A 72089-nucleotide genomic window follows, 5' to 3' on the forward strand; every position below is an offset into this window, starting at 1 on the left:
TTTAGTATTTTGTGAACAAATCTCAGTAGTAAGTCAATAAAGGAACTATTTTGGATTGGACCACTATTCTAGAAAAGCAGCGACCTGTAGACTACGACAATGTAAAAGAACAAACACATACATTAAGTACTCATCAACGCGGTCGGACTTAACGCGAGTAAACTAGCGAAAGCCATTTAAGCTGCACACAAAGGGTAGGTATGGTTTTCTTTTATCAAGCACACAAATATACAGTTGCGTACAGGGCTTTTCCAAGTCTACTGGTGATGAAGTGTGATTGTGTAGCCAAACTGTATATAAATCAATGTGGGTTCAGTAGCACTAATTCATTTGAATTTATTCTGTATCACCAAGGTCATAATCATTATAACAATTTCAAGTGTATTGCGCAAAATTGTTAATAACTTTTATAGTCGTTCTTTCTGAACTTGTATTGGCAATCTGACAAGTCGAATGTAGGTTCTTAAGAATTATGTGTTTAATAAGTCTTATTGCTTTCGACTGAAAGTCTACTATTACTGGTACTGTAATTAATAGGTCAATGTTTTCTTTCACCTGTCTGCTAATGCCTTAGAAAGCATTTCCTTTCTCTTCTTATTCTGTTCTTCCATAAGCTTTTGCTTCAACTGTAGCTCCTCCAACTTCATTCTATGTGCTGCCAGTTCATCCTCTGTATAGTTATCTACACATCTAACTATGTCAGGGGCTATGTCTGAACTGCTTTTCCTGCTTATTGAAGTATTACTGCTTTTTCTATCCAGTTCTGTTTTCGGAGTTTCGATCTCTTCATCTTTTTGTTCAATAACAATGCCTTCTTCATTACCTCCATTTTCTGTAGTAGTTTGTTCATTGTTGTTTATAGTATCTTCAGTTGCAGATGGCGATGTGGGAGTTTTAATACTAAGTTTACACTTGTCGAAGAAGCTGTCAATTGATTCGTCAGAGTCTTGTTTTTGAAGCACTGGAAGTTTGTATTGATTCACAACCTTCTTGGTTTTAGCACCTAATTTTTCTATTCTTTTGAAGTTTGTTGTATTTATTCGAGGACCTGTTGACAAACACGTACTTCATGTTTATTTAACAATAAACACCCAATGAAGATAGTAATAATGTAAAGATAAGAAGATTGTATTAATGTGCCTAAAGTGACTTGTATAATTATAAAAAAAATCCATCAGGAAAAAAGAGCATCAGGGCTAAGCAAAATCTAGTGTGTGAATAATTTACAATAATCCAACACTCAACTCCTATTTTTTTTTTCTAAACATCGCTTACCACAGCACCATTGAAAATTAGATTAAAATCAAAACCATAACATGTAACTTTGTTTGTAACATACTGAACATAGAACCCAACTAGTTATCCACATTTGCTTCCTGTCAACATAAAATGAAATAAAATTATAATAAAAAATGGGAACTTAATATACAGTATTTGTTTAATTAACCTGCTGATTATTACATCTTTAGAATGACTATTTATATAAAATATTTGTTAGTGTGTGGTTGATATTATGTTATATTGACTTTTTATATTGATTTTGGACAGAACACATTCAGAATTATGTCACTTGTACAATATAAATAAATATGACTCTAATATATACATTGTATTGTGCACAATGCACAATGCAATGTATACATTAGTATTCATAAACTAGTTTTTATTTGTTGAGGTCATTTTGTTTTTATTTCATTAAGTTTTCCTAAACAAGTAATATAAAATAAATAATAATTAGAAGTTGGACCACTGTGGATGTATGTTGAACAAGATTTAGAATATATGATTCAAACACACACACGCACACATACAGGCACACAAAACACACCACACATGCACACTCTATTGTATACATACCTACATACACATAAACAGAGAGAGAGTATTGTATCATTGACTAACTTTTCCACTTTACATGAGTTTGGTAAATTATAAAAAATGTTTGACTACACTGAAACTGTCCACTTTGTATAAGCCAGTACAAATTGTTCTATTGGAGTGCACGCTTTCGTGCACTGGTGTGCCAGGTGTACTACGAATATGATTTGTATGTCATTATGGGGAGGCTACTGGCATACCTGGGTCATAATCGGCGAGTACCAAACATATGATATGCACATTCCAGTATGGGGGCTACTTGTGTTGTGATCAATGTGGCTAAGTTCTAAGCTGTGATAATACAATGTATGCCATAAATACGATACTAAGAACAGCCAGTAGCAAAACAATTTTAACTGTTCATCTAGACAAAAATATGAGCACATTCCATGTGGTCCATTTCCTCTGATCAGAGTGGTTCGTGGTGGTCATAAGCATTTAATAAAAATGAAGCATACATATTGCTTATTAGGTGCAACACAGATTACTTTTTGACAAAACTGAATTAAGTATATCAAAACATCTGCTTGCAGATGTTTTGATATACTTAATTCAGATTGTTCTTGAACAATCTGAATCTTGAAAAACTTAATTCAGATTGTTCTTGAACAATCTGCACGAATATAATAATACCCAAAAAAAAACATTTCAAATGCATCTACTGTATAATTGCAAGTGCAACTGCATCAGTGTAGCAACTGATGAGAGATGTGTCCATTAAAATGCATTTATGACATACAACTCAAATTATTATATAGTTGATTTGTGACAAAGGTATGATTTGTGACAATATTGTGCAAAGAGCTCAACTTGTTTTTGATATGTTTTTCTATTCAAACAAATTCACCTTCAGTTAATTACCTTAAAATGTCATACTGTACGCCTTTTTTATAGAACAATTTAAAAAATAAAGATTCACCAAGTCTTGGCTGTATGGTTTCAAACTTTTGCCTTTTCCTATATGGAAAGAATGAAAAAAAAAACAACAAACTTCATGCTCTTTTCCTATCGGGGTAGATAAAGGCAACAGCTTCCACTTGCAATGGTCCTGACACACATCTTTCAACTCATCAACATGCACCAGTGCTTTCATGCATGCTTGTTGGTTAAGGGTATAATTAAAATCTTAATTTATCACAAAGTAACAATTCTGAGAAATCAGATGCTAATTATATGAATTTAAAACTAACTATTCACATATTCTAGCATTACTTACATCTCCCAAATGCTAATAATCTCGCTAATGATAATTATTCCCAAATCAGTAACAACTTCTTGAAACTTAGCTCTATAAGGAGGCAATTTCTTTAAACCAGAACGACTGTTACAGTTATAAGAGACCGTACAATACTTGTTCCCACGACCTAAATAGGTACTACTTCTAAAAAACTTTTAAAAGTTTTTGTACTGAGTTGTAACAGGCACATAAGCACTACAACATAAGAAAACTGGCGTATTATACTATAAGTATGCTTTAGTAGAATATTCCAACACACGGTTTATGTTAAAATGAACTCGTATTTACCGCTGTTTGAACCAGTTTCGCCTAATTTGATTCGCTGCAAATCTTCTTCACTGAAACCGCTGAATGTTGAAGACATGTTGTCGCATAACAACTAGGGTCATTGATTTTATTCTATTATATCAAACGTAATCAAAATATACATGAAACCCACTTTTGGCGAACCAAGCGCTCTATTTGTTGACGTGTTGACGTATTCCGAGATTGTGAACTTTTGACGTTTTTTGACAAATTAGATATTTATGATAACGTGGGAAATTTGGTGTTGCCGTTTTTATTTTTTAGTTGTACATATATTAATTCTTGTTTCATTACCGGTTTTTTTTTTATGCAATATTTTACCGGTTCACCACCTGTTCACCAGTGTTGCCAGGTCTACTGTTTTTCCCACAGATTGGAATGGTTTACTAGTAGGTCTACTGTATTTGGACTACATTTACGTTCTACTGTTATTTATCGAAAATGTTTTCTAGGAATTTGTTCTAATGTTTTTTAGGAATTTTCAGATTTTTCACTTCTCACAACTATTCTTGTCGACCTTTTAGATTTTGTGACTCTCTAAACATATTGAACATTTGTCGGAGTTTTTACAAAACTTTACAACGTGGTCAAATCGTAAAACATCGTCCTTACATTTTTTTTTGTATTTCGGTATATTTGTCAATCACAGGTCTAGAAAATGCGGAGAAATAACATCTATGGTATTATTATCCAAAAATACTACTAAAAAAACGCCCCTTTGTCTTTCGAGTTTTTTGTATTTGTCAAAGAGAATTTTAACTTTTAAGCACTACGTTTAGTATTGGTATTGGAATGAGAGCTGTCAAACGCAATTTAGTTTATCCGTTGATTACTCAATGCTTTACAGCAGTAAATAAAATACTGAATAAAGAAATCGGTTACCGGAAAGTGTGCGAAAACGGATTCGGGGATGAATCCTTTAAATTTCTTTCCTTTCCCTAAATTTAGTTTGCCACCCTTATAGGCGGAATATTTTCTTCAAATTTGAATGGAACCACTACTGCTCCGGCAGATTTTGCGATTGGGTAAAGCGACTAAAAGCGTTTCAAACAACGTAAGTTCAGCATCTACTGTTTTTTCCTCAATCTACTGTTTTTTCAGTGCAATATCTTCCGATTTTTTCAAATGTGACCTGGCAACTTTGGGGGTTGATGGGGGTTGATGTTTCTCGCTTCCACAGGTTTTACCCTCGAGACTTTACAAGCGACCCCTGGGTGGAGCTAAAGAGCAATACGGCGCAGACGTACGTGGAGAAGGCGAAGGCAGTTCGCTGCTCGCCTGATCCCCTAGTGAGGCCAGCGGGCTCTGGACAGGGACTCCGGAGCCTGCATTGCACGGCGTCACTGGTCTGGGGGGCGGGTCGGAGGACAACTGACCTGCACCTCCATTGGCGCGGGAGCCCTGGCGCAAGCTAGGGAGGCCGGGAGGCGTCGTGGTGAATGTGCACCGACCCCATGGCGCCGACTGAACCGGCGGGAGGTAAACCCGGGGGGGTTTTAGTGGGGTAGGCCCTCCAGTATGGAGGGAGAGTCCCCACATAGCCCCTGAGTCTCTCTGGGCTCAGGGGTATCTATAAAGATTTCCCTCCGGTAAAAAAAAGGCTTCGGCCGTGTCTAGTCACCACCCTCCCGACACAGTCGAGTCGCCAAATGGTTTTTACCGTGTTCCGACTCGTGTTCGGGAGTTGCCATTAGGAGGTCGGGTCTGAACAGTTGCATTGCATCTGATGACGAATTGTAGCTGCTTGTACTGTCATACTGAGCACTCGGTTCTGGAGGTTAGCAGGATCCGAAGCACGGTGCACCGCTGGCCGACGCGGGAAAGCCACCCGTGAAGGGCTGCCCCGCCACCCAACGAAAAATCCCGGAATGCGGCCTGAAGGGAGGACCAGGTGGCCATCTCCTGTGGGGTTCGGGCGTCCCCGTGGTCTCCAAACCGATTGTACCCTCATGTGGCAGTGTGAGCTTGCGGCTTGAGTGAACACGACTCATTCAACTGCCTTCCTCCTTTTTTTTTTTTGACGGGGGGGAAATCTTTATGGATACCCCTGAGCCCAGGGAGACTCAGGGGTTATGTGGGGACTCTCCCTCCAGACTGGAGGGCCTACCCCACTAAAACCCCCCCGGGTTTCCCTCTCGCCGGTTGAGTCGGCGCCGTGGGATCAGTGAACATTCACCACGACGCCGCCCGGCCGCCCTAGCTTACGCCAGGGCTCCCGCGCCAACGGAGGAGCGAGTCGGTTGTTCTCCGACCCGCCCCCCAGACGAGTGAGGCCGTGCAATGCAGGCTCCGGAGTCCCGGTCCAGAGCCCGCTGATCTCACTAGGGGATCAGGCGAGCAGCGAACTGCCTTCGCCTTCTCCCCGTACGTCTGCGCCGGAGCGGGTGCGCGGCCTCCTTTTGCGACATAACCTCTGCGCAAAAGAGGCCATCGCCTCCCAGGACTCCTCACTATCGAGCAGGGCGGCAACCACGCTCGGCGAGAGGTCCTGCCCTACAGTCCCCGTCAGAGTGCGGCGCTGCTCATCCCACCGGCTACACACCTCTAGGGTGTGCTGCGCGGTGTCATCCGCAGCGCCGCACTCGTGGCAAGACGGGGACGGTTCCCTCCTCGCCACCTTGTGCAGGTAGTGACCGAAGCAGCCGTGCCTGGTCAGCACCTGCACAAGGTGGTACGACAGTGGCCCGTGGGACCGGTTTACCAACTCTACGAGGACAGGGCGGATCGCCTCTATGGTACGAGCGCCATAGAGGGGATCCGCCAAGCCCTTTTTCCACCGGTCCCGCATGCAACTGCCTTCCTCCTGCCTATTCACTTCCCTAAAACACAAATGAAAAACAGAAACGGTAACAAGTTTACACAGCGGTTGCACGTCCTCCCACTAAAAGTGCACCTCTCTAACATCCGAGGTCCGCACTCAAATCTCGATTCGGTCCACCATCATCTTGAAACCGATAAACCGCAGCTGCTGTTCTTCACCGAGACCAAACAGTGTTGCTTATATAGGGGAATGACCGAGACGTAGATGATGTCCGACTGACACGGCGTAGCGCACTTATAATTTATAAAAAAATAAAACTGCTGTTCACTCTTCACTCTGTGTTTAAGGGTTTTAGGTACTCTGGATTCGCTCTGGACCTTTTGGAGGGAAAAGTGTCGTTTTTATTTTGACTCAATTATTTTGTGAAATCTAGTTTAAAGTGGAATAGGATAGTGCTATTGTGCCTTAATCGAAGATTAAAACGCGAAATTATACGAATCTCGAACCAAAATACCCGTATCGGCCCGTTCTAAGGAATCCCGAGTCAATCCAAGCACGCCGCCTCAAATTGCCTATCCTCTTTGTGGCGGTCATATTTACAGAAACATAATTAAACTTCATGTTTAGGCTGATGGCTTTGCCAAAGCCTTAATAATATATTTAAAAAAAAATTTTAGGTACTCTATCTTTCTAATTTGTGGTTACAATAGTAGTTTGTGTTTTAGGTTGTCTTTCGATCATCACACATTTAGTGAATTTTCTTCATATATTTAGAAAAATAAACGGTAATATTTCATTTTTATTGTTATTTATATTTTCCGCATCATGCGTTTAATAAATATTGTGTAGTTTCAGATAAATACACGAAAATGGCGGCGGCTATGCCCATTAACCCTAAACCTTTCCTCAACAACCTTACTGGTAAAGCGGTGCTAGTGAAACTAAAGTGGGGGCATGAGTACAAGGGTTTACTGGTGTCTGCGGATGGATACATGAATCTGCAACTAGCAAATACTGAGGAACTTATTGACGGTGCTTGCACAGGTTTGTTTTCAAATGGTTTTGCAATGTTTTCAAGGCGAATATGTAAAGAATTGCTGGAAAAGATTTAAAAAGTATAAGTTTGTAGTTAGGAAAAACGCTATTAATTTTCTAATAGGTATTGAATAACATGATTTTAATATAAATAGTTAATTTTTGTATTTATTTTGATTATCGGTACCTATGTGTTCCACTACTATGATTGAATTGCGATAAAAATTAGTTGTTGTGCCCACACCCCGTAAATGTTTCTGAAGTATTAGAACCATTTTAAAATATTGAGTGGGTCATTAGTTTCAATGGATCTGTCTACAGGCGAAAAGGCAGCCAGATATCCTTCTCCACAATATGATTTTTCTTACAGTGGCAATGCAATGCATGCCTGGTATACAAATGTGTCTAGCAGAGAAAGCAGTTGTTGATGAGGTACTTGTCCACAACATAAGGATTTTTCATTCATAATTTTTTTTCTTCATTCCTAGCCATAACAGTTGCAGTGCCACTCAGAGCTTTAAATAGCAAAGATCTTAGGGGTACTACCACTGGGCCCATCACCCAAAAATATAAGTTGACAAGTCCCATATGTCAGTAATTTCACCAGCACCCTTACCCTTCCAAACTGGAATGCAGTAATGCTCACATTACTGCTTGGTGGCAGAAATAGGTAAAGTGGCAGGACTTCCCTGGACAAACTCTTAACAGCTGTAATTTGTAATAAGTGTTGTATATCTCCATTAATTTGATATATTTTTTAAATAGCCCCTCAAATCCAATAGTCATGAATTCCTTAGTGTCAATCAAGTTGTTGGTTTTTTAAATAGAAATATAAGTGCTCATTTGACCTCCATCTTACCTGATGGTATGATGTGACAATGATATTGACAACTGAGCATGCTCTCTGAACACTTAACTAATCCCTATTCACTCTTGCCTTTAAAATGCCCAAGTTTACTCTTAAGAAAACCTAGGCACATGTAAAAACAATTGCATGTCCTTGGCGGCCCACAATTCGCAAATGTGCAGCTACTGGTAACATTCTACTGTGCACTTGATATATTATATGCTATTCACGTCAACATACATTGTATTACATTATTAATTTGTAATTTACTTTTTCAGGTAATCTCGGAGAAGTATTAATCAGATGCAATAATGTACTCTATGTAAGAGGAGCGGAAGAAGAAGATGAGGAAGGAGAAATGAAAGAATAACTTGTTCGAGCCTAAGTTATGTTAAGGTAGAATAAGCTATTTTATAACTTACAATGAAGCTTGTATTATAGTCAACAACCAATCAACCATCGTTGGCTAATTTGTCATTGTAATTACAATCATAATTAGTAGTTCACCAGCCCAGCTCTGCCAAAAATGACTCCTGTATACCTATTACCATCAACTATAACAATGTTACATGGTGTTTTTTCTAACTCATGAATAACCACTTACTGTATGGTGGCAAGGTAACACATTTTAATAAGTGAAAAAGAACTGATTATACTATGTAACAAATTTTCAATAAGGTTCTTTTTGCTTTGACAGTATTGGTTTCTGTTTAATTGAGCAGCAAGTATGTAGAAAACAGTAGTTATATCCCTGAAACTTTGTTTTGTCACAGTGGTATTTACATAATCTCGAAAATCTACTTATTTTTAGGAACTTTATTATGAATTTATAAAATTTTAGTTGAAATATCCTAATGTTCGTTATTTGTATTTAAATAAATAGAAACTTTGTGTGTTTCCTTAATAGAGGTGGAGGTTAAACGAAAACACTTTAAAAAGTTTGCTGTTTAAAATAAGCATACAAACACTCTTTTCAATGTCAGCGTAAGTGTTAACAACTTCTTATGTTTCAAGTCCCGCCATCTATGTTTCCTAAACAAATTAATTGATCAATGAATGAATAATAATTTTATAAATAAAAATAAAACTCATGTTTTACAAATAAACTTCCTTATTTTAAAACCTTTAGTGGTCTACTCTTGCTTTTCGCTATCAACACAATGTTGCAAGCTTTTTTTAACAGTAACAAGTCTATGCGCTTAAACGTTTTTCTAAACAATTTTGTAAGTTTCAGACTAAAAAGCGTTTAAGTGAAATGCATTTAAAAAAGCACGCTTTTTAAAAAATCACAACACAAAAAAAAAGCAGTTTCCCATCTCTATTCCTTAATGGTACGCAATTGCAACTTCGTCGTCCTGACCACAAAAGCAAGATTTTTGCAGAGAAATAAAGTTTATTCATGTTGAAACCAATTAAAAAATGATATTGAAACAAAAATCGTGTTACATGGTGTTATCATATATGTATTAGTTCGTAATTGAATAAAAAACATTGTAACTACAAATTGCAATTTAATTTTGTTATACAATACATGTAGTCAATAGTGTTATAGTATCTAGACTACATGATGGGTGAAAATGAACGAATAAATGATTCTTACTTTTACTTACTTATAATGCTATCAGATAAAATAGTAGATACAATTCAAAGATTTTTGTGTTAAAAACTGTATTGCAAATAAAAACCAACTGTAATGTTGAAAAGAAATTTTTGTTTCTTCAAATTCAAACGAATTTGAAACCAAATAGGTAATGTCAAACATTCTATGTGATTCCAGTCCTAGAATATAAAGGGTATTTCTTACTGATGTGTTTTATTTCTCTAGGAGACTAGTAGAAGTTAGTCCGATTATCTACTAAAGCTCAACAAAGAACAGTTATCTTTCATCAAACAATAGTATTTGGGCCGTGTTCTGCATAAATGAGTTAACCCGCAAAATGACAGTTTCGAGATATTGAGTGTTAAAGATTTTTGGCAACTATTTGTCATTACTCATTTAATTAATGAAGTTTAAATTATATATCAAAAGATTTATAACGAAGTAAGCATTACGATCAGTTTTTTATTTTTTTAAGTTAACAAACTTATGATTAGTAATTAAACGATAATGGTTTATGCAAAATTCGATATATCAACAAAATTATTACTTTATATGTCAAGGGTGGTTAACACATTTTTACCAAGTACCATAAAGTGTCACTTAATCCTTGCAAAAGCTGAGAAATCACGTTTTCATAGTGATCACGTATTAAACCAAGTAACAGTAGTTTTATTTTTGTCAGTCAACGTGTTTTGTTTTCAATAATCAATAGACCTTCTTTGACCAGTAACAATCGGGGGTACTATTGAAAGCTCTTATACTAACAGCATTTACCTTAATTTCATGCTTCTTCTGTCACACAATACTCTCCACCGTACACCAGAGTTGGAACCCGCACTTTCTTGACACGTTCTGGCCACCCATAAAGGCATACAGAGCTCCATTTACCTGATTTCGATTATTACTTTCCGTTCAATATCATCACACTAACCAATTCTTATTAATATAGCCGCGGTCGTAGTGCTGGTGATCTTGCATCTCAGGCACCAATGAACAGCTGCCATCGAGAGCAAGGGGGAAGCAATGGCCGTGAGCTGACCCGAGTCTGCCACAAGGCACTACTATCGAACCTACCATCTTACGGGCTTCCAAAAGGCACTTGGATCGCCAGCTTCTTGTCTGAGCAGGGCTTAAAAGTTGCTGTGGACGGATTGTGCTCGGAGACAATGCTCACACAATATATAAAAGCAAGCGGAACAAAACAGATTGCAACTTTTGTCCAAAATCGAGACTTCTTTGGAGCAGGTCTCAGAAAGAGGTCGACAGAATCTTGTCAAAATTAACCCCGCAAAGACACGAGTGTGCGCGTTCACCGCTAAAAATGTCCATTTGTAATAGCGCCAAAGTTCCAGAACACCTTTATCCTTTTGTCCTTACCAGCTCTAAGAGTATTGGTATACTTGGACTCGACATCATGAACGAAGTCCAGTTCCGGGGTCATTTGGAGAGCAAAGCCAAAATGGCTTCTAAAAAGCTCGTAGCAGTACCTAGTTCTCACCAGGTCACTTACTTTTGTTTTATAAAACACAAGTACGATCTCATATGCAGTATTGCTCGCATCTCTTGACAGGAGCTCCCAAATACCAGCTTGACTCTCTTGACTCCATCCAACGTAGGGCGGTTCGTATTGTCGATGATCACAAACTCGCAGACGGTATGGAGCCCCTTAGCCTATAGACGTTGGCTCTCTGTGCGTGTTTTACTGTCTTTACAAGGGGGAGTGCTCCGAAGAACTTTTCGAACTGGTGCCACCGTCTCGTTTCCACCATCACATTTCCCGCCAACCTGCAACACGTGGAATAATCTTCCCCCTGAAGTATTTCCTTTGTGCTATGACATGGGATTCTTCAAAAGCGTGTTTACAGGGCTCTAAAAGGCTGGCAACGCATAGGCAGCTCATTTGATGTTGCAAATGTCCTTGGGCGACTTTGACCACCTCCCATCAAGTGGCTCGCCTGCTTGTTTGCCTCCTTCTTTACATAAAATATATTCTACACAAATTCTTTCACCTTTTGTACCCTCTCGCTACCAATCTTTCCCCATTTTTCCACTTTTATCCCTTTCAATTACCATCGCCATCGGCTTACTCACATTCGCCTTCATTCCTTTTCTTCTAGATTGAAATAAACCAATTAAGCTTCAGTTTTCGCAATAAATATCTCGAAAGAGCGCCATTAGCCAAATTCTTATTTTAACAGTAAAAGGATTATTCTCATCGGCCAACCCTCAGTTTCAGAATCTATATCTTTACTTAAACTAAATCGTTTCAAACCACGTTGAAAGATATGTGTTTTAATTCGCCTATGGTTTAACCACACAGAACACATTTTTGCGAAATTCGCCTATGAGACGAACCAGATTTTGTGAAAACAATTTTTTTATTTAACAATTACTACGATTTTTTTTAAATATATTACTGAAAAGAATATTAAACTTTATATTACAAGGTATAAGACTGCATTCATAACTCATTTTACGATTTTCTGTGGGTTAACACATTTGTGCAGAACAGGAAGCATTTAGTCTGGCACTATTGATTGCAGAAACAGCTTTTCTTCGTAAGTTGGCAAGCTGTTTATTTTGATAGCAAATTTTAAATAGGTGTTATTAAGAACGATATACTGCACGTCCTTTCCCTTCGGGTAGGCAGAGACCCCAGCGTCCCATTAGATACGATTCTGACACATCTTTCGTCTCATCAACAACTAACGGTTTAGCAAGCTACTGACTCGCCTCCTGAAGCCTCGGTTTAGCAAGCTGATGACTGTATAATAGGTATTTTTAGCTTTAAAATAAAACAAAAAATTGGTGATAATGCACTGTTTATATAATAACAGTTATTTACAGAAATCACAACATTTATTCACACAAGTTCTACGTAATTACAACAAATGCTATCCATAAAATTACAACCATAGCATACTTATCTGTGTGTCCACAAATAAGCTATTCCACTTGCATTCAACACTTTTACTACCAGCAAAAAAGTGCCACATACAATGGTACCTACATACATAAAAATTTTAGCAATAAAGACCCATTTATAGACGTGCTTGTTTCAACATGCTAAGGTTATTTTTCGTTATATTCCACACTTAAATACTGTGTGTAGTTTTGATCAACTGTCTTTGCGCTATGAAAATAACCACTTTGCTTGTAAATGAAGCTTAATAAAAAATGTTTACTTCATAATGCTGTTACTATTATTAATAATAATTTTAATTGACAAAACCGCATACTTAAAAAGTTTCTTGCGTATATTTACAATGGTCGAAATTTATCAGAAAAGCTACAACGTGGCGACATTACACCAAGAGTCTAGGCGAGTTGCCTTTTTAACACTATAACATGTGCTCGGAGCAACGCTATGGTGCCGGCTTAGCCTCCGCCCTCGGGACACGACGAGGCTTTCCGCCTTTTCTTCGGGGACTTACCACAGGGTAAAGGAGCCAGAAAGCCATGTACGTGCATTATTCTAATTTCAGTGTGCTAAGTGGCTATTCTCCATGTTCAAACATAAATTGCTAAATAATCATAGGTCTTTGCTGTGCGAGTATAATTATAGTAATTATTCTAAAGAGGGCGACATGCTCAATACAATCGTCACCAATTATGATTATTACTATAGTCCTTCTGTTTAGGTAGGTACTTAAATAAATGTAAACAATCTTGAGATGTCTATTTAATGAAATATACATTTATAAAATGATTTTCCCTTACCTTCAAATACAAAATACAAATACTTAGCTTCATATGAAATTGCATGTCTATTTTTGTACCTATTGATTCGTAAAGCATGTGTTTCAATAAAAAGATGTATCAAGATTGTTTACATTTAGTTAAGTACCTAAACAAATGGACTATATAAATGGGTATTTTTCATCATATTAAACGCTAAATTCTAATTTTCACTAACATTTTTAGACACAGATAAGTTGTTAAGGCGTTATATATCACAAATTACAAAGTGCAACAAGCAAAGAGACTGAAAATACAAAATAAAATGCAAATATTTTTCATAAAGACATGGATATTTGATTAGAAATGCCTAGGCCGCGCTGAACACGAGGCGAATGCAATATATTTGTGTTGAAAAAAAAATTAATGGTACATTTCCATTGCGCAAAAATCTGCATGGAGATTTAAGGAGTCAACACACTCGCTTTCAGTAAAAAAAAGCTTTACGTCCATGTAATAAAAGCGAAAAGATATGCGCATCGCGTCGGTGTGACCGGTTCAAGCCGCTTGTGCGTTCATAAGCGTGGTTAATGCCATATTCGTAACTTGTAACGTAGAGTTTAGCTACTTGCATAATGGAAATGCGTTGTAATACTGTCTTATTAGAGCTATAACGGTTCAGCGTCGCCAAGATATAAAGGTCTAAACAGTGTTTAGAGTGACATTAAACTTTAAAGACACATTGTTGACGAATATCAATATTATGTTTTACAGCTTTTGGAAAGCTACAGAACTATGTTGATAAATATTGAAGCCCCATTTAAATTATGCTAATTACAATGTGTGAAGACGTTTCCCTGCGTAATCTATTGTAAGCCACTAAAATAGGTGCATTTTTTATTAATCACTTTATTTTTGTGTGATTTATGAATTTAGTATGATAGAGGTCTATGATACTCAGCAGTAAAATTATAAAGTATAGAAAAACAACAAGTAGGACACAAATTTAACTGCAATACCTCGAGGCTTGCAGGTATTATGCTCATTTTAGGGAAACTTTCAAGTTAGTTTTCTCTATTTAATTACGGTGGCAATATTTATTATTTAAATATTCTGGAATATTGTTATGAAGTTTACGTACTTACCTACTGTACCTAATATTCGAGTGTAGTATCCTGAAATATTTTTTAATATTTCACGATAATATACTCGAATACTTCAATAACAAATATTGCCACCGAAATTAGGTAGAGAAAACTAACCTGGAAATTACCATTTAATTCCTTCATTATTGATTCATATATTAAAACATTTTTCTGTAAAGTAGTGAATTTGGGCTTACAATTTTTTACATAGAAAGGATTGGTTTACTCTCACTCTTAGTCACTGACTAAGGGAAGTTGATTAATTAACCAACTATGCTAAACTGTTGCGCAAAATGACCACACAAAGAATAGCCTAATATAAACGGCCCTTAAGTATCAAAAGGTTTTTGTAGGTATAGGTATCATAAACAGTCGGTTATTTACTTATATTATTTCAGTTTTGTTACGCATATAAACAGTTATAATTATTATATAGAAGGACATTTTATATATAAAATAACACTATAATGAAGATTAGTATATGAAGAAAAATATTATTGAAAGACTCTAATGCTTTGGCACGATTTATAAATAGATATTTTGTGTTTAAATTGCGTTTTACTAATACAACGTTTTACTTAAATATATACTTGAGCGATAATCTTAAATCAATACAAGCACTTATAGCGTCAAGAGCACGTCAAGCTTGGTAATTAAGACTTAAACTCAACTCTATTATTTCTATCTCTGCGATTAGTACTGCCCAAAATCAAAAGTGTCATGCTTGATGTGTTTTATTGACTACAAGATCAAGAGCACGTCAAACTTGGCATTTAAGACTTAAATTCAACTCCATAATCTCTGCGATTAGAACTGCTCAAAGTTCAAAGTGTCGAGCTTGATGTGTTTTTGACTCTACAAGGTCAAGAGTACGTCAAGCAAGCTTGGCATTCAACACTTAAATTCAGCTCTATTACCCCTACGATTAGTACTGTCCCAAGGTCAAAGTGTCAAGCTTAACGTGCTTGTGACTGTACAAAAAAAAGACTTCACAAGGGGTCATTGCCATTCAGTTTAATACCGCCTTGTAATGTTAAGAAAGTGCAATAGTTGTTAAATAAAAATTAATACTAATTTAGTTAAGTTTTGATGTAATAATTTGGCAATGGTCTTAGATATAAATTTGACTAATCATACGAGTTTCATGCCTGTTGATTACAGTATTGATTATTACAAAAGTCTATCAAACATTCTTATACAGATTAAAGTACAGAATTTAATTATCCAATACGTGGAAAAAACTACACAAGTAGACGGTAGCGTATTGCAGTATATAGTATAGTATTCACTCATAGGAGCGAATATTCAGTCATTCTTTGTTTTAGTAATCTAAAGCGAGGCTTTGTCCCAACTGCCCACCATTCCAACTGGAGGTCCAAAAAAACCATAGGCTCATTTATATTGTGGCGGAACGGAATGAAAGCGAATTTTTGTAACGATATTGTGCATAGCATAATCGCTCCCGCATTCCGCGGAAGATTTTGGCTAGTACCATAGTTCGTAGTTTGTACGTTACAAAATTGACTATAAAGTTCATTATGCTATGTACAATATCGTTACAAAAATTCGATTCCATTCCGTTCCGCCGCAATACAAATTGAGCCTTACGAAAAATCCCAAATGAATATGGAAAATTAAAAAGTGCTAACAGAAAGAAATAAATCGTGGTGACTCTATTTTTTTTTGTGTATGTTACACTATTAATCCTACATTTGTGAACAGATTCCGATGACTGTTTTTTTTTGTTGGAAAGGTGGTACTTCAGTAGTGGTCCCATTATGATTTGAAGAAAATATTCCATCTATAAGGGTGGCAAATTAGGGGATGGATCCGGTTTATTGGATTTCACCCTCGTTCCGTAAACCGACTACAATAAAACTTGGCAAGTAGATAGTAGATTCTACAAATATTCGAGTTCTTTTTTTTATAAAAAAAATTATACCTTTATTTATTATTATTAGGTTAAAAATTCTATTTACTGTTAATTACGTTTTGTAAATATAGTAGTACGAAATTTAACTGTAGATTCATGGCTACGCATGATAGTCGCGACACGCGCGATAAAATTGAAATAAGCGCGCGCTATTAGCTGTCTCAATTAGATCTAATTTAGATAGCCAGTAGCGCGCGCTTATTTCAATTTTGTCGAGCGCACCGCAACTATTAGCGAAGCCATGCTACGGGGGCAGGTGCAAGTACGTACATAAATAATATGTTTGTAGCAATAGGCAAATATTAAAGTTATATCTGTTATTTTTGCACGTTATTTTATTGCACATATTATAATGTGGTTACATAAATAGGGAAATTTAAAATAGCCGTTTACTTTTATCTTTCTGTCAGGTCTCTTCACCTGCTTAGTTTATTAGCATATAAATAAGGTATTTTTAGCGAGCCCAGTTGCCATCGTGGGAAGTTGGGATAAAGCTCAAAGAGGATAGCTGTATTTTTATGTATTATTGTACAAAAACGTACGTACAACAGAAATGGACAAGCGCCCAGGTTTTAATCCAGCGCTTTGTTAACGCCGGGTTTAAATAAGGTTAAAACTATGAACGCCCGAAATCGAGGGCAAAACCTATTAACAGCTAAATATTTGTTTTGTTCAAATGGAATGATATTATGACAAAATGTTTATTGCTTTCTGATCTAGACGGTTCGATTTGCATTTCTATTGAATGGAGTGATTGAAAATCGCATTGATATAAATCGAAACAAATGCCGTTAAATCGTAAGCACTTGAATCGATCTTTATAGAAATGAAATCGTAATGTGCATCTTTATTAGTGAGAATCCACAGGGTAGATATTATATATAAAAAGATTTTTTACATTGAAATTGGTAATAAGCATGGAATTACACCAAGTACCGTATTCGATGATGATTCGATCCTGCCCACGATTTTGGGCAGAAATCCAATTAAAACCCGGGCCGTTTGATGGAGTTTTTACCCATTTCTGAGGTAAAACGTAATTGTAACGTAAAAACGTCGTTTTATTTATGGGCATCACCATTATTATATCAGTATGAGCGTTAAATGGACCGTGCATAAAAACAAGAGTACACTCCTTGTGCAGATGGTAAGGGTATATGCAGATGGAGTGCGCTTAACGAAATCCGCCGCAATAGTACTGTTTATGTGCAGTCGATGCGACTGCTGCCCCGCATGCCACTTATCTTGCAGTTAGTGTGCAGTCGTTAATACAACCAGTCAGCAGTTGTACTGCAATTGTGCCTGCATCGAATTCACATATGCAATCAGGATATTGTCTTAAGTACACTCTAATTCGCTATATCACGGTTAAGCCTTTATAGTGTGCCCTCTAGGAAGCATACGGATTGTATAGCTCTCAACTATGAGGCGTTTCATCGCGAAAAGACATTGAAATATGGAAGCTAAATGATTTAAGAATGTGTTTTAATAGAAATAAGCAGTAATCGCCACAAATCTCTTGTCGAGATAACTTTGTTCTACTTCTACAGATCCCCTTGCTTCTTTAGCTAAGGCTAAAATCTGGAACAAAAATGTCATAAATCAATTTTAAGATTTCTTTTCCGTCATACAAAAAAAAAACATACATTTGAAAAAGTTAACGTCGTAAATATAGTCTGCTTAAAGGATAAACCACATATGTGACATTTTCACAAAAAAATCTCCAAATTATGTATCAGTTGTAAGAAATTCACCATCTTTCTGCAGATAAAACTCTTATTAAGTTTATAGCTTTTTTTGCTATTGAGTTTCACGTGCAGAAAAATAGTGATTTTCTTACCATAGCTATATAAACTAAAAACTTTTTGTGGAAAATGTCACTTATGTGGTTTTACCTTTAAACAGACGACAAACAGTACGACAGTATATACAGGTAACGCTAAATGAAATTGTGCACATACTGTTAATGCATTTTGTAGGAATAAGAGCAAATTTATACAAATTAAAAATGGCGCCCAACAAGGGACTCCAATATAGGACTAATACAGGCTTTAAAAATAAATACAATAAACTTTAAAAAACTCACCTGATCAGATCGAGTATTCCTGGGCAGATACAAGGTCACGTTGGTGTTTATTTGTCGTGCCACTCTCATCAGTTCCGACGCCGGCCGAGGCTCCAGCATCACTTCTATGTCGTATTCTTTGTTCTAAAACGTGTAAAGGCAAAGGTCAGCGCCGAAAACAGTGACTATCACAACAGATTGTTTATTATATATTAGATGGGTAAGTTGACATGTCCAGAATGGGGCAGACGAAGGCACTGACGTGGGTTGTTTTTGAATAGTTGGTGTTGGTCGCCGGTCTTTGTGCGTCTGCTCTGATTTTAAGGTGACACTGGTTAGTCACAGCCTGATGATGTACTAAGTTGATTTCCGTGTTACCATTGGACAACAACTATTACTACTATAATTCGCGTCAAAGCGATCTTTTAAAGTGGAAACAAAGGGGAGGTGGGTAGATCATTTCTTTGCCTACAATACGTATGCATCTTTCAACCATTCATCCGTCATCACTCGAACATTTCGAGAGTCTCGACGATTTTCTGGCATTTTCGAGAGTTGAAACTGATGTTTTCAGTTTCGGGAATACAGAGACTTAGTAACGTAATTAAACAGTACTAAAAACCTACTAAACCAACTGTCCTTTTTTATTCTCGTTTACATGACAACACTGTACACTTAGTATAATTTGTGCAGACTGAAGAACTATTGTAATATAATCAGGACTTCTCTCTCTGAAATCACGCGAAACACCCTTTGTTTATTTTGTGCCCACTATAAAAATGAAAAAAGTTTCATAAAGAATTGAAAAATGATTCTTATAACAAACTAGTGGAGTAATTTCACAAAAAATAATTGAATATCAATTCAATAAAAATTTAAAATACAGCGAATAGCGACATCTCTCGCCAGGACTGGTAACTGTAAAGGTACTAACTGGATGATAAATCTTTCATAGATTTCTCATAGATGGCGCTACGTCGTTGAAAAAACCAAATACAAAGACACGACGCAAGCACATAGAAAAATTCGTGAGGTCCGCTGATGCATTCCGTGGCTTAGTTGGTATAGCGTCTGGCACGGTAAGCTAAAAACGTCGGTTCGAATCCGGCCGGACCGAAGGAATTTTTTCTGGGTGTTCGATCTTTGTATTAATAATTATAACAAACTAGTAGAGTAATTTCACAAAAAATAATTGAATATCAATTCAATAAAAATTTAAAATGATTCTTTTTTAGTTATGTCTTGTGATTGACTATGTTATAAAATGCTATACTAATTGTATTGGGATGGTTCTGTAAATATATGTATATGTATGTATGAAATAAATAAAGAAAAATAAATGATTCTACAATTTGAGTTAAAGAACTCGATTAAAATATCAAGTTTTGACTGCCTAAACGTCTAGCCTATAAGTATGGAAATCTACTCTGCCGTCCTTATCATTAACAACCCTCTATAAGCGTTTTTTTTTTATATCCTAAGCGGTTTTTGAATACCTTATTTAGTTTTGTTGTTAAACAAAATCAGCGTAATCGACATTTTTCTTACAAAAAAACTTTAGGTGCCAATATCTGTATGTTCCAAAATTCAAATGCGTTTTTTATGACAAGGAGGACAATACTTTGAAATAGTCTCGAAAGTCTCGTATTTCCCGGTATTTTCGAGACCGCCCAGATTCGGTCACATCGTCGCTTAACATCAGGTGAGATTGTGGCCAAGCGTGTGTCTATTATATATTAAAAAAAAAAGAATCTCGACTTTTTCCGGAACGCGAAATGCAATTTCAGTCTCGACTGAAAGCCGTAAACCTGACATAAGCATTTAATCATAAATTCACCTCCCCTTATAAAAATGGTTCGAAACGGTTAAGTGCGAATGTATATCGCGTATATTTGTTTTATCAAACAAACCAAAGTTTCGGGCTCTTTACAGGAGGTGGTGGCTACCTCAGTCAACCGTGACCATGGGACCTGAGAAGGACCCGTTGGTTTTTTTGAAAAAAAAAAAATATACACGTAGGAAATGAAACTATTTTTCCGGATTTAAATAGCGTATATTTGTTTTTTCAAACAAACCGACGTTTCGGGCCCTTTACAGGTCCCATGGTCACGGTTGACTGAGGTGGTACAGTCTTCAACCAGTTATGTCTAATATTGATGCAAACCACCCTATTTTTTCACTATAGTTACTATAGTTATTAATTAAATACCTTATTTTTAATTTTACAAAGAAAACTTTGAAAAAAAAATTTGAAAAAATAAATATACGCGATTAAAATCCGGAAAAATAGTTTCATTTCCTATGTATAACAATCGCGAAAGCCTAAGAACTCGATAAAAATACACACGATTTAAATCCGGAAAAATAGTTTAATTTCCTATGTGTAACAATCGCGAAAACCTAAGAACTCGATATGCGAATGTACAGTTTTCATTGACGCAGTCTGTAATAATAACGTCACTGAGTTGTGTTTAAGTATGCTCTGGCTCTCAAAACATTGTGTAATTTTTTTGCGTTTCACAGCGCCGCCATTACATTCCATGAAACGAGCTTACATAAGAGTAGATAATTTACGCGAGTTGTAGTGAAGAATCTACCCTTAACAGTAAACATTGTCACATACCTCAGAATAGTTAGGTCCACCCCACGGCGGACTTAAAAACACCATGTCCGCATAGAGTCTAGGAGCCAACTCAAAGAAGTCTCCTACTATAAATTCTATTCTATCTGCCACACCATACACTTGTGCGTTGTGCTGTGCCATTTCTATTTTTACTGGGTCTATGTCCACTGCTATCACTATAATATAAAAAATGCATTAGGTTTAACAACGATGTTTCGATAATGTTAATTGAAGGTTAGATCATTTGTCATCAGCATGCTAGATGTTGTATCATATGCACACGATTCTGTTGCGTGTTGGCAAATAGCTCCCTTTGTGTAGGTAATAAGGCCACGTCTCCAGAATGACAAATTTTCAGGAGAGAGGTTTGGAGATTCTATGAACGAAATTAGTCGATAACATATTATGCCTAGATAGGGGAGTTCAACATTTCACATATTTGTTTCATGTATTTATTTATTTATTTCATTTGCTTATGATTTTAGTGTTATAAAAGCAGTTTTGACACATGATCACATGTGGTTTTATTAGAACTATATACCAAGGGTACGAAACGTGGTTTTGCCCTAAAATATCTTTATTCTATTTTAAGCAAAACCATGGTTTAATTAATTTAGTTTAGTTTTATTTAATTTAGTTTTAATTAATTCTGTTAGCCCAGTGCCAGTGGAAAGGCATGAATTATTACTGAGCAATACGGCCGTTTGTTCTTGGTGCATTATAAAGTATAAAAACATTATATCTATTCCTCATGAAAGTAACCACCCCTTAATTTTTTTATATTGTAATATTTTTTTCACTGTATTAAATTTGTAAGGCAAAGAACTTGAGGCGAGTAAACAAGAAAGCCAAGGTTTTTATAGTACATTGTGTCACAAGGGCAATAAGAATGCTAAGATTCACTGCACGTTTGCAGTTAATGCGTGAAGAGGCATACTATTTTTTTTTATCACACGTGCGGGAAAGTTAAGAAGGAAAATTCGACTTAAAAACGTTAAAGATTATCCATAATACTATATAAATAAATAATATTTTTTTAGCAGACTTTGTTTGACTTCACATATGAATAAAACCAAAAATCTTTTATATTTGTGTACGCGATGGTATCAACGATACATCTTAAGAAAAATGATAAATGAAATAAAGACTGTAAGTATTTATGTTAGTTTTATAATAATAAATATTTATTTGCGCGAATTTAGTGCGAGGTGGCGGGCTTCTAGCGGGTACGAGCACGTTAACAAAAAAAAATATTACATCTACGGCCGTACAATCGTAATAAAAATACCACCTATGGTTTTTCTACACGTGATAACTAATATTTACGAGTGATAAAAAAATAATAACATTTGTTGACATTTTGTAATATTGAATTGTACTAACCTTTTTTGCACGTCTTTGCAAACTGTATAGTATTCCCTCCTGCCCCACAAAAGGCGTCTAAAACAACATCGAATCCGCATTTATTTGCTATATGCCACGCGACATTCTCAGGAGTTACGCTGAACCAACTCTCTTTATCCAACTTGATGCCTTCATCAAATCTATAAACGTAAAAATATTGATTCAAAATTTGTCCCTGAGAACACATTCCATATTATTAAAATGATAGAGACATTAAGAATGCAATCGAAGAATTAATAAAATTAATCAATGTTTAACGTAAAAAATTTGCATTATGCAATTTAGCTATGATATATGTAGTATAATGTCAAAAGTGTATATGATTTTCTTACCTATGGAATAACGAATGCCTTCTTCTCCAGTACTTTCTCATTTTAGGGTCACCTGCTAGTTCAGGTGGCATATCAGAGATAATAACGCCGTCGTTATCGACCAGTCTGTTTCTCTTTACTCGCCTTCTACGCTTCACTATGCTCCCCACAACACCCTCAAAAGGCTTTGGTTCACTTTCATCTTGGAAATCGCTAAACGATGTCTCTGCATCCGGAAATGGCACTTTAGACGCTTCTAATGCTGTACTGTTTCGTTTCTCATTAACAGTCTCTTGATTTTGATTGAGTTTCTTAAATTCTGTTCCTGCTATTGGTGTGTATACCTTATCATAATCAAATTTAACTTCCACGCAATCATCGTCAGTTTGCATTTCTCTTTCCTCTTGACTATCTGCCTGTGGTAATAAAAGAAATTGTATTATTAATAATCTGTTTTTCCACGTAATTAAATAAATGTTAAAGAAATTATATGTGAAATTTCGTACCTGGTCAATCTGATAAGGATTCCCATCATCATCAAAATAAGTTTTCTTAAAAGATGCAATTTTTTTAGAACGCGGAGGACGCAAGGCTCTATTACCCTTCCTGTACACTACTTGGCCAATAGGCATGTTGTCTTCTTGTAAACAAAACCCCATTATCTCGAAAGTTGTTTTGACCTTCTCTGCAGATTCTTCGTCTTCATCAAGTTCGTGGCTGAAAAAGAAACACTTTTATTTTGAAACAATTTTACACTTTTATTTACGTAATAATAAATTAAATTTGGCTCTGAGGGCAAAGACATCTTTCCTTGGCAGAATTGACTTCAGTGGGACAGAAGCCAAAACCTACAAAAATAAGATAGGACATCGTACCTTCTTTTTAGCTTTAGCATTTTTTCCTCTGGTGGGTCATTATCTCCTTCATTGTAGCTATAGTGGCTAAAATCGCTCTTGCTCTCAGATTGAAGTACTTTACGTGTATTAGTAGCGCCATCTACCATGTCTTGAGCAGTCGGTTCACTTTTACCACTATCCGCATCACCTGCCTCTAAAACTTCAGATTGTGTACCGACTTTTTCCTGTTCTTCTTTCAACAAATTTTGTAATATATATCCTACTGAGCCTACGTATCTGGGATTATCAAGATTAATTTTCTTGTTTCGTTTCTTATATTTCGTAATTCTTTCTTGAGTTCTGATCTTTTCTGTTTTGGTTTCTTTTTCTTCATTTGATATTTGTTCACCTTTAATTTTGTTGTCTCCTGTCGTAAAATCTATCACTTCAGTTGCTTTTTCTTTCATAGTCCCTTCGACCTTTGTATTTCGGTCTTCAATTTTCATGTCATTAACTTGACCTTGTATTTCAATAACTGAAGGCATTTCTTGAGAATTACCTTCACTGTTCTCACCTTCAATTTCTCCCACCTTTTCCTCAACTTTACTCTCAGGCACTACCACAACTTGTACTGTTGGTACATTTTTATAACAAAGTTGATTTTGGCTCTCAACAAAATTGGCGTAGTGTAAAGCATATTGCTCTCCAAAATGTTTTTTCCATAGAAACTGCCAATACTCATCTGTATCTTGTTCTTCTGAAGGAGCGTTTACATTTACTATCCTTGTTTGATCATTTGATGGGTCGTCAGAAGATGAGGATGTTACACTATAATCATCAGTAGGAGAAGACTCAGATGTGACATGACCAGATGATATGTCGTAACTTGACAGAGTAATCTTAGTTACATTGGTCATTGAGTCTGTTCCAGCCAATGTTCTAGGACTGAGCATTCTATCATGCTCAGAGCAAGATCGCCTCCTACCTATAGGTACGAACACATCATCTTTGTTGCATTTCTCAATATACTTGTCACCTCTTTCAGTAGAATTTTGATTGGACAATCGTTTCTTGTAAGGATTAACTTTAGAATCATATGAAAATTTCCTTTCCCTCATATCATTTTCAGCAGGTTGTTGCTGTTTTGTTTGTTCAATAGTATTGAAAATAAGGTCTGCTGAGTGTTGTTTCTTTGGTATATTTTTTTCATCCATCAATAGATGGTTGTTTTCATCTAGAAAATCTGGATTTATGTAGTCACTGTATTTCTTTATCCATGAGGCCCAAATGAGTCTTTCACCATGGACAGCCCAGAATTTTTCCCAAGTGTTTATTGAGAGGTAATCTTCATTAGATTCTACCAGACTTTGGTTGGTGAAATCTTGATCCATCTTTTCAAGTTTATCATGATTAGTGTTGTCAGATTGGTAATCAGGGTATGTGAGATCGGCACCACTGTCACTGGGTTGTAATGCATGAGAACTGCAGTGGTTTTGAGCAGGGTCATGTTCGTCTGTAGAATAATAGTTGTCAGTGTGTGATGCACTGCAGTAACAGCTTGCATTTTCGTCTTTCTGTAGAATTTTAAGATGTGAAAAACTTATCCTTATTATTAAAGTAAGGCTAAATTAACAAGAGTTTATGTGAATAACATGGGTGTGTAGAAGATCACATTGGTGTACAGTTGCACAGGTCCTGAATATGCCATCCTAACAATAATAATAATAGAGGATACCTTCACGCAAATGTATAAATTGGCAGATGACATTATATTATTGTTATAAAAAACACTACCTATTTCAAAATGTCATCTCATTTAAAATGATTCTTTATACCTAAAGGCTAAATATTTAAGATTATTTTTTATACTTTTTCAGTGTTGTTGTTTAAGTGTCAGAAATTCTCCTATAGTAATTTATATATATATCAATAATCCAATAAAAATATTTGTGAACTTTGATTCCCCTTCATGTACTTATATATGTATAATGCTACCACAGCAATCACGGTAACAAAACATCAATCAAGCTTTTGGTGAATTGTTTTTCCTTGTTTAAAAATTATTTGAGACATTTTTATGCCAAGTGCTGAGGAATAGTGGGAATATCAAGTTTAAAGTAAAGCAATATAAATTGTCGACTGGCGAAATGGCGGCAAATAAAAACTTTTCTCACGCATGTTATGCAACCGTAGTTTTTATAAATTCAAAGACAAACTAGAGTTGGCCAACTGGTATTAGAATTGAGGTCAAATCAAATTATTTTGTTTTTCAGAGATTTTCGAAATTTGAATGTAATAATAAAATCAAATTTGTTGTTATTATTAAGCAATTAACATTTTCACAGATAAGAAGTTTGTTCTAACAAAACTGTTTATCTTTATGCTGGTCGTAATTTGCAGTTTTTGAACACACCATATAGGGTTTATGATATGTGTGTAGATTAAGAAATAATCTTCACCAAGAATAAACAACTTCTATAATGAAGCACGAGGGAAAAGTTACCAACCTCGCATTTTACTTTATAAGAAGTATCAAGTGAGAAATGCACATGGGACTGGTCTTCCCAATCCTGCATCTGTATATCTTTGTGGAACTCCATATCACTCTCACTTGCATCCTTTTCAACATAGTATGTCTTAACACCATCTCTGAAATGGTAAAAATAAGCTTTAAAAGCAAGACCCTTGGCTACGTAAAATTAAAAGTGGTAAAAAAGCCATTATACAACATAGTAAAACGCACGAACAACGACGACGACCCCTCCTACGTAAAGTATTGTATTTCAAAATTGCCAAGTTTACAGTGGAGCATTTTAAAATTCTGAATTTACTGAAATGAATCGTCAAAGCTCATTACTCACATCGAGTATTATAAATACTAGATATTGGTTAGATGATCACTCTTTCAGTGAATTCAGAACTTTAAAACGTTCCCACGTAAACTGGGCAATTTCGACATACGATACTTTATGTAGGAGGGGTCGAAATGTCCTATGACCAAAGTAAGTCTATATTTTCAGGTTAGTTTTATCTACCCCATTTTGTAGGCAATTTTTATTATTTAAGTACTCGAGTATATTACTGTATTAAATAATATTTCAAGTTATTACACTTGAATATTAAATAATGCTCCATGATAATATTCTAGAAAATTTAAATAATAAAAATAGCCATCGAAATTAGGTAAAGAAAACTAGCCAGAAAATTGGTTAATTTTTATTCTTATACAATATGTAGTACGAATTTTCATACCAAAAATACGACATGAGGGCAAAATAGTGTATTTTTTTGTACAAGTTTCTCGAAGAATTGGATGGTTAAGAATTGTGTAAATAAACACGTGCTAAAGTGCAACACATGATTGGATGATCAAGAGTCTAAATTATTAGCACCAACTTACAAAACAAGGTGCCCTGGAAATGTTTATGTCGTACTCACCTAATAAATGCTCTGCTACATAAGCAGTAGACGTAATTATCGTCGTACATGTCCTCATAATCGTCTAAATTGAAGTGAAATTCAGCCAAGGGCTCCCAACGATGAAACTGGTCGTAATACTCCGACATCATCACTTTGTCGTGCTTTTTTTGTTAACAATGAATATTTACTCCGCAACCATCAAGCAAATTTATACAAACACACCATTCCACTAAGTTTTTAGTTAGAAAAACGATAAATTTCAGAACAGAGCCACACTCCTTAAACGGAACACGTTCCATTATATCGCTTTTCAATAACAAAAATCATTAGTTTTATTAACGTACAAAATGTGAAAATATGAGAAAATTATTGCAACTAATTTTGCGTGTAACGAAATGTTTGCCTAATATAGTTCAGAAACATAGACTAAAAACCTTAGCTAAAAACTAAAACGTTCGGAAACATCGTGACAACTTTGTCAAAATGTCAAACAAAACATGTGTCCAATGTGTCTTTGACTCGCACGCACGGAACCATTCGCTATTTGATATCCAAAATCCGATTGGTTTTTATTTTAAGAGTGACCACATAAATTTATCTCTAAATTTCGTTAGTGAATGTAATAATGGGCAAGAAGAACAAGGATTCGCTAGGCCGATCGCTGATTAAAGATAGATTCTCCAAAAACAGACATCGTAAACATGTCGAGGACAACACAATGGTAATTATTAAATTTTCTATGTAAATAAGCGGCAAACATATCAATACTCATACTTACTTTGTGATTTAGATTTGCACAATATCGTGAAACCAATATTTGTTTTTCTTTCTGGCGATTAATCAGTTAAATTTTGTAATCATGAGGTTATGGATAAAAAACTTTTTCGTAGCTGCACACAACAGAAGTAAACGATGGCTACGACTGGGGCCGTTTGAATTTACAATCTGTCACCGCCGAGTCCTCCCTCCAAGAGTTTCTCTCCACCGCTGAGCTGGCGCAACGAGAATTCACTGCAGAAAAGCTCAATTTGAAATATGTACAGTTGGCACCCAGAGAAGTACAAACAGTTACTTCGCAGCCCAACTTTGATGAGCCCCTGACAGTCCCTAGAAGGTATATTCCTCTTCAAATTTATGCTTTTATCTTTTTGTATAAATGTTGATATAATATTATACTTAGGTTAAAGCTTATCTTTTGCCTATAGTGAAGGTACGAAACCTGTTATCACGCACAGTATTCTAAAGTATTACAAACCTCTTTTTTGTTTTTATGCTAAGAAACTTTTGCTCAGTTATCTCTTTCAGTTATACTCATTTATAGTCAACATTTTTGTAGTGTACACCTTTGAGAATGTAAATTTTTGTCTTATGATTTCAGACCTGAATGGCAACCGGGTATTACAGCAGAAGAGCAGCTGAATAGAGAGCGTGAATCATTCCTTAACTGGAAACGTCATCTAAATGAATTGCAGGCTAAACTTGGTGCTGCTCTGACACCTTATGAAAGAAACCTGGAACTCTGGAAACAGCTTTGGAGGACATTGGAGAAATCTGATATAGTACTCATATTGCTGGATGCTAGGAATCCTTTATTGTTTAGGTGACAAGTAGTGTATTTGTTTTGAACTGTTTAAAAAACTATATTAACACAATATACTACACTTCCACATTTATATGGCATATGGTGTTGGAGTGGAATCCCCTGTCTGTAAAATTGTTCCTAAACTATTATAACTAGGGCCTTTTCATGGCGAGACTGGACATTATACAGACTGTATATTTGAAAGTGAGACATACATATAGAGTGCATTATATTCCTGATTCTGAACCCAATAAAATAATAAACTAATGAACTTGAAACTTTACAAAAAAATATGTTTTTATTTTTTTTTATCGACTACTACTTGTGAACAACATTACTTATCGAAATCTATGTACACCACTATTATAGCTCCAACAGACGCAGCGGCGAGAACAAATCACAGGTCGGCACTGTTTGCAGAAACAGTGTACGCGCGACCTTGGCCTAGCAAAGACACGTAAATTATTTGTACTTCCGCTCGCTCGAACGCTGCGCCGGCGGCGAACGCGCCACTTGCCTGCAAAATGGATATTTATTCTAACGTCGAATTGACTGAGATGGTGCGACTTTACACAATAAGTGGTGATAGTGTGAGGCGATCTTTTGAAATGTTCCCAAATTGGAGTTTACGTGAAGGAGGTGAACAGTGTCGAAGTTGTTGCTTGAGAGGATTATCTCAGCATTTTATACTGTGAGATAAAATGTGTTTGTGTTGATAAATTTAAAACAAAATTTACTATGACGTGCTAGACTATGCATTGTGGAAAATGGTGGACATTTTGAACTTGCTCCGTACCACATAAGTGTAAATAAACTGTAAATACCTAAAAAATCAATCATTGTGAATAATTTGATTTCACATTTTTAACTACGCCGAAAACCTCAATTCTTATTAAATGATAAGTTAATTCTCTTTTTTAGTATGTAAAACATTTCGATGATAGTTCATAAGTAAAAAATAATTAACATAAGCTAAAACGTAATCATTTCGATAACAGCTTTTTCATCATAACATAAATGAGTAGGTGAGAGAGAGATGTGAAATCATTGTTATTGTTGCTGTCTCACTCGGCGCTTGTTTGGTAGTATTCCCAATGCACTCGAAATCCAGCGTAAAGGGAATCAGTTTATTCCTATTTTATTTTAGGCTATGTTAAGTTGTAACATGATTTACTATGACATGCATGAATATGTCTCACTTTCAAATATACAGCCTGTATAGGTGTACATGCTATCTTCAACCTCATTGTCACTTTCCATCAGGTGAGATGGAGCTCAAATGCACTTTACGAATAATTATTTTTTTTTAAACTATGTATGTGCAATGCTGCATTTGAATGAAGACCTAATTTTAAAGATTGTCTGTTCCTCTATCTTGAGGAATATATTCATGTACATTATTATAATGATGACTGAATTCATTTATATAGTAGAATGTACCCACAACATTGCTGATCCTTTAATTTATTTACAGATGCTCAGATTTAGAAACATATGCATCAGAGCACAACTGCAAGTGTATATTGCTTCTGAACAAAGCTGATTTGACCACTGAATATCAAAGGAAATGCTGGGCAGAGTATTTTAGTAAAGAGGTACTTGAAATAGTTTTGTTTGCTGGTATATTAATCTGTTTTTTGTGCTAAGTCACATGTGTGAAAAAAATCATTATGAATTTTTCAGGGTTACCTTATTTTTTTTTGTTCATTAGCAGTTCTTACGCCATCTACATATTATTTGCTTATATGTGGGAACCTTTAACTAGATCTTGATTTCTAAGCTGAGCCAGCTTAAATTAAGTGCTGTATCATTATCTTTTATTTTATCCTAGTTTAATTTCTTGTTTATAAAAATCGCTTTTTTCTGTTTACAGAAAGTCCCAGTAATATTTTTCTCAGCAGCTAAAAGTTCAAAAGATAGAAAAATTTCTGAAGAAAGTGATCAAACAACTTCTGAGAAAGACAATCAACATGATTCTGGTGCAGAATCTGCTGATTTTGACTCTGAAGATGAAATTGATGAAAAGGATGCTGTTAAGAGCACAGAAGAAGATATAGAATTGTTTAAAAGTCGACTGGGAGATCTTAATACCATTGTTTCAAACACAGCTTATAAAATTGATAAGATACAAGAAACCTTAGATAAGGTTTTAGAAAACTTTAGACTGGGTAAACCAATAGAAACTGTACCAACTAATGCACAGGACACACAAATTGGTGATGACAAAGAAAAAGAAAAAGAAAGTTGTGAAAATATAGATAATAATTTATATGTGCATAACTCGCCTGAAATTTTCAACAGGGAAAAACTGTTAGAAGTTTTAAAAGGACAGAAGATTGGTGTTCTAAATAATCCTCCCAGATTGACTGTAGGAATGATTGGTTACCCCAATGTGGGTAAATCAAGTACTGTAAATATTTTAATGCAGACTAAAAAAGTGAGTATATTTTTAACTCAAGTATTTCTGTTTAGAGATCCTTATTTTTACTTTAAAACATTGAAATCCTTTATTGATATAATGCTATGAATTGATTTATATTTTGAGCCAGTTAATTTTATGGAACTTATAACAAGTGAATGAAAGCTGTATGTTTGACATAACTATACCTTTTTGAAACTGGAGTCCAACAAGGCTCATCCATTGACCCTACTTCTTTTTATGTTCATAAAACTTAATAAATATTGCGTCTTTTTTTAGGTAAGCGTGAGTTCCATGCCGGGGCATACACGCCATATCCAAACCCTAATCTTGGATGAAGATATAGTATTATTGGACTGTCCCGGGTTGGTGTTACCAGCATATGCTATAGCACCCGATCTTTTGCTCACAGCTGTGTTGCCTATTGATCAGGTACTATATACTAGGTAGTACCAGATGCACAATAAGACGCATTGCAGAGTTGCCTTAACAACCGATTGTATATTGGGTCTGAAGAACACTGATTATAATATTAGTAATCATGAATATGGCAGACAACCACACCAATTACTTAATCTCAAACTAAGCATACTGTGTACTACTAGTACCAGTACAGAGTACCAGAGCAAAGAAATTATACTCATTGCACTACCAATTACGTAAAGTTACCTATTTCTTTGATTTAGATTTTCACACATTATTTGATTTTTAATTCGGGACTTAAACATATATAAAACATTTTAATTACCTTGACGTTTCGGAGGTATTGCATCTCGAAGGGACTGGACGGGAAGAGGCGGGTGTCAGGATCTTCTAGCTGTGCGAGTTTTTCTAACTACCCGCGAGTTGTCACTAGACCGACACACGACACAACAAGTCGCGCCGGATGTCATGAGTTGTGTGTCGGTCTAGTGACAACCCTAATAAAATAAATAAATAATGAAGATCAAGTGTGGGTGTGGGCAACCGAGGATGATTATCAACAGACTCAACTTTTATGACATGTATTGTTTTCCGTAACTATTGATCACGTCTATGATAAGAAACAGTTAACGAATGATATTCATTTAGTGAGTCAAAAGCTATATTTAAAAAATTGTCATTGAGAAAATGTTGCTTCTTAAGACATTATCGTACTGATGTTCTTAAATGATTAAGCAATATTAATGATGTTTTCCTGCGATACAACAGCCGTAAAAAGCAAATATCAGTAATAGTTAATGAAACAGCACATTCCAATCGAAAATGTTTATTCTTTTTTAACCAGATGCGAGCCCATGACGCGGCGATGGCGCGTCTTTGCCAGCTGGTCAGTCGTCACACGTTCGAACAGAAGTATGGGCTGCTGTTGCCGCAAGACCAGGCGGGAGACCTGGATTATAAGCAGATACTTACTGCTCATGCATGTAAGTATACCTACGTCTTGTGTATTACTTGAACTTTTCTAAACTGAAAAATATTCGACTCATATTAATAAATCCCTTTCAAGAGCTGAAACCATACCCTCGAAGCACAACATCCGTAATTACGGTCGTTTTCCCAGATAGATAATTTACGGGACTCCGCTCGAAGTTCGTCAACGAAAAGACGGCTTCTGTTGAAACTGTCAAACTGCCCGTTCGAACTGTCAAATGGCGTTGTCAAACATTCTTAGTTCTAGCCACCGTCGAAACTCAAACCTGTAGTTTATCCACAGTGGGAACATGGATGTCGTGCATTGAGAGTAGGGCTCAAGGTCGAACCTTCATTCACCAACTGATTTCTGTCGCCATCTGAGAATTATCAAAATTTCTGCTTATTAATAAACGTTGTAAAGTCCTGATTAATTTAGTGCATGGTCTTAGTTACTAGAGATGGTATCGTCCAATGTTTACAGTCTATTGCTAACGGAGGACTTTAGATGTATCAATAATAATAACGCACACACTCATAACCCCGCACTAGGGGAAACCCTGTGTTGCGGGTATCATGGACACACACATAGACAACCACATTTTACACCCAAACTCAAATAAATGTTGGCCATGCAAATATTTCTCCCGGCCCGGGAATCGAACCCGGAACCACTGCGTGGCAGATCAGCATGGTAACCGTCCCGCTACAGAGACAGTTGTATTAATGTCTAAATGACAATAGTTATTTGAATGAATATCATGATGTTTTTACTACCATTATATTTATAATTATTTTCGCCTTGCGTAATTTAATAATTATCTTGATATTTGTGAAATTAATTGAAACAACAAAATGCTACCGCCTACCAATATCGTGTTGTGTTTTTGTTTCCGTGATTAGTGACGTATTCAAACGAGTCAAAATCTCAAAAAAGTCCTAAGCAAATCGTTTTCTCAGATATTTCTTCGTCTTTATTTAGTTCTCTCACCGTTTGTCATTTTTAATCGAAAATTAAAGACACAATAAACACTACGAATCAGCGTAGACAATTAACGAATAATTATCAGACAATTATCATGATAATTATTAAAGAAAATAAATGCCTTCATATTATAGAACCCTTATTGTTATTGACATAAAAACCGAACAAATAAATTCTTCGATCCGTCGGGACTCGAAATAGCATCTGTTGCCTCACCGTGGCTACCGCTTTTACCAACTGAGCTACAGTTCGAGTTGTAATTGGGTTTAAATGGCTTTTTCTGCCGTAACGCCATCTGTCACAAGCTTATGAAAGTTTCTTCACTCAGCCGTATCGCAACTTTAATTGCAATATTATTTGGTCTTAACATCATGATGTTTTTACGGTAGTAAAGTATAATCAGTAAGTAAGTAAGGTGGTAAGGTAGTAATCATGGTAATGATTGATATTCATATTTTATTTTATTTATTTGATACAAAAATCGAATAAACAACAAAAAAACAATCATTAATTCTTCACTCAAACTCGACGAAATACTTTCATAGATTTCTTATAGATGGCGCTACGGCTAAAAAGTCGTTGAAAAACCAAATACAAAGGTCCGACAACAAGCACATAGAAAAATTCGTGAGGTCCGCTGGTTCGTTCCGTGGCTTAGTTGGCATAGCGTCTGCCACGGTTTGCTAGAAGACGTCAGTTCGAATCCGGCCGGATTGAAGGAATTTTTTCTAAGTGTTTTTCTCTCTTTGTTTAATAAAAATTATAACAAACTAAGGAATTTCACAAAAAATAATTGAATACCATGGTGATGAAAGATCCTGACCAGATACTAATAAATTTTCCATCGCCAGTCAATAGAGGCTTCATGACGGCGGCCGGTCAGCCGGACCAATCGAGATCAGCTCGGCTCCTACTTAAAGACGCGGCCAGTGGTCGACTAAGTTGGGAACAACTGCCGCCCGGCTACCAGGCGCAGCAAATTGACGATATGCTAGAGGAACGCAAGAACGAGAAGAGGAAACCTACGCCCAGAGAAGCCAGGGCTGTTGAAGTAAGTAACCAGAAATGTACAGTACTAATGTAAGTTATTTATATGTAAAGCTTAGAAATAATAGTCTAGAACAGTTCAGTGTTGCCGAAAAGTAATTTATGAACTTACTAATTTTACGCCCGAATATGGTAATTGTCTGTGAAAACAAATAATGAATTAAAACTTTTTTCGGATCTAAATCGAGCTTATTATTTTTTTTAAAGGTTTGTGTTCTAATTTATTTCTAATTCATATTATTAATTCATAATAAATTAAATTTAATAACAATTCATTAAAATTCGTTAAAATAAATTTAAATATTTTGTAAAACGAATATAGCGTATATTGGAATATTCTTTGAAAAATTAACAATAAGATATTTAGTTTTGTTATGATTATGAATACAAAGATTCGAACACACAGAAAAACTTCGTCAACCCGGTGGGACTTGAACCCACGTCCATACTGCACCGTAGCATTCCTCTTACCAACTGAGTCACGGGTCCAGTTACCGAGCCGTCGAAATTCTCTTATGTGTTTTTGTTATAGGTCTCTGTACTGGCTTTCGGCGTTCGTCGCCGCAAGTTATTTCGCAAAAAATCTCAATAAATAAATAAGTTATTTAATTTAAAAAAAAAACTTACACACGAATCCGAAAAAACTGATTCATTTCTTATGTGTAACAATCGCGAAAACCTAAGAACTTAAACATAATAATTTATTTATTTATTTATTTTGTACAACTTACACTTACAGTTCTTATAACTAAACATGTAAGTCATGGTCATAAATAAGGTTGAGTCGATCACCGGCTAAAGATAGGATGCGGAATTTGGACCACAGAGCTTTGGGTGGTGACCGCCTCCATATATATAACCAGCGGATGTTAGAAATTTTAATTCAGCGTTGCTGAACACGTCAATATCATTTGTTTTGCTTAAGGATTCAATTACGGCTAGGGCTTCGAAGAATGGTGTCCGTCTTAGTGTCACTGTGCGGGTTAAATGAAAGTTGAATAGAGGGTATTTGCGCTGACGAAGGACGTAACGTGAGATTGGCGGGATAAAAAAAGGAATTTGAGCCAATAGAGGAGGGTTAATTATATATCCTCTTATTAGGTTAAAAATATATTTTAGAAATGAATGTGAAACGGTAGCCCCGCTGTGTACTGCCCAGTACAGGTTTTCCATATATAATTCCAGAAAAATCAAACACGAGCATTAAATAATAACGTACAATAAGCACTGCGTGTTAACAACAAGAAAATCACTTACACAAAGAAAACAACCCAATACCGCAACAGTCATAAATTTATTAAATAAAGATGTCTGTGAGTTTACGGTTTAGCACATTGACATTACAATTGTATATGTCAACAGATCTTTATTGCTCAGGTTTAGAGATGGGCGGTTTAAAACAGAGTTAAAACTCGGCGCTTTGTTAAACGCATTTCGAGTTTCGTTCAAGTTTAATAATATTATTCCGAAATGTTCATTACTTATGTATTTTGCCACTGTATTGAATCGATTTGTCTGAAAATCGCATTAAAATAGAGCGATATAAAAAATCATTACTCCGAATATGTTTGAACCGATTTTCATAAAAATCGAATCGTAATGTGCATCCCTAATGGTAAGTAGTAAATAAGAGTCCGCAGAATTGCAAGGTGGGTATTGTGTAGAGTTGCCTCTTTTTCGTCGAATATTTTAACTCGAATTTCTAATAAGTATGGAATCGATACCAATTTCCGTTTTATTTTAAGCGTATAATGTTTCCGCCCACGATTTTGGGCAGAAATGGGTCAAAAGCTTTGTAGCCAAATTTGGTTAAAAACCCGGAGTAAATCCGGCGCTGTGGGTAAAAACCGGTTAAAATCCAGGTTAATTTGATTTCGACCCACTGCCCATCTCTGCTCAGCGTACTTTAATACATACATCATTATATGGCTCTAAATTTGAATGCGATATTTTTGGAGTAAATCCGGCGCTGTGGGTAAAAACCGGTTAAAATCCGGGTTAATTTAGTTTCAACCCACTGCACATCTCTGCACAGCATACTTTAATACACACATTATTATAGCTCTAAATTTGAATGCGATATTTTCATTGAGTGTTGAGTGTAACGTGCACGGGGCGTTTACGTGATGATGGGAATAAATTATTCCGAATTGATATTGTCTAGGTCTGAATTACTTAACACATAACGTACCTTTATTTTGATGTACAGTCGATGTCCTAAGGTACCTAACCCCCTACCGACTGTTTGGTTCTGAGAGCCTTCTTACGCATTCAACAGAAAAGTGTGAAGGAATTCCAGATTTTTGGTTGAAATTTGTATTTATGTAATGTAATTAAATATCAAATTGGCTTAAAAAGTTACTTAAAACTTCATTCAAGGAAGTCAATTTTATGGCTTGCCGGTTTACTTTTAAGTATGTTAAACTCCTTTCTTCATACTGATCTACTCAGAACAAAAATAGACGTTAAGGGGTCAGATATCTTAGGTCATCGACTGTACATGGCGCCTTCGGAAGTTACAAAAATGGATTTATTTTCCAGCTACATGTGGAGGGAATACATAGGGCACCAAGGTTGTAGGTGAGACTGGCCTAAACACCTAAATTAAATTATTTCATATATCAATTAAATCGCGTACATATATTTGTTTATTTGTTATTTGTTTTTTCAAACAAACCAACGTTTGCTAGATTTAAATCAGGAGAAATCGTTTCATTTCCTAGATTTATCAATCGCGAAAACCTAAGAACGTGATAAATTTAATTATTATATAAGATGCTTTTGTTGATGCTGTTCGCAATTAAAAAATAAGTTTTAAAGTAATTATTTGCCATTTATGCAGGGCTGGCTTAATACATCAGCTGAAATCGATAAAACATTCTTCGCCATGCAGAAGAGCACGGCACACGTCAAAGGAAAACCTGTTATGGGGTAAGTCTTATTTTTCTTGATTTCAACTTTTTAAATTAAACAACATTTTAGGACTGAATTTATTCATCAATGTGAACACATTTCCATAAGCCGTCCCATACATTTTGATATTATATTGCTGATATTTTTTTCGTAATTTGAGCGAGGTCTCCATAATTAAAATTGTTCGTATTGACTGATTACAATCACTCCTAAAATATCGCGGAGTAAAAAGTTGTCACTTTGTATACCTAAAAAAATCATAAAAAATGTCAATTTTAAATATGAATTCATACTATTTGTTCCGCGTTCTTTCTATAATGTGGTTAATATTCTTTCTATTTTTAAAAACAAAAAATTCCGATACCAAATCAAAGACTAAAAAGTGCACATACAAAAATACATTTACACCCAACCGAGATGAAAGAGATCTCGTATTATCAATTAGTGTTAAGGGAAACCTAAATAAACTTTGTGAAGACGAAATGGGCACCCTGGATGCAAGCCAAGTGTTAATTCATAGAGTCTAACTTCTTTACGAGCGGCTGGGGGGTTAACGATCGTGAAAATTGGTCTCAATGTGAGTATGCCCGCGATAGTGTTGGTGTTATAATTATCGCCTCGACGAAACTTGACTATATCGAAGGCGACATATTCTTCTTCGACGTTTTATTTGTGGTAACTAATCTTGTGAGATCTCTCGGTATCGATATTTTTTAGTCTTTAAATTTGATGAAAGTGTTTATGTTGACAACCTCTTTCATTGCATTTGTATCTTTGATACTTTTACGTATGACGACTTGTATCCTGACCTGGACGCCTTAGCAAGCTACTATGAGATAAATTCAGAAGGGCAGCATCATCTTTCTTGGTATTAGCGCTCATCCACATGAACTGCATTCCGGCTGCATGCAAACTGTTTATCGATTGCATGCGATTTCCTGTTTTGCAATTACAATTCAATTGGAATTTGGCTCGTAACACTTGCGACATATTAAACTAGTGGCTTACATTATTTTTCTTTCGAAGGGCTTAGGGACGCCAACTAGTGATCTTTCACAATTTGATAGAGCCTTCATTTTTTTTGTTAGAAGTAGATTCTAAAACTCAATGTGTTTTATTTTATAGATCTAATAATCTCAGTACAGAGTACTAAAAAAACCGATTTCAAAAGTCATTCGTCCCCTAGTTTGCCATTCGTAGGCTGCCTTTCCACCAGAGATGTGCGAGGTAGCGAGGCGGCGCGAGGATATGTAGCGGCGCTGTGAAACGGTGTGATCTTTTCCACCAAAGCTGCGCGAGGAAGCGTTACGAACTCTTTTCAGATATGCGCGGGCGTGGTACGGTGTGGTGAGTGAGCGGTGGCGACGTGTCAGTTAGTGTTATACTTTCAGTAGATCTAGTTTCTTACACCGTTTTGCACACATTCCACGCCCGCATCTCTCATCTCTTGCTATTGTGTATGTTCAAATACTTAGCTCCTCTAACCCTTTTCCTCCGGAGCTGCGCTAAGCGAGGCTAGGAAAATGAAGTAATCCTATTGGTGGATTTTTTTCCTCGCATACCGTCGCTACGTCGCACATCACTGGTGGAAAGGCAGCCTTAGAAGTTGAATATTTTCTTCAAATTTAAGTGACATTCCAAAAAAAAGAGTCCTCAAAACCGATTCACAAATGCCGGTGTAATTGCGTAACGTACAAAAAAAAGTCAACATACAATCGAATTGAGAACCACCTCCTTTATTTGAAGTCGGTTAAAAATATTCTTATCACTTTTATGCTAAAGAAATTAAAAGGAACACTAACATTAAAAACGCCATAAAATGTCCAGTAAGTTGAGTTTAAAACAAGAGCGAAACCTATTTAAGTCAATGGCGAAACCTTAAATATATTTTTTTTTACTCATCCAATTACACTAAACGTCCCGTTTTGCTCGCCATCAAATCCCGCAGTTTAGTCTCTTCGGAAGACCTCAACTTGTTTATTGTTTATTTACCCACCGCAGAACAGATAAACTATAAGATTTATGTGTTTTCTGTATAATGAAGATATAATATTTCTTGGAACTCTTATTCATAATAGAATATGTTCAACTCATTTCGCTTTCGAGAAAGATGAAGCTCGTATGTTCTCGTGTTTCAAAGTAGTGTTAAATTTCAACAGCTGAACACATAAAGGACTTTTATGGACAGTGTTATCATTGTTTCCTAAACGGAAGAAGTTTCTTATTACGATTTGTTGCTGGATAACACGATTCTATTTAATGTAATTTAATTTAGATTTGGAACTTTAAGACAATACCTTGTTCTGTTTTTTTGCATACTCTCTTGCATTCGTTAGAAGGCAGCAAAATAGAATCGACTAACTACATATACTTGAAAATTTTAAACTACTTCATTCTACGTTGTTGTGAGTATTAATTACGTATTTTTGTTTGTATACTTGAAAAACATATAGTTTTTCTGCATAGTAGAGTGAATAGGCATATTATGAGGGTTCGAAGTGCCAATTGATAATAGCAACTTTTTTCACGTATTTTTTTTTATGACTGAAATAGAATCTACATCACAGATTTATTATGTAATTTTGTTTAATATAATGTTATTCTATTTAAACTCAATAATTTTCGAAAATGCTTAAACGCCAGTCGTCGCCGTCGCGTCGGTCTGACGACGTCACGACTAGTGACGAGAAAAAACCGATACTAAACTTATTTGAATTTGTGTTTACAGCTATTATGTACGATATATAATTTAATTATGTATAAAATATATTAGGAAATATTTATTATTGAAAAGTAGATACCAGAGACATCGTTATATTTAAAAAAACTATAAACAATAATGTAGTGCACTGTATCAGTGGGTTCGGGTGGGAGCTATCAACTAGTGAGCAAGACCAAAGTAAATGTATTTACAATTATTAATTTATTACAAAAACACGTACAACTATCAATCCAAAAACAGAAACAATAGTAAAGAAAAGACGCCAAAAACAATCACATTTAAATTTAGAATTTAAATGTAAAACTAAAATTTAAAAAGACTATAAAAAGTATACAATGGAGATTTCTAGCGACTATTGCGAAATCTATATAAAAATAGTATGCACCCAAGACCATTAAACTAAAAAAAATCACTAATTAATTTATCAAACATTGGTTTTTATTCAGGAAGTACGTTATACAGATGACAACTTCATGGGCGGGCCTTTCAAAACTAAATTTATGATGACAAAACACGCGTCGACAAGGTGAAATTTTATAAAGAACTTGTGGGATAAATGGGCCATTGTCAATTGTCACTATAATTATTATCTTGATAAGTATACCTTAATAATTATCTTGTAATTTATAAAATTAATTGGAACAATAAAATCGTACAGCTAGCAATGTTGTAACACGTGTTTGTATGAGAGACGAATCCAAACGTGTCAAATGTCAATCTCAAAAAAGTTACAAACCAAATCGTTTTCCCAGTGATTTTTTTTCGTGTATATTTAGTTTTCTCACTGTTTGTCACTTTAGTCTTGCGATTAAAGAGACAAAAGTATCAATCTGATATACACGATAATTATCCCTGCATAATTATCGTGTATACTCGACCCCTCCTACGTAAAGTATCGTATGTCGAAATTACAGGGAAGCGTTTTAAAGTTCTCCGTTTTATTCGGCAAAGCTCGTTACTCAAATAGAGTGATCATCTAATACATCCTCTAACCGATATCTAGGATTTTATAATACTCTATGTGAGTAGCGAGCTTTGTCGAATAAAACTGAGAAATGCTAAAGTCACGTGTTGTGCTTATTTCAATGAATTCAGAATATTTAAAAGGCTCCTCTGTAAACTTGGCAATTTCGACATACGATACTTTACGTCGGAGGGGTAATATGTATGTCAGATAATTATCATGGTAATTATTAAGGAAAATAATTATCTTCATCATTTCAAACCCTGCATTTTATAGACAAATGCGTACCGTCGTTGATGTGGTCAAGAGTGTGTCTATTTTTCATTTAAGGAAACCCTATTTTTCTTTTCTTTCAGGGTAGCAGGAGCACAGCCAGCTAGCAGCCGCGTCGGAGTCCTGAACAAGCCCTGGAAGCAAGAAAAGAGACACGCCAACAAAAACAAAAGGGAAAAGCTTAGAAGAGTCTACGCTCATCTTGATGAACATTAGATAAGTTTTGATTGTAATGATTGGAGCCAATATTTGGCTAATGATTCGTCCAAGTTACATGTACAACGTTTTGTAGAAACAAATTGTGGTCCTGACGATTGATATTGGACAAATCTTTGACCGAATATGGGCGAATATTAACTGTTTATAATTGTACTTCCATGTATCTCTACTTAACGTATGAAACTTAATCAAAGTTAGGTCTACTTTTTGTGTTGCGTTCTGTGTATTTTTATAAAAATAATGTAATTAATGTTCATTTAAAAAGGCATTTAACTTAGATTGACACAGATATAAGTAGGCCTAATTTCGATAGACACCTATGATGATTATTTAAAAAATATATACAAGAGTGTATAGAAAAAAAAGGAAAAAATATTGTTAGGGAAGAAGGATGTGTGCAGTCGGTAAAATACTTCGGTGCACGAATTAGATTAACTGTATATTTTGAGTGTAATAAATGTTTCGATACGCAGTTTGTTATTTCATTAATTAAAAACCCTGTAAGTAAATAGGTACGTCATTAAACCGCTGTTACATTATCATCCTATCGCAGTCTACTGCTGCCGGCAGCCTTTCTCAGCTCGTCACTCCATCTGCTCAGAGGGCGTCCTACATTAAGAATTTATAAAAGTTATAATTGAAGGGAAGCTAGAGGGAAAAAGCAAGAGATGAAAACTAAAATATCGTATAGTGAATAAATAAAGAAGTATGTCAAAGTGAGCACCTTTAAAGAGATAGTGGAGCCGACTATGGACCGTGAGGAGTGAAGGAGGCAACATCAACCAGAGCCTGGTTCTTAAACAGGTTGATGAATGAAGTACAGTTAAGCGTACATCAAGTTTACACTTTGGAAGTGACTCATGTCATGTGTCAAGTTTACTGTTGGGTCATGCAAAAATTTACACTTTGAAGAAATCATATTTTTCAGAACAATAAACATTTAACCGGATATTTTTTCCAATATTTTTCCTGTATTTTTCCACATTTGATGTGGACTGCTATCAAAAGTTGAAGTTAGTGAACGAAAATAATGGAGCCAACAAGAGGTGGTAGTGGTGTGGTTGTTGGAGGTTTTTTCACTGTTGTGAAATCATTTTTAAATCTCGCTTTTCTTCTATGTGGCTTATAGTAATACAAGTTTATTTTATAAGTCACTCTAAGTAAAACTCCAAAAGATATTTCTAAACGTAGAACATAATATGAGCCTTCGAAATTATTATTTTAAAATTTTTCAAATCTTTCAAATATTCCGGGAATTATTCCGGAAAATTTCCACTATTTCAAATTTTTCGGAAAATTACCCGACGGTAGTCAAGCTTTTTTTTTTGGTAAATTGGACGTAGTTAAACAAAAATGATCCAATGCACATTCAGTCACTTTCGAGATGGCAGTTTGAAGTTTAAAAGCGTTTCGCACTCTTGTTTTATTTTCAAAACTTTAAGCCATTATTTGATTTTTAATTCGGGACTTAAATCACGTATAAAACATTTGTTATTTACTATAATGTCACGTTACTCCAGATATATTTATTTATGTTTATATGTTGGATTTGTTTTGCTGATCTAAGATGTTAGATTTTAACATGCGTTAGCATCTATAGTCTGTGGATTTTGAGAACCGTTTAGTACAAATAACTCATTTTTTGATAATTTTGTGGATTGGATCTTTTCTGCTTAGCATCTTGTCAATGTAAAACAAGGATTTTTTTCTGAGTGTTCGATCTTTGTATTAATAATCATAACAAAGTAGTGCAGTAATTTCAAATAAAAATAATTGAATATCAATTCAATAAAAATTTTAATGTAAAACAAATTAGTTACAAAAATAGCTATTTGGTTTGTCGTTCACGACCCCTGGTGGTACCAATAAGTACTAAATACTCGACTACGCTGTCTTGTGTTGCAATCAGCAGCCTTCTTGGGTTATTGGTGCATGTTAATATTCACTGCATTTTCTGTCTTCTCGCAGCTCCTAATTTTCGACAATACCGACTTTTCTTCCTGTCCTTATCCCACGCTAAGTGGGGTCGGCACAACATGTATTTTTCTTCCACTTTCTTGAGGTCCAGAGCAGACTGGCTATTGCCAGTGCATCCTCCCCGACAAGTATATACAAGGTCGCTAGCGAACAGCATGCACCAGGGTGCCCCTTCCTGTATGTCCGATGTTAGAGCATCTATAATCAGGAGAAACAGATAGGGGCTTAAAGTCGATCCTTGGTGCAAGCCCACAGCCACATTGAAATTTTCGCCAATACCAACCAACACAGGATAAAATATATAAACATTTTCTTTGCCCAACTAAAAATATTTGCGGAGTTCTTATGGCGTAATGTTGGCCCGAATCATTTGATTTGTGAGTCGGCCGCTAATTTGAGACAAGTAGTCGATTTTATGTTGGTGTATAACTATAAAACTAGCGGTTTAATGACGTTCTGTAACGGGGGTAATTGTGAATACGGAAGCGAAAATGTTTTACGATATCCTTAGTAATACTCGTAGTCTCATAGTTAACTTTGTTGAGGTTTGTTTGAAGTTTCCAATAGTAACACTGTCGTCCGCTAACGAAAACGACAAAATACTTTTTTGAGATCATAAAAAAAAATCATAACTCAGTTTTGAATATTGATTCGTGATATTTCAGCTATGCATGTGTTTTGATCACATTTTTGTATATTTCTGGATCTTTTTGCACTTAAATTGTGACGATGTGACCTACTTACTTCGTTATTCCACCCTTTTATCGCCTTTTCTCCGGTTCTTGGCCACTCGTTTTTAAATTTTGAATCTTTCTTTAATTCCTTTGCCTCGTCATTCTGATTTCGTTTCGTTCCACCGTCACTTCCTGCTCGATCGCGGCAGCGTACAGTGCTGTCAAAATTTCAATTGCGTCTAATTTTGATTCCTTTACCAGTTTCAATGCCAGTTTGTAATAGCTACTACTAATCATGTGCCAAATTTTGATAACAATTTGTAACAATTACTGCTAATCATGTGCCATTCTAATGCCAATCCGTAATACCGCATAATTCTGCCCTTTTGGACTTTTCCTTTCCTTTTTCTTTTCTTTACCATCAACTTACAATAAATTTCTGTGGACCTGAAGTTTTCTTATTTTATTGCCGTGAACCTGGTCCCGGCTCATTAGGGTTTACAACCTTTTCACCCTAAACACCAGTTGTGCACTGATGTAGAGTCACTTTTCACTTTATCTTCCATAAATTTTAAATGTTTATGGAATAAAGTTTTTTACGATATACTACTAAGGACTTTGGGCCTATGACTGATCGATCTTTTTACAGATATGTAATGTCTTTGATGGTAAATCTTCAATGTAGTTTTCATAACATAGTAATAACCGTTTTACGCCTTGGGCTTACGATTCTTTACGTAGGAGGGATCGAAATAATCGTCATAAACTTTTAGATTTAACAGTGAATTTGACAAGTTGATTACACTTGACAGGTTGATTACACTTGACAGGTTGATTACACTTGACAGGTTGATCACACTTGACACTTGACAAGAATATACAAACAATGATCACATTATACAAAAAACTCCTTGCCAAAATGAGTAAACGTTTATGTTTTCTGTTCTATAATACCAAGTGACGGAACGAACAAGTCATGCGCCTTGTGGAAAGCGATACACCTAACAGTTGCAGTGCCATTCAGAGCTTTAAATTGCAATTATCAGAGTGATACTGCCACTGCGCCCATTACCTACATAAAGTTGACAAGGTGTGTAACTTCACCAGCACCCTTACCTTCAAAATCGGAACGCAGTAATGCTCGCATTACTGTGCGGCGGCAGAAATCGGTATGGTGGCAGTACTTCTCTTGACGAACTTTTTCACAAGGAGCTCTACTGCTGCCCACCAAGTTACGTCTATACAGTTGCTATATTGTTTTAATCAATATCAACCTGGTGGAAGTATCCTTGAATGATATATACCTCAAGTATTGTTTTATTAGTTTACAATGTGAATAATGTTATAGACAGCATTCGCGATGTTAACCTGTTGCGTAAAAGCGTGCTATGCTGGATCACATCAATATGTTAACATGTTTATTAGTTCACAAAATCAGTACAAAAAATATTTATTGCACGAAACATAGCAACACACTGTTGCTGTTAAAATCCGGACTGGTTATGAAAGTAGGTCGATGAATCGTGCCATGGATATCAATGATTTATAACTTCCTGAAATAGAAACAAGGACTGCCAGTTGCATGTGTGTGGTTTTTGTAGGGTGAGACATTGAATAAGAAGTTTGTGCACGGATTGCTCATATTATTGGGGCTTGTACAATCCAAGTTGTCAGAATTCCCCAAACTACAAAGACGACTGGTAGAACCAACTATCAGAATTGAATATTTTGTCATTTAAATTACGTATATTTGTTTTTTCAAACAAACGAACGTTTCGGGGCAGGTCCCATGATGGTAAAAAACTGTTCTGCTTTAACCTGTAGCTTTAACCAACTAGTAGGGCAGGCACAACGGGACACGACTAACGCGAGAGTGACATAAGTACAGCGCGAAATCTCTATGCGAGAATGGCAGTTCCTCGCACTTTATGTCGCTCTCGCTGGAGTCGCACCCTGTCGTGCTAGCCGTACAGGTTCCATAAAACGAAAATAAGGCATTTAATACACCGATAGAAAGCGAAGTATAGAAGAAAAAGTAACCGCAATTAGAGTAAAATAATACAATGTTTATTGTTGCTCTTGATCCTGTCATATTTGTCTTCTACTGTATTCTTGTTTTTAATTTCCATGTTCAATTATATCGGTGCAAGTTCTCATAAAGGAGACCTTTTCACTTTGCTGTTGACACGGTTCAAATAATCAGCAGCAAAGCGGAAAAAGACAATTTTATGAAGAACTTTCGCTTCTTTCTTCAGGTCTTCTCATTTTCGTTCTTCTTTGTTCGTGTACCATCTTCTTATTTTTGTTCATGTTCTGATTTATTGAAGTGTGTATGTATGTTTATAAGTACTTAGCTGGGCAAACGTGTTATAAGCGAGCAGAGAAAAACCATTGTATACATCGACTACTAGTATATAGATATAATAACATAATAATAACGCACACACGCAACATAGCCCCGCACTAGAGAAAACCCTGTGTTGCGGGTGCCATGGATACACACATAGATAACCACAAATTACACTCAAACTCACGAGAGTAATAAATGTAGGCCGTACAAATATTACTCCCCGTCCGGGAATCGAACCTGGGACCTCTGCGTGGCAGTTCAGGCAACCGTTCGGCCACGTAGGCAGCTACCGTTGGTATATACACATAACATTAATTAAAATAACATTTATATTTCGTGTGTGTGTGTGTATTACGCTATATGATACCATATACATACACCTTTGTGATGGGGTGCACGAAAGGAGCCTCCCCCCACGACGTATCTACCATTGCTTTCCTATACGTCTGGCACACCCACAGCAACAATCGACGTGCTACTTTACGCCGATTGGTAAATCCCTTCACCACGATGGCAAGCATTACAGTGCATGCCATCGATAAGAGTCTAATAAAATGTCAAATGGCTTTGGTTGATTTCGCATAACAGGGAAAATGTTGAATCAATCACTTGGGAAAAAATATACAATAAAGTTGACGATATATACCATTGACTTACAAATAAATGGACGACGGGTCTAATACAAAAACCACGAAAAAAATGTCCCAAGTCAACCTATTTAAACGTAGTGACATGTAAAGGAATATGAAAAAGCTAAAACGTTGAATTTAAATTGTAATGTCATCGCAGTGCTGTCTAATCTTGCTTCGCTGTCAGTCGAACAAACGAAGACTAAAGCGTGAATGACGCTCTGTATACGATTTTAACGCCCTATAAGTTCGGACACTTTTGAACGCGGACCCGACGTCCATATAATTGTAAGTCAATGGTATGTACTGATTACTATACGGTGTGAATACACGATTCCTACAAATTTTAACGATAGAAAAAAAAAACACAAACTTATCTCGACATTTTACAATAATACATATATTTACTTTTTACTATATATTTTTATTCACTTTACATATATCAATAATCGGTTTTTATATGAACTAAACTAAATTTAACATGTGTACTATTATAGGATCATTATACTATATACATTTTTCACATGGCTTTAATGTAAAAAAAAAATATTCTGAGGTAAAGCCAGTCGCCCAGTCACTCGATCCAAATGAACCGTATTAGTAAGGGAAAAATTATAATTAGAATCATACATTGACAGACTAGAGAACATGCAAGTTAAGTTTTTAAAACTTCTTATCAACAAAAAGAACAAAAGTCAAATGTTAATGGTGATTACACTAAACTATTAAAATTTTGTAAAATTTTTAGATTAGTTTGCAACATAAATACCGTCTAGCGTCAATTAACTGCAGAGGAGCTTAGCTCTTTGTTGTATACAGTTGATAATAACTGTAATACCAGGTGGTTGATGACATCTGGTGAATTGCTAGTCCCAAGAGGCACTAACTAATAGTAGCCTTTATACGTTTCTATACCAATTTAATCGCTTACCAGAGGTTATCATAGACATGAAACTGTAAATTAAAAAAAAAATTTTTGTATATATACTATATTTACAAATTGTTAAGTAGTAATTTATATTTTTATTTAAACGTTTTTAACCTCACCAATTGTAAGTTTGTTTCTTTTGTAGCTTTTTAATTAATTGAGCGTTAATGCACTTTTTCATACGAATGAACCAATTTTGAAAATATTTATACCACTCCTCCGTGACAATCTCTGAAACATATTGTTCATGCTCTTCGACAGCCTCTTCAGGTGATGAAAATCGTTGGCCGCGTAACTGGTTCTTAATTTTTGGAAATAAATAAAAGTTACAAGGTACCAACCAGGTCGGGACTGTACGCGTGATGGCTCATAAGGTCAACGTTGTTCACCTTCAAAAAAATTCATTTGTCTGTCTGGTCGTGAGAGAACTGGCATTGTGGTGGTGCATGATCATACGGCGTTTACGGTTATTATTACGGAGTTTGTCAATAACTTCCGGCAAACAAATGGTCGTGTACCAATCACTATTCACGGTACAACGATTCTCCAAAGCAACAGTAGCCACGTGTCCAGTTTTATTAAAAAAAGAAGCAATCATCCGCTTAGAGGCACTTTGCACGCGCGCCACTTTGGTTGGTTTCGGCTCATCTTGAACGACCCTCACGCTCTGTTGCCGACGCAAACCGGCGCGAGCCGAAGTTAGCCGACGACGGCGGGGTGTGGCCGCGGGGGGCGCGTGCGGCCCACTAATGGGAGAGATCCAATTGCGAGCTTCACTCGAACAAACGTTATTTTTTACTTTATAAATTCGTTCACAAATTTGTATAGTTTTTTAAAGTGCCAACTACTCTGATTAAAGTTCATAGTGCATAATTTGACCATCTTTTATTGCGCTAAAACCCACAAAAGCTAGAAAGTGGTCTTCGAGCTGGATCGTAAATGTTCCGTACACCAGCGAAGATGGTTAACACATGTGGCACTACAAGACGAGACCAGGCAAAGAAAGAAGAAGAAGAAAAAGAGCTTCTAAATCAGCAACCACGAACATCTATAAAAGATGAAGAACAAAGGAAAAAGCTAGACAAAAAGCTAGAAAATTACAACAAAGAAAAAACGAAGAACCGCAAACCTCATTGTTCACGTAACACTGCCTATTCAGAAACAAAAAAGTCCTCTTCATCAAAGTCGTCTTCATCTTCTGTAGTAGCAAGGCGGAAGAAGCTGGAGCTAGAAGCAGCTGAAGCAAGAGCTCGCATTCAATTGGTCTTGATAGACAAAAGGCTACAAGCGGATCTTGCCGAAGTAGAAGATTACAGTCCACCTACAGAACTGGATCATGAATCCATCGAAAGTGATATTGCTAGGTGGGTCGAGCGCAGCCAACAGGAACTGGAGTCACAGCATGCCCCCGAGACTCTGAACAAACAGGGCCCGCTGTGTCCACAGGCAGCAGTAGCAGCCGGTATCAAGGTGCCAGTCCAGCAGTTAGCCAGCGCACTGAAGGAATTAGCTACCGCCCCTGCAAACAACAATAGTCAAAACGCGGCGTTGCTGAACCGCATCAGCATGCCGAGGGAACTGCCTTTATTCTTCGGTGAGCCAATGGAATGGCTACAATTTAAACAGGCTTTTGAAGAATCAACAAGGGGTGTAGTTTCAGTGATAACGAAAATATGTGGCGATTAAGAAAGTGTCTCCGTGGACCCGCCAGAGATTCCGTCAACGCTCTTTTCATGAGTGGAACGTCACCACAAGATCTGATGTCAACACTAGAGTTACAATGTGGCAACCCGGAATTAGTAATTTCTAGAATACTAACGGAAATAAAAAACTACACGCTCTGCCACCGGATTACCACAAAGAAATTGTGCCGTTTGCTGTTAAAATAAAAAAACTACGTCACAGCTGTCCGTGCCCTGTGTCGTGAAGAATACCTACAAGAAGTGAATACTGTAGCCATCATGTTGTCTAAGTTACCCACTGTGTTGCTATCCAAATGGACAGATTACAGTTACGTATTAATAAAATACGCCACTAAACCTAAACTGGAAATTCTAGCCGAATTTCTTCAGGAAGAAACTGTAAAAGTGTCAACCTATAGTGCGTCTCTTAGCCAAGTGCGACCAGACTATAAACGTAGGAAGTATGAGAACAGTGACTATAAAATACAAACTGTATTTGTGCAAATTGGACAGAATAACGATAAATGTCGCTATTGTTACATAGGAAAACATAATTTAACACAGTGCAAAAAGTTTTAAAAATCACTAAGTAGGGACCGTTGGCAACACGTCAACCGTTTCAGTATATGCTACAAGTGTTTGATATCGCATCATGATAGACAATCGTGCGCAGCCCCCGTGTGTGACGTCGAGGGGTGTGGCCAGTCCCACCACCGACTCCTGCACTACGTACCGGGTCAAAGTTTGCGTCAAAATTACGGTGAAGTAGTGAAAGTGGCTGGCAGTAAAGGCCAGACTGAAACTGTAACTCATATAAATATTAACCAGTGCGAAGTGCTATTAAAAGTCGTGCCAATAAACATTTATGGACGTAGCGGAATAATTAGTGCAACTGCTTTACTCGATGACGGTTCGATCGTGTCGTTTTGAAGCGCAGGCCTCGCCGAGCGGGCCGGGCTGCGCGGGCGCAGGGAGTGTTTACGTGTGCGCGGCACCTGGGACAATACGGAACTGGTTTGCGAAACCCAGTTTAATAACAATGGAACGATGTTTAACTGTGTCTAGAACCTAAACTTGCCTGCACAAAACTTGAGTGCAGTTAAGTGCGAGAACTGTAAGCATTTGGACCGTATAAATCAATATTTGTGTATTAAAAAACTGAAACCTGAAATACTGATTGGACAAGATAACTACCACTTACTTGTACCGCTAGAAGTTGTGCGAGGAGACCGGTACGAGCCTTGCGCTACTCGCACGCCGCTGGGGTGGTGTGGTGCCTACATGGAATGGACACCTGCATCTGTTACGTCATAAAAAAATGTAAACACGTCACTACACCTTTTTCGTAACGACGAGCAAGATACCATATTGGAAAATAATCAAATTTTACGTGATCTTCATGAAGATATTCGCCGGTCTTTCTCCGTCGATTCAATATATCTGCTAAACCTAGGCAGAACTCGGAGGACGTACGGGCCCAGGAATACCTGGAACAAACCTCTGAACTTATTGATGGAAAATGGCAAGTTGGCTTACCTTGGAAAGATGTTCATTGTGTGACACTTCACTCCTTTCTCAATGCGATGTCGAGACTAAGAGGAGTGGAATTGAAGATGAAAGGGTGTGAAAAGTATGCACAAAGGTACAAGGAACGCATACAACATTTATTGGAAAATAACTACGCAGAAAAAGTGGAAAATCCAGTTGATTCAATAAAAACCTGGTACTTACCTCACTTTGGAATAGACAACCCTAACAAAAAGAACCTACGCTTAGTGTTTGACGCAGCTGCTAAAACAAAAGGTTTACCGCTAAATGACTATCTGTATAAGGGTTCTGACCTTCTGATGTCGCTAATGGGAATAATGTTACGATTTAGAAAAAATAAAATTGCAATCCATTTCTCAGAGTTAAAATAAAATCTGAAGATCAACACACCCTACGCTTTCTATACCGAGACAGCCCTGAGGATCCAGTGGATACCTACCTGATGACGTCACTGATATTTGGGGCAAACTGTTCACCGTTCATTGCGCAGTTTATTAAAAATAAAAACGTACGACGCTTCGAATGTACTATGCCTAAAGCGGCCAATGCTATATACACGCAACATTATGTAGATGACTACATCGAAAGCTTACCTGACGAAGAAACAACGATGAAACTAATTCGTGACGTCACCATGCGCAAGGAGATTTTCACATACGAAACTGGAACAGCAATAGCAAAACTGTCATCAACAGCATTCCAAAGGACACCCTCGGTAGTTGTGCAGTATGGTTCAAAGTCGGACAGCAGTACCAGGGCGAGCGAACACTTGGATTATTATGGCATCCTATAGAAGATACGCTTGGATTCGATGATTCATTGAAGAAAATATCTGAAAACATAATGAATGGAAAAGAAAGGCCCACAAAAAGAGACATATTACGAGTGATTATGTAAATTTTTGACGTTTTCAGTTTTTTATCGCCTTTCACAATAAATGGAAAATTAATTTTACAAGAAACTTGGCAACATAAAATAAGTTGGGATGAACCTGTGCTAAAATGGATTTGCCAAATACAATCAATGCGTGAGATACGTCTGCCTATAATAGGCAATATCATCAGGCCGCTGCAAGTGCGAGCGAAACGCTCATAGACGACACCGCGAGTGCGAGCAGGACGCGCCTAGAAGTGGTTATCAGTAAGCCGGGTGACACAGGTGATGCGCTCCCGCCTGCGCCGAAACCTGTTTTAAATACGAACTGTTATTAAAATCTACAACTGGCACATATTTTGCGACGCGTCTACAAAGATTATTTGCGCAGTACCGTACTGGCGGTGGCATAGTAACAACACGGTGCATCAAGCGTTTATAGCTAGTAAATGTCGAGTTGCAACATTGAAAATAACGACCGTGCCTTGTTTGGAATTGGCTTCTGCTGTGTTGGCCGCTCGATTAGTTGACACAATAATAAAAGAACACAGAATACAAGCGGAACGTCGTATCTTCTGGAGTGATTTCACTATGGTATTGCACTGGATAAGAAACAACGCGCGTAAAGGACCAATTAGATGGAGAGAGTTTCTCGTCTCGAGGGCAATATTATCGAAAGGATATAAAAAACTTTCCTCATCTAAACATTCGCGATTATCGCCCTTCCACGTGAGCGATAACCGCCTCGCCTTTCAATATTGAATGTCTCCGTGTAAACAGAACTTGAAAGCAAAAATAGTATTTCGAGTTTTTGTGCCAGCCGTTTCTACCATAAGTACAATGCGCGAGGGTGTAAGGAAACGAAAAAGAAAAAAAAGGTTAAGAAATGTTATAAAAATTTAAAAAAAATTTAAAAAAAATCTATATTTCTATACAGTGCAATGAACTTAATATTATCAGCAGTTCCAAATTTCAATGATTTTTGCGTCATTTTCATATATTCATAGTCAATACCGCAGTAATCATGAACTCGAATGGCAATTCTCGCACTCAAAACAGTTCGAACCGATTTGTACGATAATCGTATGAAATTGAAAAAATGTCATACGAGATCGTGTTTAGACACGTCGAAAACGTAAGCAAGAATCTCCTTACTACATATTTCTCTGTGTAAACAGTCGAGGAGGCGATTAAGTTGCTAGCGAATCTCGTATGACATAATCGTAGGCGAGATTTTAGTTCTTGCCGCAATGTAAACATTATGATACATAATCTTATGGCGATTATTGCTTACGATAATCGCGTATGATTTTTCGTCACGAATCGTGCGATAAACTCTCTCCATCTAAATGGGCCTTAATTATAAAACTTACGTTGCTCATCGACTGGGTGAAATCGACGAGCTTACACATATGAGCGAATGGAGATACGTACCTACACATCTAAACGTCGCCGATATAGCTATCAGAGAAACGTATGAACGGTCTGTATTGCCTACCGAGTGGATCCAGGGACCTTCTTTTCTACAAAAGTGTGAGAACGAGTGGCCGCAAAATATATTGAATGCTGAAATAAATAGAGAGGAATTAGAATGTATAATGACAATTACGCCATGTGATAATGAAAATTTACCGATTCCTGAGCCGACGAGATTCTCTTCCTGGTTACGACTGTTCAGGGCTACTTTTATAATGCTGAAATTCATAAATAAATGTAAACGTAGCACCGAAGATGACGGCACTGTAATGGAGAATGCTGAAAGGTTACTTATAAAATATAGCCAAGCAAAATCGTTTCCTGGAGACATAATGAAGTTAAAACGCGGGTTGTACTTACCTAAAACAAACTGGTTACTTACCGTATCACTTTACCTTGATGAACACGAAGTTTTACGCGTTGGTGGCAGAATTGACGCCGCTGCTGACGTAACACCTGAAACAAAAAGACCTTAAATCCTGGACGGACGGGACGACTCCTTCATAATGGCTCTTCGACGAATGGGGGCACGACGTGGCTGGCCACAATATCTGTATTCAGACAATGGCACTGGCAATGGCAACTTGAGAGGAGCTGACGTGGAATTAAAAAAGTCAGTTGAGGATTTAGACCAGGAATATCTCAAGCGAGAGTCCTTGAATCATGGTACAAATGGATATTCATCCCACGTGTTAGTCCCCACTGGGCTGGAGCATGGGAGAGGCTTATCAGAATTGTAAAGAAATGTTTAAAGGTGGTGCTGAAAGAACGTGCCCCACGAGATAAAATGCTGTGTACATTACTGACCGACGTCGAAAGTATAGTGAATAGTCGGCCGCTGACGCACGTCTCTATAGAACCAGGCAGTACAGAAGCTCTAACGCCGAATCACTTTCTATTGGGCTGTTCTTCTGCCTTACCCCACCTCGGCGCCTACACCGATACCGACTTTTACTTAACAAAGCAGTGGAGAATTGCCCAGCGACTAGCTGATTTATACTGGAAAAGATGGTGCTGTTGATGATGCTGCTTTGTTTTGGGATCGTAACTATAAATCCATGTTTCGTCACCTGTTACTATTCCCCATACCAAATTTGACGCCCCTTCGTTGAATCTGGTAAGCATGGCATTGCATCAAGTGACGCGATCCGTTGTATAGCCTCGGTCAAATTGTGTAGGATCCACCGAGAGCACAACTTTTTCAGTCCCAAATGTTTATGTAGTATTGATTGTATTTGATAACTTGACTAAAGATGCCCGAATGTCATGGTATGTCACATGCCTGTCTGTTTTGATAATACGGCGCACAGCATCGATGTTTTTCTTGTTGCAGTGGACGGGCGACCACGACTGCGTTTGAATTCTGCAAACCAGCTATAAATAGTCGTCTTGCATGGTGCTTCATCGCCAAAAGCAGTTTGAAGCCGAGCAAAGCTCCGCTGAGCTGTAAAATGACACTTAAAGTCGTAGAAAATCATACTACGAAAATTTTCACTAGTTAAATCCATGGTGATGTCGACAACTAATTACTAAAATGACGCCACAATGTAAAAACAAGTGACAGTCAGATGAAACAAATTGTATTCTACAGCCAAAGAGTTCCATTTTCAAAATTAAATGTTGTAATTACTTTTTAAATATTGTTTATGTAAGTGGCCAGTTCCAGAAAGTTATAGTGCGCCCTATGTATAAAGACTGAAGACTTCTAAGGTAGTTTCTCGAGGTCAAGAAAATAACCTAAAGATGTAATCATAAGAATCACATGTCATTAAAACGATTAGGTCGAAGGTTCAACAAGTGAGAGACTCTATTCCACAGGGTAGCGTTCTTGGCTGCGCCCTTTTTTTAATTTACATAAATGACCTCCCTAAAGCCGTAAATGAGAACTGTGTAATGTTCGCCGATGATTTTTCCCTCCTATTCTCATGTGACAATAACACAAATCTTAATGAAAGATTACTTAACATTATAAACACAATCGTAGAGTGGCTAAACGACCATAATTTAGAAATAAATTTAAAAAAAAGTAAAATTATGCAATTCAGGCCGATACAAAAGAAGCCATTAAAAATAAATGTCGAATATAAACACATAAGATTAGAAAGCGTTTCCAACTTCCCGTTATTAGGTATTAATATTGATTCCAACATTGATTGGAAATCGCATATCCAAAAAATTAAAACTAAATTGTCACAATTTACATACGCTCTACGAGAACTGAAAAAGAACTCAAACTTAAAAACCGCAATAACTGCATACTATGCCTGCGCGCATGCTTGGTTGAGCTACGGCGTAATACTCTGGGGAAATAGTGTAAATGCCAAAGATCTCTTAATCTCACAGAAAAAATGTATCCGGATTCTCTCAAATATAAATCAACTAGAAAGTTGTAAACCTCATTTCAAAAGCCTCAACATACTAACCTTGCCAGGTATATATATATTAGAAATCGGCAAATTTATAAAAAAATACCCTAATTTGTATAATAAAACAGGAGACGCTCTTCGATACAACATTCATCGACGTAAAAATAACCTCATACAAATGCCATCTAGTTTGAAGCTACATAGTTCTGGAACATACCCTATGTCAATAAAAATCTATAATAGACTACCTGAATATTTAAAGGCTGAACCAAACATAACAAAATTCGTAAAAACTTTGAAAAAAATTTTAATTGCAAAGAGTTATTATGATGTGGACGAGTATTTGCAAGATAAATTGTTATAAGCAATAATTAATATCCGCCTCTCTCCCTTCCATGTTGCGATGCCTGCCAAGGTACAAGTGTATGTTAGTATATAAGTATTTTTATGTAACAACAACACATGTAAAGCACAAATAAATAAATAAATAAATAATCATTATCGTAGGCCATCGTACCCACACCACGAGGATCCAGAGAGATAGGAAGCTCAAATTTCCAAAGAGTTTCACGCAAAAAGCAATGTGTAAGTTCCAGACTATCGAGTTTTAGGTTTTCGCGATTGTTACACATATAGGAAATGAAACTGTTTTTCCGGATCTGGCAGGGGAACTTCAGCATATGAAGCAAATCCTACATGCGAATAAGTTAAAGATTCCACGCCAATGCCGCAGGCCCCGTGTGAAACCACCAACAGTCGAGCGAAAACCTGCCATCTTACCTTACGTGAGAGGTGTTACAGACAAGATCGGAAGAGTCCTCAGGCGCGTATCTATCAAGACCTATTTCAAGCCCCTGAGGAAGATTTCTCAGTTCCTGAGACCCATGAAATATAACATCCCCTTACAGGATGCAGGAGCTTACAAGCTTGATTGTCAGTGCGGTCTCTCTTATATTGGACAAACAAAACGAAGTGTTTGTACCCGCGTCAAAGAACATATAACTGATGTCAAACACCGTCGCGTAAACAAGTCTGCAGTCTGCGAGCATGTCATGGATAAACCTACACATTTAATGAAGTTTGACAAACCCCAGGTCCTTGCAAAAGAAGTCCGTTATCTACCCAGGATGCTGCGAGAGGCTATTGAAATTAAAAAACATCCTAATTTCAACAGGGAAGATGGTTTCTCCGTACCACCAGTTTGGGATCCAGTATTTCCTCTAATGAAAAATCTCAAACAGACATAAGACTGCAGTACTAATTAATATGTTTCAATTTATTCTAATTTCTATTATTAATTAATAATAAATTGAACTTAATAAAAATTCATTAAATAAAATAATTTGTAAAATTTAATGTAGCGTAAATTGTAATGTTTTCTTTGTAAAATTAAAAATATGGTATTTAATTAATAACTATTGTAACTATAGTGGAAAAAATAGGGTGGTTTGCATCAATGTAAGACATAACTGGTTGAAGACTGTACCACCTCAGTCAACTGTGACCATGGGACCTGTAAAGGGCCCGAAACGTCGATTTGTTTGAAAAAACAAATATACGCGATTTAAATCCGGATAAACAGTTTCATTTCCATGACTATGTTTTCTTGCGCCTTTTTAATATAAATGATAAAGGTAACATTTACCTACTCGCCCAATGATACGATAGATTTAAAAGTACAGGCTCGTGCCTTTTTCACTAAATAACCTGAACTAAAAATAGTCGTTAGCAACACAAAGCACGTAGGAACGTATGTAGGTACAGACTGCGCAGTAGCTTGTACATCAATACGTGAAAATGTAAACATCTTCTGCCTTCATGTGTTTTGGTAAATACACCTCAGATGTAAGGACGAACGTCTTATTCAAATGTTAGTTGGAATTCTGATACTCTGGTATTTAAAATCTGATAATGCCTTTATTTTATTTCAAAACAGTTCAGTCAAAAATTTCTACCATCCAAGACTTGTTACGTATTCATGTGACTAAGTAATAAAAAATACGAACTTTTGGCTTTTATTTATTTTACCCTTACCTACGTGTTTATTACGGCGGAACGGAATGGAAGCGAATTTTTGTAACGATACTATACATAACATAATATAAAGCTTTATGGTCAATTGTGTAACGTATAAAGTAGAACGCCAAAAAAAAAAAAAAGCCAAAATCTTCCACGGAATTCTCGCGCATACTCGAGAATGCTCGCTTTCCGTTCCTTTCCGTTCCGCCGCAATATAAATTGAGCCTTAAACTTCTCTCCAGAAAAGTTGTAATTGTGCAGATGTAACCTTGTTAAAGCGGCTTCCAACGGCCCGTTTTTCCACGCGTCTCGTGCCGCGCAAGCAAAGATGAGAAGATAATACCTACACAAAATAGAATTTTAGGTACGAGTACCTTTACACCATACCAACCCTGTTTGAGAGCAGAAGAGGCTGTCGATCACGTGCTTTTATGAGTGCGAAGGAGTTGCCACGTTGGTTTGGTTTGTTAGAAGACGTCTCGGTTCGAATCTGGCCGGATCGAAGGATTTTTTCTAATTGTCCGATCTTTGTATTAATAATTATACAATACAGTTATTAATAGAATTCCGAGGCAGGTACTAGGTATCCTTTATTTGTTATATTTAGGTATCTTTTATTTGTTAAATTTATAATATCTTTATTTTTTTAAGCTTTGTTATGAAAAATGCACTATTATGCCTAAAATACAGGTACACATGTACTTAGTTTAGGCATCGCAATTGCACTATTAGGCACTAAGATTAAAATGTTTAATTTTACCATGATTATTTTATATAATTTAGACTTTTTTTTTTGTTTTGTTTATTACTGTTTATTTTAATATTTTATCTTCAATTACATTGTTTTCATTATAATTGTATTAGATTAAGTCATATTGAAATAAATTTATCTTATCTTATCTTATCTTATCCACTCTGTATTACTTCGGTGGTTATACCTACTCTGCATATTCCAGTCTCTGGTGATTAGTAATGTTTGAATTCAAACCAGTAATGTATATATCCGCAGTATTTACCGCATCGTATTAAAAACGACAAAACTTCTCTCCCGGAGATTAATAAAAATTACGAGCGCAGTCGTAAAACAATGTTAGAGAGACATTCTTGGCATAGAAATAATAAAATATTATGTCAAAAGCAAAACTTAACGGTCACACGTTTAAACCTCATGACTTTTATCACCATAGGTTGATTCTTGACAATTGTTTTATTTATTTTTTTCATTTAAACAGTTTGCAGTGATTGCACAGTATGTATATTACAAAAAGTAGTCCAACTGTAGCTTTTTCGGCGCTGCCATGCCTAAGGTTGTTACCGAGTTTAGGGCATTTCAGGTTAATTGTCATAACACTAAGCCGTAGACAAAAAAAAAATAGTTTATCTAAGTCTAATCTATCCGAAACATGTAAATAAAAAAAATATAACAAGATTTAATAAAAAAAAATTGTGTCCCGTTTAACTGCATCTGTGTCCGAACGGTTACCTTGCTGGACTGCCACGCAGAGGTCTCGGGTCCTATTTTCGAGCCGAGAAATAATTGTATAGCTTACATTTATTTCTCTCGTGAGACATATGTAGACGGTGCCATGGACATAAACACAGAACACCACAAATTACACCCAAATTCTTGAGAAATAAATGTAGGCCATACAAATATTTCTCCTCTGCGTGGCAGACCAGGATGGTGACCGTTATGGAGGTGGTTAAATAGTTTTACTAAGGTGAATCGCGAGAACCTAAGAACTGATATATCTTTTTTTTATGAGACCAAGTGATGGGATGAACGCGGTAAGTGATACACCTGTCTATAACAGTTGCAGTACCACTCAGTGCTTTAAATCACAAGTCTCGTGTGCCTGTAATTTCACCAGCACCCTTACCCTCCATATCCGGAAGGACCGCTGTAATGCTCCTTACCTTTTTATAATAATGCTTACATGTTACAGAATGTTATCTATTACTTTCACGACAATACTACGAGACGCCAGAAAACAAAATAAACAACAAATGAAACGTCTTACATCAGAGGGCATAACAAAGAATATCGCGACTTTCATTGCCAATCTGATTCAATTAGTGTCTGCCATTTTTCTATGTCTGGCATTTCGCTTTGCGTAAATTACTAGCTGCGATTCGGTTGCTTTTGCTGTAATAGTTAAAAATTATTATTTCATTTATTTTTGTACCGTCTTTTTGTATTTTTTTCGACAACAAACAGGGGAAAATATTTTTTCAAGATGATAGAATAGCCTCATGCATGGTGCTGGGCGTCCTGACATTGCGTCGTCCAAGTAGCATTTACATTGATTAACGTATTTTTTATGGTCTTTCAAATGGAATATGGTATAAATTTCAATGCTCTGTGACTGACCTCGGAGTATCGCAGCGACGAAGTGGTACACGCTCACGGTAAGGGATGTTCCTCATCAATTTGCGCTGCCGAACATAATGATACCTTCAATGAATACTTTAACACTTTTTGTTTTCATTTTACACAGTCTCAAACCTTAAGTGTGTCGTCTTAAACCAGGCTACCCTATATAGAACAGCGGGAAGATACATTTATTATTCAATAATTTAATTGGTGTCGGAACAATATACCGGTAAACAGTTGTTACAAAAACCTCTACGATACCGTGAAATTGATACGATACCATAGAGTCAGTGAAACCATTTCTTGAAAATACTGGTATAATTTATATTGGTAGCATCTAAGTATCGGAACTGTAGCAAGTTTGGTTGTGGTACCGGTTCCTGAAAATACTGACATTCTTCTGTGTGGCATTATCTGCCGTCTACGTTTTTACCCATTCGTACTTATTCTCTATTTGTTTTAATAATTCCTTTTTTTTAAACTATGTTGCTGACGCATTTCATTTTACGTCACTATCACTTTAATAAAATTACTGGCGCAAGCTCCGGGCTGTGGGAATCAAACCGAGCAGTAAGTATGTTATTTTAGCGAATTCCTTCTAGTTTAAGCAGTTATCAAATTGGCAACCGGCCAATGTGTAATAATATATCTATGTATTATACACAAGCAGGTTACTACACAGGTGCGCATGATTAAATTAGATTTTTTTATTTTGATTTTGTAGTGGTATTTTTTTATTTTGATTTTGTAGTGGTAGAAGCAGAAGAATTCGCCCAGGAAAGTGCTGCCACCTTACCTATTTCTGCCGCCAAGCAGTAATGTGAGCATTACCGCGTTCCGGCTTAGAAGGGTGCTGGTGAAATTACAAGCACATGAGACTTGTCAACTTGTATCTTAGGATGGCCGGCGCAGTGGCAGAGCCCCTAAGTTCTTTGCAATTTAAAGCTCTAAGTGGCACTGCAACTGTTTTGGATAGCCGTGTCGCTTTCCACCAGGCGCATTTGTTCGTCCCGTAACTTTGTATTATTAAAATGAAGTGTATTTTATGTCGGATCAAAAAAAATCTGTGCCTGAAGACCAAGGTCTATAACCAATGTGTCTTGCCGATCCTCATCTACGTTGCGGAATCATGGACGCTCACTAACCAAAATACGAGACTCTTAAGCGCTAAATTAAGGTGGCAAAAAGAGCGACGGAGCCACCAAACCAAACGTCGAAAATCGACGAAAAACGAAGGTCAATAACGTGTATAATCGCATCACGAGGTTGTTTCCATGGACATGCGCCGAACATTGGCAAGATAAGGAGACGGACGATGACGACGGCCAAGAGGAGCAAAAAGACCGGTCGTCAGATTTCCGGGATCACGCTGGATGCGGATGGCGCAGGACGGTAAAAATCGGCGCAATAAAGAAGAGGCCTATACACAACAGTGGGTTGATGTTGGCTGCCTATCGTGATGATGATGAAAAAATGTTGCGTTTCGCATTAACTCTGAAGGCATAAATTAGATCAATAATTATGTTAAGGTTATAATATCTCGTGATTTTTGTTAACTTATTTATTTATTTGGCTGCGGTGAGAAGGTTATTCAATAATCTCTCACTAGATGTCGTTAGCGGCAACGAATGCAGAAAGCCAATGAAAATACCTATAACAAAAAAGATCTATAACAAAAACACATAAGAGAATTTCGACGACTCGGTAACTATAGCCCCGTAGCTCAGATGGTTAGAGCAATGCTACGGTGCACCATGGCCGCGAAACGAAATTTTTCTGTATGTTCGGTCTTTGTATTCATAATCAAACAAACCTAGTGGAGTTATTTCACAAAAAAATCTCAATAAATTATGTATTCAATTTAAAAAAAATGTTACAAAAAGCGACTGACAAAAAACTCAGTGGCTTAACCACCCAGCGATGATCTGTACTTTAATTAACTTACTACTGTAAATTCACTAGTTCTAGAGTATAAGGTTTACTATTAAATACTAAAAAATTCGTAAGGTCTGTTGGTTCGTTCCATGGCTTAGTTGGCAGAGCATCTGTTACAGACTGCCAGAATGCTAGTTCGAATCCAGTCGGATCAAATGTATTTTCGATCTTTCTTATTAACAGTTATAACAAATTAGTGGCATAATTTCAAAAAGAGAAATTGAATATCATGACATTCGATATAGGTACTTAAAAATTTTTAAATATAGGTTTACATTTAAATAAGTACAACGTTTTTTTACGTACATAAGATAAATATTCGAAAGTGACACCATAAACCAAGATTGTGTATCTTTAGAACAGTTTTACATTTCTTGACATGATCCTTTTCCGATTTCAGTAGTCTTTGTGAAAGAGTTCGTCCAGGAAACTACTGCCACCTTACCTATTTCTGCCGCCAAGCAGTAATGTTAGCATTACTGTGTTCCGGTTTTGAAGGGTAAGGGTACTGGTGAAATTACAGGCACATGGGACTTATCATCTTATGTCTCAGGGTGTCGGGCGCAGTGGCAGTGCCCCTCAGATCTTTGCGATTTAAAGCTCTGAGTGACACTGCAACTGTTATGGACAGGCGTGTTACCATCAGGCGCACGACTTATTAGTCCTGTCACTTGATATTATAAAAAAATCCTCAATGTCACTTAGCAGTGCCTGGTAAATTGTTCAAAATTTTTGGCAGCATGTAGTCCGAACTGCGCGTTCCATTATATTGTATCACGGCATTGTATATGTCAGTACGTTTGACAATAATAAGAACAAAGCAGTGATAGATATTATTTTATTTCTTATATAAATTAATAATAATATTTTCACAACATACTCATTCAAGCTTTCAGATTGTCATATGTTGAAATTATTTTCAAAATTATTTGACTGTCTGTCGTTCAAAGTGCATCTTGATTACTGTTTTACGACTAAATTATGTCTTGGCAAAGTTGAATATTGACAACTGTATTTTGTATTTAATATTGTGAATTTTACAGCCCTATTAAATGTTTAATAAGATGTCGTCTTGCATGAATGCTATTCGACTGGACAGCTTGGTAAAGGCACACACACACACATCTCTTGAATTGAAACTTCAGTTTGTTTATAGCATACTTACTTTTAATCAATGCAATACATGTATTGTCATTAGGGGAATCATCACACTTGGTAACGGCGCGCAATAGGCTTGAGCTGATTAGTAACAATGAGCTTTTTGTGAAAGATTTTGTCCAGGAAAGTACTGCCACCTTACCTATTTCTGCCGCCAAGCAGTGATGTGAGCATCGAGTATATTATCAGAAATAGAGGCGGAATGTCATTTAATTTGTTTGAAAACTATTCTACCAAATCATTACTGTGACAACTGCGCTATGATTGGCCAACCGGAATTTGAAACAATTGACGGGTGTCGTCAATAGTTTAACTTCAAATCGACCAGTTTAACTTGAGCTTTGCTATAATGGACGAAAATTGCAAAATTACATATTTAATATTTAATTACCGATGAAATATGATTCCGTTTGTTTTGTTATTAGATGTTTTGCTGTTTTTCCCACACCACCTAATGGAACAGCCCCATTGTTAGAGATATTGTCTTTATTACAACAAATACAGAATATTTTTGGAATATACAGATATAGATAATGACTTTTTTAATATTTCACCGGACCAACTTAAGCGATTACTCTGTAATCAATTTTTTCATTCTTTTGCGTAAAAGTAAAAATTCAAGTTAAAATCTCTCTTTTCGATTATTTTTCTTCTCAGTGTTTGTGTACAGTTCTAACGTAAAATTTAACTGTTAACATATCTGTGTAAACTTGTAATTGGCCATCTATATTTATATCTGTAACTAGTTATATACCTAGTCGTTAGTTTCCCAAAAATGTAAAATAAAATATACGGAGACGTTCACACAGGTCAGTTGTTGGCGCGGTACTATTTCAGTTTTCTAATTCGTGATTTCAGCGCAAACGAGAGTTGATATTTAAAAGTGATATAAGGCCCGTTTACCTGATTAGTTGCCAGGGATGGATGGCCCTTATTTCGTCCCTAATTCTGGTTATGAGTTTTTGGATGGGAGCATTACTGTGTTTCGGTTTTGAAGGGTAAGTAAGGGTGCTGGTGAAATTACAGGCAGTCTCAGGGCAGTGGGCGCGAGTGGCAGTGCCTCTCAGATTGTTTTGATTTAAATCTGTGAGTGTCAACTACACAGAATACTATACTCACAAGGAGGTCAACTATCACGGATACGCGTATCGCTTACCACCCGTAGCTTGATATCATAAAAAAAGGCGGTCTGAAAATGTTTATGGCCATACAATAAGTGCGAAAAAGCCGTAGTGCGCTTCACGTGCGCTCGGACGGCAGACGCGGAAGGCACGTCCATTTAGCTGTTATTAGATAGACATAAGCTTTTTTTGATCAGCTTTTTGTAATTTGTAATTCCGTGTCGATGAGTGTGGTGACACCTTTAATTCTCTTTTCAGTACAATGCAATTCTGAAGCGACGTGCGTAGATGTAGTATTCAGTTATAGTTTTCTTCGCACACCTTGTTAAATTTTTACATTATATTAGTGCGTCAGAACTATCATGGTCACTAGATATCTACACGTAAAGGTTACATACCTACTTATTCACATGAAACAAAAAATAAATCCTAAATATATTTTTAAAGCGGACTGATCGAAGCTAAAATAGAACAAGGTCGATCTGCAAATAATCTTTGGTTTGAGGGAAAATGTTGCCTACGTTTTGCTAGCAGCGTGAGTTATCAGAAGGAATGAAACAAAACGTAAATTAGTTCGAATTGTACGGTTGAAGTAAACATTGTGATGGGGCAAAATTTATTCGTAGGGATCTGGTTGAAAATTGGTAAATGTATCCTGTGAAAAAGTAATGTTTTTTTTAAACTTTGTTTTATTGTCCAGTATATTGTCGGGTTGTTTCTGCAGGTGAGAGATAAATAACCTCAAGTCCCAAATAGTAATTTTTACTACAGAGCGTTTTAAAGAGAATGATGCTCTTAATTAGGCATTTAAAATCAATCTTAAGGTCAAATAAAAAACAAACAACGATAAGACTTAATGTCTTTTATATTGCGAGATTTTTAGCATTCTAGAGCAATAGTTTTAATGCTCTTTTAACTGTGCAATGTCCTTGCTTTTAAGGGGTCACTTCTGGCAACGTTGTAGGATAAATAAAGTATTATTTTAATTTATTTTTTCCTATTCTGATAACTAATTTAGCGTCCGTTTAAGATATCTACTTTTGAATGTTGAGCATAGTTATAATTGGGCATAGATAATATGCCTACTGTATTAATTTTTAAGTGATTTTTTTCTACATTGTTTATGTCTGACGTCGTTATTGTGCCATAAATAAAAAAAAAGTAAAAGTTTTGTATAAATTCCATCATATGGACTTTGGAATATGTTTTGTATAACACTGCCTATACTACAAGAAAAAAACGAGAATTTTACTCGTAAGAAATGAGGCTTGGAATTAGCATATAACATATAGGCACAGATTTACAAATTGTATAGGTGTAGGAGGACAGCGAACTTGGAACGACCGATTAGTATTTGTTATTATTATAATAATTAGTATGTAATTTGTTATAATATGAGCTTCAGTTTTGTATTGGTAATTGGCAGAGCACAGTATACTTTCCTTGCCAAACAGGAAGGCATGGAACTGTTGCCATATTTATGGACTGAAGATACCTCCGTAATGTTAGGGCCCCCTTGATATTACTTTTTGCAGGAACAGTACAGATTTATATCAATATCTGTTGTTTTAATTACATATTTGACTTTTTTTATAAAATTCAGATTTTGGTGAAATTACAGACACGTGCACGGAACTTGTTAACTTATGTCTTAGGGTGACGGGCGCTCTAAGTGGCACTGTAACTGTTATGGACAGGCGTGGCGCTTTACTTGATATGTATATAAGTCCCGTCACTTGATATTATAAAAAAAAATATCTTTTATAAAAAATAGATACTTGGTGAATGAAATTAAATCGCATGTGATCGTACGTCAGAACTGCTTTTATCACACGTGTTATAAAAATAATGCAACTACATGAAACAAATCGTTACCTCCAATGAAAACTACGTCAACTTAATTTTTGATCATTTTATATTTTGAACGTAAAGAGCCCTATTTATTTATTAATATTATGCTTTCTGAATTTTGTGAAAAAAACAAACAAACAAAAAAGAAAACAAAATTCGGGGAACATAATATTAGTAAATAAATTAGGAAGTTTACCGGTCATTCTCAGACTAATGCTCACTACCTAATTTCCGTGGCAATTTTTATTACACAAGTATTCGATTTTTTAATCGAATTATATATAGATATTCGAGTATTGTATCATGAAATATTATTTAATATTTACATGATAATATAAGTATACGCATATTTAAATAATAGATATTGCCCCGGAAATTAGGAAGTGAAAACTAGTCCGATATCATTACCGTTACATTAAAAACAGAAAATGATCAAAAATTAACTTGGCGTAGTGTTAATTGAAAGTATCGAAATTATCTATCATGAGAAATTATATAACTCTCCTATTGAAGCATAAAATGTTACCGACTAATTTCATTCGTAGAATCTTCAAACAACTTTGGAAAACGTATCCTAGCAAGCCGTGCCAGACGCTATGCCAACTGAGCCACGGAACGAACCTGTGAACCTCACGAATTTTTCTATGCGCTTGTTGTTGGATCTTTATATTTGGTTTTTCAACGAATTTTTAGCCTAGCGCCATCTATGAGAAATCTATGAGTTGGTTAGAGAATGCTATGGTTCGTTCCGGGGCTTAGTTGGCATTGCGTCGGGCACGGTTTGCTAGAAGTCATAGGTTCGAATCTGGCCGGATCCAAGAATTTTTTTAAGTGTTCGATCTTTGTAAAAATGATTGTAACAGACTAGTGGAGTAATTTCACAAAAAATAATTGAACATCAATTCAATACAAATTTAAACTTTGGAAAAGTTGTCATTTTGCAGTTGTGGTCTTATTACAGCAAGGGTGCGAATTTAAACTTAAGATTTTGGAAATGAGACTAGTTTTTATGGATGTAAATCGCGCATATTTATTTTTTTAAACAAGCCACCGTTTGGGACCCTTTACAGGTTCCATGGTTATGGCCGATTAAGATGGTAAAGATATCGACCAGTTATGTCTTATACCAATGATGCGATATGTAAGTGTTACAACAGCTATAGTATTGACCCACTGGAAAATTTGAATGCAGTCGGCTCAAGGTGTAAAAAGTGTGATCATCAGGTCTCCCATAAGGAGAAGGTTTAGGCCATCGCGGATTGGGATAGAATGAAACTTCTTGGACATGCAAAGTTTTATCACGATTTCTCTTTCAACCTTAGCGGGTCGGGAGGTATTACTGCTAATCTTAGTAGCAGTGAAGCCTTTTGCAGGAGTTCGTCCAGGGAAGTACTGCCACCTTACCTATTTCTGCCGCCAAGCAGTAATGTGAGCATTACTGCGTTCCGGTTTTGAAGGGTAAAGGTGCTGGTGAAACTAGGTCTGTACATAGTGCAAAAAAATATTTTGTTATTATTAAAAAAAAATTATGTGACCTTCCTTTTGTAAAATTATATGTGTAGTAATATCGTACAAGCAGGTCGTAAAGTTTTTGTTACAGCCCTGTGGACGTCTAAGCTCGATCAGAGAATAAAAAGTAACGCTCAATAGAGGACATCTTTTAAACGATAACGCTCAAATTAATCAATCGTCAATTATACCTACATAGTTACCAGATATGATAAAAAAAAATGAGGAATTTAGAATATGTTCTCATAAAAATCTTTATTTGTTGTCTAATGACAACAAGCAAAGTTGCCAACGTATTCAGTTATAACACATTTGTGCCAGCGCTTTTGCCAGGCCTCAAACCATTTCTGGAACGCAATTTTTGGTATAGTGTTCATTTTTTTCGGCAATTCTGTCCTTATACCTCAATATATCCAAAATGTCCTTTCGTGGTCTTTTTGTCACTTTCGGAAATAGGAACAAATTACAGGGATCACGCCCGATGAATATCTACAGCAGTTGCTATTTCATAACGGTGTCATTTTTGGCCAAACATTCAAGACCAAGTAGTGAGTTGTGTGCTGGGAAATGTTTTTAGGACAAATTTGCTCCCACATATTTGATTCCCAAAACATCCATACAATTTTTTTGGGATGAACCAAATGATATTCCAAGCTCATCAGCAACGTCTCTGATTTGGCTATTACATATAACCACTTTCTTTTACATTTTTAATCGGTTGTCGACGTGCTGGGACAGCAACAGCGTAGTCTCCTTTAGTGTCTTAACCACTCTCTTTAAAACCTTGGTTCACCTAGTACTAGGATTTACAAAAATACTAGTGTTATTCATGAAATATTCGCCAAAGGCAACATTTAATATTTCCAATGTGTTGCAGCACTTAATCCTAACGCTGAATTTTAGGCAAATATTTTATTCCATTTTTATAATAAGTCAAAAACCGACGAACACTGTTCATTACTTCGGCTGCCAGCAACAGAGTAAGATTTCCATGATTATACCTGCCTTTGTCAAAGTATGTTAGGGGCATGTGTACCAATACACAGAAAAAATTGTTACAATTTTATTTATACGGCCCGGGAAATTATAAATGTCCGTGTATTTTTTTTATCACACCTCGTATTTGTAAATATTAAAGCAGTGCGTGACTCATAAAATCCATCTCTCTGCAGTGTTACAAATTCGTGAATAACTAAAAATAGTTTTTCAACAGAAAACTATTCCAAATTATGTAGGTTATTTGCTATTAACGTATTTGTAAGTGTCAGTCGAGTGGTTAATGATTTAAACAAGAACACGATGCGCGTGGTGAGCCTGGTGCCTTCTCAGGGAACTAATTTATTTTCTTCATTTTAGGAAGGTCGACGCACTTTTAGACCAATTAAAACGAAATTAGTGAGCAAATAAACACGAAAATACACACGAAAGTTTGCCAGATTCGAATTGTACAGTCCAACCCATGTCTTCCCGTGGGTGTTCAGAGTGATAACGAGCAGGCGCCCCATTAACGGATCCAACATTCTTTATATTTTTGTCGTGTTGGCTTTGAAGGCAAGACAGTTGTGTCTTATCATCTGCGCACATCAAAAATCTCCCAGAAAAAGTTCTCGTATTCAGTATCAAAAAGAAATAAAAGAGATGATTATGTTGCACTAATAAAATATTAGGAGCGATAGAGCAGACTTTGGATAGTATATTGCCTATAACCTGTAATCACGCCGCTAAATAAGTACCTAACTAATATAGTCACCTCTGCAAAATGACAAATTTTCAGGAGGGCCGTTTAAAGACTCTGCGAATGAAATTAGTTGATAGCTTTTTTAGGCTTAAATAGGAGAAAATATAAATTAGGATAAATAGGATAAAATTTCACATGAACATAATTTGTTTTACGTAGTTTGTGTTATTTTATGACTTTCATGTGATAAAAGCACATGTGGCTTTTTTAGACAATACTAAGTGACAAGACGAACAAACAGTGTATCTGGTGGTAAGCGACACGCCTATCCATAACAGTTGCAGTGCCACTCAGAGTTTTAAATCGCAAAGATCTTAGGGGCACTGCCACTGCGCCCGTAACCCTGAGACATAAGTTACCAAGTCCCTTGTAATTTCACCAGTACCCTTACTCTTCCAAACCGGAACGCAGTAATGGTCATATTAATGCTTGGCGGCAGAAATAGGTAAGGTGGCACCATACTTCCCTGGACGAACTGGACCCCGATAGTATGCAAGTAATTCATGAGGTTTTCGGTGGAGGACGAGGGTGATTTGTCTGTGGTGTCATGCTCGTTAGGCATGCGTTACGACTGCCAACTGTAAACAATCCACGAGATCCAACCAGTTTTTTCGGTTAACCGGGTAACCGGTTTGCATGCCTACTAGAAAGTAAAACTAGGATTAAATTATATGAATAAATTGGCAATGGTGGTTTCCGCGGCAAGGTGCCCAAGATGCTGGCAGCGTTCCCCCTTTGTATTTTGTAAGGCGTTGGGCAAGGTAGCCCTTGGGGTTCCCAGACAGTCTATTATTTTTTTGGATAAAAGTACCGGGATCCCACAGGCCAAGGGTTTCGACTCCAAAATTATATCAAATTAAAAAAATACTCTATGTAATATAGACATATTAATGATTAGACGCCAGCGGAGCAGCGAGGTATCGATGCGATTATCGCGACGATTGATCGAAACGAGGAATCGTCTGTATATTTTACAATGGTAAATATATTATCACCTTAATGTTTTAATAAAATTGTTATGTAATTTTATCATGCTCTAGGTACAGAAATACTTTCTATTCCTTGTATAAAACATGACAAAGCTAACGTAGGTGTGAAAAATTGTAAGAAATTAATGAGTGTGTCGAACATTAGGCGAGCCTACGCAAAGTGTAAGAAGTTTTAGCATTTCCTCTGCTTTGAACTACAATAAAGAGGCAGGAATACGAAATAAATAAATTTTCACTTAAGACTTTTATTAAACCCCGATGAATGATATTTGCTATGCTATGTAAATACTTTTCTTGAAATGGTATGTATTTATCTCCGGTCTTTATTATCCGGTCCGGTCCGGTCGGTATTCTACGGTAGGCTTGAATAGTTCATGGACTAAGAACTATTAGGAATGAGTTCCTGACACTGACCGAAACGAACTAGTTCCTTGTGCACGGTCTTATTAGTTCACCTGTCTTTTTAGTTCAGTCGGAATGGGACCTGTTCGCCACCTGTTCGCCATAGACGCGAGGAGATCTTATTAGTGCACCTGAAGCGAAAGAGACAATTCAACTATCATCGCCTTTACTTCAAGTTCGAGTGAAATGCACGATTGAACCTTTGCCAGCTCGTGTCTTCAAAATAATAATAAAATAGTAAAGAGGGAAAACAATAATATAATTTATTCCGTATCCATCAAAGGCCGAAACGGTTCCTATTCCCTTCCTTTCCCAGATCCCACTGAACTAAGGAACTAAAAGAACTAAAAGACCGAATTAGTTCATTTATCCGAACGAACTAATTAGGATCGCTCCCTCTAAAGACCGAGCAGACACAAGCCTATTATCCCGTCTCTTTCTATTTAATTTTTTTTATTTAGATAGAAATAAGTTTTTTTAATGAACATGTCGTGCGCCTGTCCATAGCAATTCCAGTGCCACTTAGAGCTTTAAATCGCAAAGATCTGAGAGATACTGTCATTGCGCCTGTGATCCTGAGACCTAAGTTGACAAGTTTCTTGTGCCTGTAATTTCACCAGTCCTTAGGAAAACTTATATGGTAAATAAGAATTCGAATAATATTATATTCATTTCTACTCTATTTCTGGCTATATACTCGATGCTATGTAGAGATAGTTATGTTAGTAGGTTACAAGAAAGCAAGATGTTACAAGAAAGATAGATACGTGCTTTTCTATTTAATGAATGTTCATTAAACGCCACTCCGATTGAATGAACTAATTCGCTCTATTTAAATTAATTATATTAGAACAAATCGTTTAATTGGTCGCCAGTTTCTACATTTCGGCACGTT

The 72089-nt window shown here is 36.3% G+C and overlaps 4 protein-coding genes across 4 annotated transcripts in view; 2 read left to right on the forward strand and 2 right to left on the reverse strand.

Moving 5' to 3' along the window:
- Positions 1–3577, reverse strand: part of LOC113234064 (RAB6-interacting golgin) — a 5116-nt gene extending 1539 nt beyond the window's left edge. The window contains exons 1-2 of the mRNA XM_026469301.1: positions 3404–3577; positions 556–1048 (exon numbers count right to left, since the gene is read on the reverse strand). Of these exons, the coding sequence (XP_026325086.1) occupies positions 556–1048; positions 3404–3479 (569 nt within the window). The 5' untranslated portion in view covers positions 3480–3577. The remainder of the gene's footprint in view (positions 1–555; positions 1049–3403) is intronic.
- Positions 3578–7034: 3457 nt separating this feature from the next.
- On the forward strand, positions 7035–8556 carry LOC113234154 (small nuclear ribonucleoprotein F). Its single transcript, XM_026469425.1, has 2 exons — positions 7035–7226; positions 8343–8556. Exons 1-2 carry the CDS (start codon positions 7052–7054, stop codon positions 8432–8434), a joined length of 267 nt encoding a protein of 88 aa, XP_026325210.1. The 5' UTR covers positions 7035–7051; the 3' UTR covers positions 8435–8556.
- An 8118-nt stretch (positions 8557–16674) lies between these two features.
- LOC113234136 (trimethylguanosine synthase) lies at positions 16675–27225 on the reverse strand. Its single transcript, XM_026469401.1, has 10 exons — positions 27098–27225; positions 26167–26308; positions 24139–25233; positions 23699–23991; positions 23330–23540; positions 22845–23239; positions 22492–22652; positions 21109–21284; positions 18507–18629; positions 16675–18001 (listed from the first exon to the last, which is right to left on the reverse strand). The coding sequence occupies exons 1-10, from the start codon at positions 27223–27225 to the stop codon at positions 17906–17908; spliced, it is 2820 nt and encodes a 939-aa protein (XP_026325186.1). The 3' UTR covers positions 16675–17905.
- A 414-nt stretch (positions 27226–27639) lies between these two features.
- LOC113234094 (large subunit GTPase 1 homolog) lies at positions 27640–41593 on the forward strand. The gene is made up of 10 exons (XM_026469341.1): positions 27640–27800; positions 27970–28193; positions 28458–28679; positions 30136–30256; positions 30535–31098; positions 31360–31512; positions 32348–32486; positions 34309–34508; positions 37347–37435; positions 41460–41593. The coding sequence occupies exons 1-10, from the start codon at positions 27705–27707 to the stop codon at positions 41590–41592; spliced, it is 1941 nt and encodes a 646-aa protein (XP_026325126.1). The 5' UTR covers positions 27640–27704; the 3' UTR covers position 41593.
- Positions 41594–72089: the final 30496 nt, after the last annotated feature.

The sequence above is a fragment of the Hyposmocoma kahamanoa genome, unplaced genomic scaffold, assembly GCF_003589595.1.
Source record: "Hyposmocoma kahamanoa isolate Upper Pololo Valley unplaced genomic scaffold, ASM358959v1 81, whole genome shotgun sequence".
Lineage (NCBI taxonomy): Eukaryota > Metazoa > Arthropoda > Insecta > Lepidoptera > Cosmopterigidae > Hyposmocoma > Hyposmocoma kahamanoa.

Excerpts from the sequence above, each read along its gene's own strand:
- LOC113234154 (XM_026469425.1), top strand. The coding sequence starts at position 7,052 with ATGGCGGCGGCTATGCCCATTAACCCTAAACCTTTCCTCAACAACCTT. Across the intron at positions 7,227-8,342 it reads TATTGACGGTGCTTGCACAG|GTAATCTCGGAGAAGTATTA; the intron begins GTTTGTTTTCAA and ends TTACTTTTTCAG.
- LOC113234136 (XM_026469401.1), bottom strand. The coding sequence starts at position 27,225 with ATGTCGGAGTATTACGACCAGTTTCATCGTTGGGAGCCCTTGGCTGAA. Across the intron at positions 25,234-26,166 it reads CTTATAAAGTAAAATGCGAG|AAAGACGAAAATGCAAGCTG; the intron begins GTTGGTAACTTT and ends AAAATTCTACAG. Across the intron at positions 18,630-21,108 it reads GTGGACCTAACTATTCTGAG|AACAAAGAATACGACATAGA; the intron begins GTATGTGACAAT and ends TACACGTTTTAG.
- LOC113234094 (XM_026469341.1), top strand. The coding sequence starts at position 27,705 with ATGGGCAAGAAGAACAAGGATTCGCTAGGCCGATCGCTGATTAAAGAT. Across the intron at positions 32,487-34,308 it reads GATACTTACTGCTCATGCAT|TCAATAGAGGCTTCATGACG; the intron begins GTAAGTATACCT and ends TTCCATCGCCAG. Across the intron at positions 37,436-41,459 it reads AAAGGAAAACCTGTTATGGG|GGTAGCAGGAGCACAGCCAG; the intron begins GTAAGTCTTATT and ends CTTTTCTTTCAG.